This window comes from Spinacia oleracea, chromosome 2 (genome assembly GCF_020520425.1).
Source record: "Spinacia oleracea cultivar Varoflay chromosome 2, BTI_SOV_V1, whole genome shotgun sequence".
Lineage (NCBI taxonomy): Eukaryota > Viridiplantae > Streptophyta > Magnoliopsida > Caryophyllales > Amaranthaceae > Spinacia > Spinacia oleracea.
This window is the reverse complement of record NC_079488.1, coordinates 4,809,882-4,881,970: the sequence shown is the minus strand read 5'-3', so window position 1 is coordinate 4,881,970 and position 72,089 is coordinate 4,809,882. Positions and strand designations below refer to the sequence as shown.

Below are 72,089 nucleotides of genomic sequence, written 5' to 3'. Positions count from 1 at the left end.
AAGTTGAAAATGGTCCCTGGTCGGAGTTTTCTATAAAGATGGACGCATAGAAAATGTTAGACGACTAGAATACAAGATGACTAGTAGTTCTGTTTCTTGAACTATGTGGACATGGCAATGTCGCAATCATTTGCATAGATACTTACTTTGGGAAGACTAGTATCGGACAGACCTATGAAACTTTACTGTAAGAGATGAAAATCTGTCATAAGTAAATTTCATTAAAATTATTAGACACTAAATCCTCAATACCTGAGTGATTTGAGATTACTTGTTTGAGAACTGGTTGCTTTGACGTTGACCAACCGTCGCACCGTAAAATGAGGCTATAAAGGCAACACTCAGGTAATCACCTATCAAACGAAGTCTAATCTCAAGATCACAAGATTGGGATTGTCCTCCCATAAATCGGGATGAGATGCTTAAAAGTTGTACAAGGCCACTCGGAGAGCTAGAAACTGTAAAATGCATGGTCGTGCTCGGATGAATCATAGGCTATGATTATCTGTTTATTTGATCAGTTGAACTCTGAAGCCGAGAAACACCTCTGGACATAATAAGGATGACAACTCTTACCTTATGTTCAAGAGCAAGCATCGAGCGACAAAGGAATTAGGTAATGCACACTTGTCCCTAAGGACAAGTGGGAGACTGAAGGAAATAATGCCCTTGGTCCAAGTATGCATATAATATTAAGTCTAATAAATGCGGTTCAGTATTAATTAACAAGTTAATAATTCAGTGAGATCCAGTGAGCTGAATGCCTAGCTAGAGGTCGATTCAGTTCAAGTGGAATTAATGATATTAATCCACAGCTTACTCTTGACTGAACCCGTAGGGTCACACAAATAGTACGTAAACGGATCAAGTATTTAATGGCATTAAATACTCCATATATGGATATTCGGAATCGACGGATCTTGGTTTCAGTGGGAGCTGAGATCGTCACAAGCAAGAAATTAATACTCTGGAAACGATGATACTACCGGAAACGGAAATATGGATCATATCGGAAATATAAATATTATCCAAGTCGTAGATGTTGCCGGAAACGGAAACATGGTACGTATCGGAAAATATTAATGGAAATGGAAATATTGCCGGAATCGGAAATATTGCCGGAAACAGAAATATTGTCTGAATCGGAAATATTATCGGAATCGGAAAATAATCCCGAAAACGGAAATATTAAATATTTGTTCGAAACGGAAATTAATTCTGGAATCGGAAATGTTAAATATTGTTCGTATCGGAAATGAATTCCGGAATCGGGAAATTAATCGGAAGCGTATCGTACGAATTAGCATCGGACGAGGCCTGCCAGACGAAGGCCCAACACGAAGCCGGGCCATCGCCCAGCAAGCCAGCGCGCCACAACGCACCAGCCAAGGCTACGCCAGGCCCACCGCAAGGCAGGCCCAGCGCGCGCCAAGGCTGCGGCAGCGTGTGGGCCTCGTGGCAATGGGCTGCGAGTGCTTGCGGGCTGCGCGCGCGCGCATGGCGCCCCTCGTGGGATGCTGTGCGTGCGTGTGTGTGTTTGTGTTCATATACGAATCCTAAAGCTATCAGGATTTGATATATGATTAAATTCCTAATCCTAAAAGGATAAATTAATTAAATAAGAGTTCTACTAGGATTCTAGTTTAATTAATTCGTATCCTAGTAGGATTCCAGTTCCTTTTCCATACCTCTATAAATAGGTGCCTAGGGTCATAATTTATAGATACAATTGAAGTATTCTAAAGGTAAGGTTTTGAAGAAAAATCAGCTATACACTTGCACCTAAATAGCCGAAATTCCTAAGCAACCTTAAGGGCGATTCCAGTTGGTCAAGCTTAAGGCGGATCCGGACGTGCTGTGGACTATCTACGGAGGGACGACACTTGGAGTCCTAAAGACTTGTTCTTGTTCGGTTCGGGCGCAGCTAGGGAGGGCACGCAACAAAGTGTATGCATCTAAACTATGCTAAATGATTATGTGTAAATAATATGTTTTCCTGGCTTTATGGTTTTTCCGCATGATTTATGTTTTGTCATATGAATCATAACCTAACAGTGTTAACCTTGGGGGGCGTTCGTCACTTGAGAGCCTGTACCGGTAGTGGCGAAATTTGCTTCTAAGTCAGTGGCCTCCATACCACGACGCAACTATTTTTCTATATATTCTATAATCGGGTAATATCTTATACGACAATTATTCATAAATTTTTTGGAGTTACTTTTCCTACACCTACTTCCTAAAAAGGGCATTAAAATGTTCGACCCTCAACCCACCCCTTTTATTTGACACATCCCACTGACTATATTAAAAAAAAAAAAAAAACCACTATCAACTAACATCTAATGAATTCATAAGTAAATTAAATACTTAAAAATATGTGTCGGTCAAAACGGGGCGAGTATTAAGGGACAGAACATTGAATTGATGGGCCTAAGAACAAAATCTACCCTCCCTTGTAATTTTAAACCAACTTAGGTAGAACAGTCTTTTATTCTTTTACTGAACAATTAATATTAGTAGAGAATTGGTTTCATGGGATGGGGCCTTGGGCTAGATACGCCCCCTTGGCCCCATTGAATTTAGACTTAGTGTTCTTTTTAGGGATGTTAAAGAGTACGGATGTTAAAGAGTACGGATGTTAAAGAGTACGGATGTTAAAGAGTACGGATGTTAAAGAGTAATCCCTAAAAAATATCACAAAGTCTAAAGTATTTAAAGGAAACAAAGTTAAGAAAAATCTAATAATTTATTTTGGGATTTTGAGCCCTAAAGTTGAAGGTATTTTGATTGGTTTGGTTTGGTTGCAGCCCAATAGCCGGTCCTATTTGATTGAACCGAAAGAGGGTTATATCCCGATAAAATCCTGCCTCCTATTTTCTCGGAATGCTTATATTAATTCAAAACAACTGCTTTCAAGCGAAGATCCATACTTCTTTGTCGAGCTGAGGTGGGTATCTTGTCCCGTTACAAGGAGATCTCTGACTGGTTATTTGATGATGCTTGACGACTCTCCCCTAAGTTTTAAGTCAAAGGAATCATATGGAACCAGTGTTGAAGGATCTTGAACCGGTCTCGTTAACCTTTTTCAAGTCATACGATCGAATATCTCTGATTTTTCTCCTTTTTCAAGTCATACGATCGAATATCTCTGATTTTTCTGTTCTACGATAATCACATTATTTGTGATATCACGTTCCAACACAACGGATATTTAGGTATCTGAACTACGAAGTAAGTGCTTATGGAAAAACGCTCACTCGGACCAATCACTACTACAAAATGGAGGTTTTGTCGACGATTATGGCTCGACACCCGGGGTAGAGCGTTGGCCTAAACTTTTAGTTCCGCGTTTTCTCGACGACAATAACCGTCTAAATATTTGTTGTCCTGTTTTGGCGTCGTGGTTGCCACATGCTTCGCACATGGGTCTTAGTTTGGACGTTGCAGGTCGCGTATTAACTTTTGGGTAAAAAAAATTGAACTGTGTTTCTCTTTCTCTTTCTCTCTCTCTCTATCTCTCAACCCTAACCCCATTACTCCGTCACGTTCTCTGCCTCCATAGTTGTAGATCTACTCCTAAGGTTGAATTGTTGTGTCAATTTTAAGATATACGATAGGTTGTAAGTGTATCCAGAGACTTTGAGGTATTCATCTCTCTCCCACGTTCTTAATTTCATGGATTTTTATGTTTTTATTTCAAGTGAAATTTTTTGTTCTAGATCTTTGAATTGAGGTCTTCGGTAGTGCAATTGTTCGTCTTTTCTCTCATTTTCAGTTCTTCTAGTTGTTTGGTATGTGATTAATTCTATGTTTTGATTTGTGTACCTTTTAGGTTTTCTATCCTAAAACCTAAAGGGCGATTCACTATGCAGTGTTTTTGGAAGCTAAAGGGCGATAATTGATGCTCAGAGAGTGCATCTTATGAGGATTTCAAGGTCTTTTCTCTCTCATAATATCCCGTCTACATCACACCGCCTGTTGTTGCTTCTTTTACTCTAAAAATAATTAACTTGTTATCTTATGAATTTGTGAGATTGTAGGAATGCTGATCCTTTTGAAAGCCTGAAGAATGCGCACGCATTGTTTCTTGATAGGATGTCAGTTATACATAAGACATGTTCTATTCATCAGGTAAACTTGTCATATTTATTGACTCAAATTGCTTTCGCAACTTCGCTTTTATACTATTTTCTACTTCAATTTGCATAGACTTGGATCCTGGAGGCATGGGTCTGTTCAGAAAAGAACAAAGATTTTTCTTTGTTAACGTTAATGTCGTGTCCCGGTTGTTCCATGCTTGATTTTTTGGGTTTCCTGCATCCTTAGAATTCTTTGCCTCATCAATATCTATGTTAATTGGATTTTGGAATTCATAGTAGGCATAAATATTTGTCCAAGTGTCAGACTCGGGTTTATGATAAGTTTCAAAGTTTTTGGTCCAAAAAAAGTGTTGAGAATGATTGTTTTCTTGAGGTAAAATGATGTGAGTCACATAGACTGATAGTTCAATCACCCATGTGTCTTTACTGCCACCGAATTTTGTTATCATGCTTCTATTTTCATCTCTTGTTCTGTTGGTACTACTTGCTATCTGCTAAATCTCTCTTCTTACACGATCAGTTTTCAATAATCATCATAAAGTTTTCCAAGTAAATTTCCTAGTATTGTAGCTGAACTTCATTTTATTTTATCAATTCGGTGAATGACAACTACTTCCAGAACCTATGTCAACTATGTTATGGATATTGCTTCAAGAGGACTCTCAATTTCTGCTGTTGGTATATATATTAGCATATAGGAAGGTAGGTCTTAACGTACTGCTCTACTGTAGGTCTCCCCTCTTTTTGAATTTCAATTATGTGTAGGTTAAGGAAAATTATTGGAGTTTACTTGGACTGATTTTGATGAATTTGACTGAAATTTTGTTTCTTGGTTTTGCAATCTTTTATTGTTCAGTTTTTTCTTATAATATTTATTCGATGAGTGAGGATACTAGTATATTGATCGATGTTGCTCCTATGAATTTTGATGTTTCTTTTTTTTTTTATTAATGTTACTGATATATAGATTACTTGTATATATTGGACACATTAAAAAATTCATCTGTTTTCTGTTTTGTTAGAGCCATTTTTGAACTTTCCCCATTGATATTATCCTTCATAAAAAGAACTAACATAAGTTTTTTCCATGCTCTTTAATGCTGACAATGTTCAGAACCTGGGCTTGGAAGATTTTCCTAATAGTTGACTTTGGCTTTCAAGAAGACATACATAGATGTCTTTGTCGGGGAAGCCAAGGCTGAGGCAAATGCGAGTTTTCATGAAATTCCAGCTATTTTTCAAATGCGAAATTCAGAAGGGAAACGCTGATATATCAGAGAGCCAAAGCTAGGGGTCATCCGGAAGATCACTATCTGTTGGAGAAGACTTTCAGAGTATTATCTTTGGAATTCAGGTCTGATTTCATGCTTGCAATAATTTTTTTTGATGTTTTTTTATTCCGAATGTCTGTGACATAGTTATCGTTCTTCTCATTTGAAGATTTCTCACGAACTCACAATATGTTGACTGTAGTGGTACACTAGTTCACCATATGTTGATTAATATTGCTTTAGAGAAATACTTTTCTAAACTAGAATTACTCTAAACATTACCTTGTTTATTTTGAGTAATTATATTTAATTTGTACTTATTACATTTTATATTTTTCTTTGAAGATTGTCCAACGTGATGAAGGTGCACTGGGAGAATGAAGACTGGACACTCGAGCTTCATATACTAGCATTTTTAGGATTTAGTTTCTTTTGGCTTTAGTTTTTCTTGGGTTTAGTAGTTACAATTTGTATTTACGATGATGTTTTGAATTCTTTGGATAAGAGTTTGGTTAGTAACATGCACGTATTGTCTATATGGATTTTTGTTAGTAATGTGCATGTACAATGTATTTTAACTACTGCTTGTAAGTTAATTTAAAGTATGATTGAAGATATTCATTCTAAATTCAAGTTTAAAATTTGCTTTAATTTTAAATTTATAATAAATTTTACTTAAATATGTTTGTATTGTATAAGTTAAAGAAGGCTTACGAATAATTTTGAATGCAACAATAAAATATAATTTTTTTTTGCCAGGGCAGTTTGGTCCCAAAAATGTTATCGATAAAAATATTTGGACACCAGAAAGCGTCGAGATAAGGGATGCAGAACGCGTCAATCATTATGGAAAAGGGAGGGTAATCTAGCATTTGTCGACGCTCAGTACAACATTTTGTACGCATAAAAGCGTCATGATTCTCGACGCCTGAGAAGGATGAAGACGAAGTCAAGCGTCGCGCTTTTCGTCGCATTTTGGCGTCGAGAATTCTCGACTCGCCTTTTCTCGACGCTTTGGCAGAGGCGTCGAGGGAATTTTTAGCGACGCCTCTTTGCGTCGAAAATCAGCTTAAAAAGCGTAGCTAAAACACGGAAGTTGTAGTAGTGAATACACTTTTTAATGCATTATTTCATCATTAAATATCTCCAACTTCCCATTTGTAAAAATAATTAAAAGTTGGTATTATGAAAAATATGAATTATGACTCCAACACTATTTCACATATTAACATTTGATTTTTATATATTGGTATAAAATTCAAATTGAAGTTATTATAAAATAATGTCAAAAATCAAAGTGATACAGTTAAAAAACCAACTCATATCAACTCCAATGGTTACAAAATGGACATGCTCACACAAAAAAAGAACATGTGAGCAGGTAGCCCACCATTGGTACAACAATGACATATGCAGCTATTAAAACCTTGTAGCTATTTTGGGTTACGTAGCTCAAAAAAAATATAGCTCTAATAAATAAATTATTTAAATTAAAATATTATGGGGAGCTACAAAGTATTATAGCCCACCAGGGTGATAATTTGTAGTTTTAATCAATTGTAGTTAGAAATTTGACGTGGCAAACATAGCCACAAAATCTTATAGCTCACCATTGGAGTTGCTCTAAAGTCTATAAGTCCGAGTTTACGTGTTACTTGTTTATTTTAAAATTTTAATGGTTTGCACGTGATTACATGATGTAACCATATTATATATTTATGGGACAAAGACTTTTCAGTTGCATTTAGGTGTTAATTGGGCAGGTGATTTGCACTTAAATAAGAATTTATTTGAATTTAAAATTTGATAAAAAGATCTTGAGGGAAAGATTGATAAGTTTTTTTAACATCATCTTAAACATTTTTGTACTACTTATTATTGTGACTATTGATTAATGAATGGTTTGGAGTAATTCCTCGTGGAGTGGTAGAGCCGTTGGCCTCGTGGGGCACGAGGTTTAGTTAACACTAAAGTACACCGTACGTTTAACGGTATAACCGACATAGAATTGCACCATGATAATGTCTCAAGTGAACATTAATCGATCGGTTAACCGATAATCAATAACGTTAGAATTGATATTTATGAACTGATTTGAACTGATAATTAAGTTTTTGTGTACTTGTATTTCGGGTACCTAAATTTCGGATTAGATATCGGCTACTAATATGATATCCAGTTGGACAAAAAATAGAAGACTTTATAACTAGATTATTGTGATGTCATTCAACACTAAATACCAGCATTAGCCAATGATTTTTACTACATTACTAATAAAATTACAATTTACTCAACTTATGAATTGATTATTACGGAGTAAAATTTAGAATTTTAAGCTCTTAAGAAAAAATATTTAAATCAGGAAAAATTTGAAGAAGACTTATCGGGTCGTTGTAGGGTACCCATTATTTGTAAAAAGATATTCGTAATGATAAACGATACTCGAATTTTGAATCGAGTACCGGAACCAATAACCATATCAGTTTGGGTACCTACTTTTTCGGATCGAATACCGAATTAAATTTCGAGTTTTTGATTTTTCGGAAAGTTTTGCTAAGCCCTACCCTTTGATACTACTTTATTTCACACAATCCAGGGATATTCATAACGTCGGTGTGATTCGGTTTGAGCAACGGATCTTGACGTGAAATATCTTATATTGAGTTAGTTTTTCTTTTCAAATCCTTATAGCAATTGCTTTTGTTATTTTTCTTGTACTGCTTTGTTTTCTTTATTCTTTTCTTTGGGGTTCCTCGCCCACTTCAAAAACAAAAAAAAACCTAGTTTTTTCACTTCTTTTTGGAAAAAAAAATATTTTCAGAGATATTTACGTAAGTTCAAGAAAAATAAGGATTATCTCATTCGAAATATAATTTATCAACAAAATAAGTTTAGATAAGCTTAGAAAGGTGAAAATAGGGTGAATAGAACACACATGTAATACTATTTTATTAATTGCCACATACATTGTATAATGAAAATATACTTTCTCCCTTCTTTTTTACTCGTAACAGTTTGACTTTTTGTGTTATTCACAAACTTCACCTTAATATTGGACTATTGTAGTCACGTGATGGCGTTGTTAGATCCATCTCAATGTAAATTTTTAAATCATCATTTTTCTCAATCGATAGTTGAAGCTATTAATGTTTAAAATTATGCATTAAAATACGTGAAAATGTCAAAAAGTTGCAAGTAAAAGAAAACAGAAGAAGTACTCCGTATTAAGGGTGGTGATAAAGGTCGCAAGTTGCGACAAATAAAATGTGTCGCAATCTATGTGTCACTCTTTTAATGGTACCACAATGATGCCCGTAGACTGCGACTCATCAAATATATTTTTACTATCAACGCTATATTTTTACTATGAAATTAAATATTAAAATATGGTATTCCATAACAAATTAAAGGCGGAAATAAATTTTATAATGGTCATATAATATTTTATTTTATTTTTGTAAATTATTCAGTATAAATTTAAAAATAGAAATTACAATCTAATAAGAGTGAATAAATATTATTTCCAATTTTATATTAACAAGACATCGTCTTTTCTTGTGTTCTTTCTCAAATATGTAATTACTAATTGCCCCTTCTTGTACGTGTTCTTTCTCAAATATTCACCCAATTATCTATATCTATATCTATTACTAAATACTAAAAGAGACACCAAGAATGACACGTGTCATTTTGTGGTGCAATTTTTTCCCGCCAAAATGATTTTTTATTTTTTTTTACTTTAAAATAAATAAATTACATTGTTTTTTTTTAGGAAACTAAGATAAAAATATATTTTAATTACCATAGATGTGTACTGCATAATATATTATTGGAGGAAAGCTAAATCAATATTATTTTTTCATAGATGATTTTATGTAATATTATAACTTTTTTTTTTTGGCAAGCAAGTAACAGATTTTATTAATTACCAACCACCAATTTACAACTCAAAGTGACAGCCCAACAGCTACACTAAGAAAACAGAAGCTAAGAACACTTAGCTAAAAAGCCTAAACAACACCCAAACTAGAGTGAAGAAAACCAATCCCTATCTCTGGAACTCACTTTCCTACCCATGATGTTCTGAATTCTGCCTCTAACATCAGTCTGCACATTCTTGACCACTTGATTCACAGTGGGGGTCTTCAACAGCCACACACTTTCATTCCTAGCCTTCCAAATATGGTACACAAGACCAGCAATCACTATGTACATTACTTTCCTTCTAAAATCACCCTTAGTGTATCTTTCAGCCTTTCTGAGAAGGGGGAACAGGCCTAGATCCCCACCAGGAATGCCAACCCAAGTGAGCACAGCCTTCTTACAGTCATCACTAAAACAGCAATCAAAGAACAGATGAATGCTTGACTCAGTTTCTCTACCACAGATGGAACACAAATCATCAGTTCCTATTCCATATTGATGCAGTCTATCCTTTGTTTTCAGTTTGCCTTGGATAGCTAACCACAGGATGAACCTGTGTTTAGGGACAGTTAACCTGTTCCAAATATAATGAGACCATTGGACCTTCATACCCCCCTCAATCATTCTGGTGTACATACCTCTAATGGTATAGGCAGTATCAAAAAGCCATTGCTCACTGAATTTGTCATTGCACCATTTTTTGACATGACAGATATATTTCACCACCCAGCTTGCTGTAGAAGTGGGGGTGAAATCAGACCAGTTCTTTCTCTTCACATAAACTGCATGGATCCATCTTACCCATAAGTTATCCTATTTTTGAGCCACAGCCCATGCCAATTTTCCAATAGCAGCCCTGTTCCAAAGAAGCAGATTCCTAAAACCCAACCCTCCCTGTGTTTTAGGCCAACAAAGTTTGTCCCAAGCTACAGAACCAGGTCTGCAATCATCATAAGAACCATGCCACAAATAAGATCTGCAAACAGCATTTATTTTCCTCAAGACAGCTTTGGGGAAAACAAACATTTGAGCCCAATACACACAGATGCTCATGAGCACTGAGTTTATGAGTTGAATTCTTCCAGCAAAAGAGATGTTTCTAGAGCTCCAAACTTTTATTCTGAGAGTCATCTTTTCAACCAAAGCTTCACAGTCACTACTTTTCAGCTTACCAGTACTGATTGGGACACCTAAATACTTGAAAGGGAGTGACCCAAATCTGAAACCAGAAAGGTGCCCAATAGTGTTCATGTCCTCCTGATTTATACCACAGCAATAGATGGAGGACTTGTGAGTATTAACCTTAAGCCCTGTGGTTTCAGAGAACAAGTTGAAACCTTCCAACATAATGTTCACCACTTTGGGGTCCCCCTTACAGAACATTAAGAGGTCACCAGCAAAGCACATATGATTCAAAGCTAGCAGTTTGCATCTAGAGTGAAATCTGAATTGAGGGTGTTGACCAATTGCTTTCATAGTTCTGGAAAAATATTCCATACAGAGAGTGAACAGAAGAGGGGAGAGAGGGTCCCCTTGTCTCAGGCCTCTAGTTGGCTGAATTAACTCAGTGGGCACCCCATTGATCAATATTGAATATTGAGTGGTGGTGAGACAGGTCATAACAAGCTTGGTGAAATGGGAGGGGAAACCCAAATTGACCATAACTTCCTCTAAGAAGCTCCATTCCACTGTATCATAGGCCTTTTGTAAATCAAGTTTCATCATGCAACAAGGTACTTTCTGGCTATTTCTGTACATCTTCACTATGTCTTGACAAATAAGCACATTGTGAAGGATAGATCTCCCAGCTACAAATGCTCCTTGGTTGTGGGAGATAATATCTGGAAGAACTTAATTAAGTTTCTCACACATAAGCTTAGAGATACACTTGTAAATGACAGAACAGCAGGCTATGGGTCTAAAATCCCCCACTGAAGAGGTCACTTTCACCTTAGGCACCAGAGTGATAGAAGTGATGTTCACTTCTTTTAGAATTTTTCCTGTTTCAAAAAAATCTTTGATTGCACTGTGGATATCCCCTTTGATGGTATCCCAAGTAGTTCTGAAGAAATGACTGTTAAAGCCATCCATCCCAGGAGCTTTAGAACTAGGGATTGTATCTAACACCCTCTTAATGTCCTCCACTGTAACAGAACAAGCTAATCTTCCTCTGTGAGTGTCATTCAGTCTAGGTCCCATATCCATGACTGCATCAAGTAATGGTGCTTTATTCTCCATAGTGGTACAGAAAAGATTTTTGTAAAACTGCACAAAAGCCATTTGAACTTCTGTATCAGTTTGAACCCATTTTCCTTCCCCATTATGAATGGCATAAATTCTGTTTTGTTTTCTCCTTTGTCTAATACTTTGGTGGAAAGCTTTTGTGTTATCATCACCATTCTGAAGCCATTGCACTTTTGCTGTTTGCTGCAGGAAAGAAAGGTAGTTCTCTCTAGCTCTTCTATACTCATCTGATGCTACTTTCTCCCTTGAAGCTAGCCCCTGATCACCAGGAGTAGAATGAAGAAGATTCTGCACTTCAAGCAAAGCTTTGTGTCTTTTGATCTGTTCAGCTTCAACATTGTTGTAACCCTCTTGATTCAAAACTTTTAGGTCCATTTTTATCCACTTCAGTTTCTGCATCACCCTATACATGGGACACCCATACACATACTTTTTCCAGTTCTCCTCAACAATGGTGTTGAACCTAGGGGAAGTGGTCCACATATTGAAAAAACGAAAGGGTCTTTTTTGAGGTGCTCTTTGATAGCAATTGAGAAGCATGGGACTGTGATCATAATGACCTTCTGGCATGAAGTTTGCCTCAGCAGTATCAAACAAATCATTCCACTCTGAGTTAGCCAACACCCTATCAATTCTAGAGAAAACTCTATCCTCTCCATCTTGCTTGTTGTTCCAAGTATAGAGTCTCCCTACTGTTTTTACTTCAGTTAGCTTACAATGGAGCATACAGTTCCTCATTGGCTGCACTTCAGAAAGTCTAACTATGGATCCTATCCTATCATCTAATATTATAACTTTTTAATCTGATAAGAAATATAAAAAATATTGATAAATGAACTTCTAATGTTAGTCTACTATTAATAATATAATACATGCTAACTGGTAAGTAAGAATGTTAATTAAAATAATAATACATGGTAAGTAGACTAACATATAAGTTTATTTATCAAGATTTTACTCAATTCAAAATATGTTGTATTTGACTAACTCGGTTATGCTCGGCTCTTTTCAAAAATTAGTCTTGAGTCATTCGGGTTTGGTTAACGTTGTTAGATCGTTCTACATACAAGTAAACGACTATAATTTTTAACTTTGCATAGTAATATGCAAATTTAGTTCATTTGAATATTATTTTTACACAACTTTGAATTTATACTTTTTCATATATCCTTTTTACTTTCATGTTTTCCTAATATCACAAGTATTTTAGTTACTATTAAAATAATAAATTGTTTTAGTAGTAGCCGTGCGTTGCACGGGCCCTAAACTAGTATTATACTAAAAGAGAGGAAATCAATGTGGTGATGACAAATGTCACTCATTGATTCGCCTCTCTTTTAATTAAATAAAAATAATTAAAACAATTTAGTTAAGGAAAAATATAATTGATTTTCATTATAAGTCGTAAAGATTCCATTGATAATAAACATACCAACAAAAATTCCAACTCTTTTCCCCTTCCTAATTAAACAAATCATTTATCTGAAGGATATATTTCAATTCAATATCTTATTCCGAAGTATATTTTAAAAGATATTGTTGCCTAACTAAAAAATATCTTTTATATTTATGTATTAGTGAAGTAGTAAACATTAAATGGTATTACGACATACGAAGTAAATGTCAACGCAACTGATCTGTTTCATATTATGTACATGCAAAACTAATTTAATGAAAGTATATGTCGTAATATCGACACAAAAATTTAACTAAATAAGTACTCCATATGTTTATGTTTATATCGCCAAGAACATAATAAAAGAAAGTTATTGCACAATTATAGATAGAAACATAAAATGGGTAAGTAATAGATGAGAAGGATGAAGATCGAATGGATTTATATTTTTTTTCTACTTTTTTTAAAGTGTAATAAAAACCGAAAGCTAATAATATACAAAAGACATAACAAGATAAGATAGGTGAGCATATATGTACATATAACTTAGAAAGATATTAATTTGTATTTTACAATTTATTTTAAGTTCGATTTAAAAGTTGATGAATAAGATAAATTTTTAAATGAGTCAATTGAGTTAAGAGGGTGGAGTATGACATTTTTGAATGAATATTTGGTCGAATAAAGTGGGTGCATATTATAATGTAAAATATTTGATCTACTAAAAATATATCATATTATATCATACTGGGGGTGAAGGGGCAAATATGATTTTAAAATTTCTAACTCGATTAGCCATCGTAGAATTTATAATGGTTATATCTTATAATTAAGGGTTTATATGTCGTAATATTGACCCAAAAATTTAACTAAATAAATACTCTCTCTGTTTATGTTTATATCGCTGAGAACAGAATAAAAGAAAGTGATTGCACAATTATGAAAAGAATCATAATAAGATAAATGGTGGACCGGGATACATAAAGTGGGTATTAAATGGGTATGTAATACTCAGGCCCCCCGTTCCATATTGATGTTCCAATTTATACTTTTCACATTTTCCAATGCACATTTTAGATCATTTATATCACTAATTATGTATTTGTAAAAAATATAAAATTTTGATATTATTAAATTACTCATTGAGACGAATCAAACAATACCCCATATAAATATGTTTTTTTCTTGTGTATTGGAAGTAATTTAGAAGATTTTGTTCAATTGTTAATAATGTCAAAATTCTAAATTTGAACATAATTGTGGAACGAATGAGTTGATGAGAAGGATGAAGATCAAATGTATTTATATATTTTTCTAACAATAATGTTTTAAAAAGTGTAATAAAATTCGAAAGCTTATAATGGTAATAATAATAAATAATAAAAATTATAATAATAATAATAATAATAATAATAATAATAAATGAAAATAAAGATGAACATTCCAATATAATTAATAGTAATATTTAACATTATAATTATAAAAATACTCCCTCCGTCCCGGAATACTTGACCTGTTTTCCTTATCGGGCCGTCCCTTAATACTTGACCTATTTCTAAAAATGGAAATATTCTAACAATATTATATTATTTCTCACTCCACCCCTATTAACCCACCTACCCCCTACTCCATACAAAAAATAATTAAAAATTCAACCCCTACTCTCCCCCAACCCCACCTCTTAACACACCTCCCACTAACTACATTAAAATAATACCCCACTATCAACTACTACCTATTAAATTAAATAAGTCAATTCAAGTCCCTTAAACTCTGTGCCGGTCAAACCGGGTCGAGTATTCCGGGACGGAGGGAGTAATAAGGAAATTTTGTCAAATACAACCTAATAAAGTTTCATATTTGCCAATAATAACCTCAAACTTCTAATTTTATCAATTACAACCTTAAACTTATACATCCATCTTAAATCACAACTCAGAGTTCTTTTCCAGCAAACTTTACCGAAAAATGATGTCATAATGTTACTAAAAAAACAATTACATAATCTATAAAGAAAATTAAATCGAAAAATAAGAACTAAAACAATAAAATCGAAAAATTAAAATTAAAAAAATCGAAATATGACATTATCTTCCGGTGATTTTTGTCGAGAAATGACTTCGGTTGTAATTTAAAATGGATGTATAAGTTTGAGATTGTGATTGGCAAAATTAAAAGTTTGGGGTTGTAATTGACAAATAGGGAACTTTACTGGGTTGTATTTGCCAAATAATAATAAAATAAGATCACTAAATAAGAAGATAAACTGAACTGAACTGAACTAAATGGAGCTGAACTGGACTGAATTAGACTAAATGGAACTGAAATTAAGTCCACAAGATCAATGCCTACCTCCATTCCTAAATGATCTTTACGCTTACTATTTGCACGGTAATTAAGGAATTTTTGTGAACATGTGATGGTGGGGTAACAAATGAGAAAATGAGTGGCTATAAATTTTCCAACAATGTGCTAGGATGAAAATTAATATTAAAATATTGTGATTGGGTAAGTAATGGTGGATTCCTATAATAAAATATTGCAAGTTGCATGTTGTAGTGGATCAAATGAAGGCACACATGTAAAGTTAATATGCTAAAAATGGAATAAAGCAGAGTGCAAAGAACTTTCAGGAACATACTAAAACGGAAAGCGTAAAGAACTTTCAAGAACGAAGGTAGTATAAAAAAGTGTATATATATTGCACATAAAATTAATTGCAATAGATACATTATTGTCAGAATAGGCTGACTGCATTTCATGATAACAATGACTTATCAATATGAAAAATTTCACAAAATACATCTATGTTTTACGTAGTCAATCTCATGCATAATATCGTAATCATACGGAGTACTACCTGACATAATCATATCTTTGTATATTTTACTTAAATAACGTATCATGAACTTTTTATTTGGAATGCGATTTTGTGTAATACTTTTATACACAATAATATTATTGACAATATTACTAATATACATACATACTCCTTTAATCTTTTATACAATATCATGGTACATTCTCACACATTTATACAATGAAATTAGGAAATTTTGGTATTTACTACCTTAAAAATACACCACTTTTGTATTTACTACCTTATGAAATTTTTATTTTAAATTACTACCTTAAACTTCCAAATTTTTTTTATTTACTACCACTTTACGGTTTTCTCATTTTTAAATTAAGATATCTCTTTCGTTTCTTAATCGTTTATTGTGATTCAAAGTTCGTTATTCTCCTTGCTCTATAGGGATTGCATTGAGAATGACATTTTAAAACAATTCGTTTGATAATTCATATATATTTTAAACTTTTACATATAATATTTAATTAGTTTTACCTTTTGTAAAATTTTAAAAGCAAGATCTCTATGGAATCCTTACACATAAATGAGAAGAATGGGCTTTGAATCACTTAAAATGATTAAGAAACGAAAGAGATATCTCAATTTTAAAATGAGAAAACTGTAAAGTGGTAGTAAATAAAAATAAATTGAAACTTTAAGGTAGTAATTTAAAATAAAATTTTCATAAGGTAGTAAATACAAAAGTGGTGTATTTTCAAGGTAGTAAAAACCAAAAAATCCATGAAATTATGAATATCTTTGCATATATGAAAAATAAGACCCGTGCGATGCACGAGTCAAAATTTTTTATTGCCTATTTTTATTTTAATTATTAATGTTTTAAGAAGTATGTAGTTGACCCACTATTTATTAATTAAATGGACACACAACAATAAGATATGAAAAGTTGAAAACTATCACCAAATAAATTAACTAATATCTAAAATCTTATAACTTTACGAGTACGGAGTATTCTCAATTCCATGAATATTATTATCTTAAATATCTCCATAAAATATTTATATCAAAATAAAAATAAAAAAAATCGGTGAAGCGAATTTAATAAACATTTGTCTGTCTCCACCCTATTAGACGATAATATATCTGTAGTGATTCGACGAGTGATGGACATTTATAGAGATAAAATTGTATCCTTCTTGGTGATGTGGTGGGTTCAGTGTATAAAAAAGCGCAAAGCGCACTAAAGCGATATGAGTCCTAGAGCTTAAGCGCAAAGCGCAAGCGCAAGACGCGAGTTTCATCGAAGTGAAGCGCACTTTTTAAGAATTAAAGATTTTTACTATTATGAATATATATATATATATATATATATATATATATATATATATATATATATATATATATATATATATATATATATATATATATATATATATATATATATATATATATATATATATATATATATCTTACTAAAATTGAAGGAAATAATGCCCTTGGTCCAAGTATGCATTCTATGTTAAGTCTAATAAATGCGGTTCAGTATTAATTAACAAGTTAATAATTCAGTGAGATCAAGTGAGCTGAATGCCTAGCTAGAGGCCGCTTCAGTTCAAGTGGAATTAATGATATTAATCCACAGCTTACTCTTGACTGAACCCGTAGGGTCACACAAATAGTACGTAAACGGATCAAGTATTTAATGGCATTAAATACTCCATCTATGAATATTCGGAACCGACGGATCTTGGTTTCAGTGGGAGCTAAGATCGTCACAGGCAAGAAATGAATACTCCGGAAACGATGATATTGCCGGAAACGGAAATATGGATCGTATCGGAAATATGAATATTATCCAAGTCGTAGATGTTGCCGGAAACGGAAACATGGTACGTATCGGAAAATATTATTGGAAATGGAAATATTGTCAGAATCGGAAATATTGCCGGAAACGGAAATATTGTCAGAATCGGAAATATTGCCGGAATCGGAAAATAATTCCGGAAACGGAAATATTAAATATTTGTTCGAAACGGAAATTAATTCCGGAATCGGAAATATTAAATATTGTTCGTATCGGAAATAGATTCCGGAAATGGAAATTTAATCGGAAGCGTATCGTACGAATTAGCATCGGACGAGGCTTGCCGGACGAAGGCCCAGCACGAAGCCGGGGCCATCGCCCAGCAAGCGTGCGCGCCACAAGCCCAGCCAAGGCAGCGCCCAGGCCTACCGCAAGGCAGGCCCAGCGCGCGCCAAGGGCCACGGCTGCGTGGGCCGTGCTGCGCGGGCTGCTGCTCGCACGCATGGGCAGCCCTTGTGGCTGCCGTGTGTGTGTGAGTTTGTGCTCATGCATGATTCCTGAATCTGCAAGAGTCAGTGTATGATTAAATGTCTATTCCTAATTGGATAAATTAATTAAATAGAATTCATGTAGGATTCTAATTCCAATTAATTCGCATCCTACTAGGATTACGATTCCTTTTCCATAACTCTATAAATAAAGGCCTAGGGGTCATAATTTATACATAAGTTTCAAAGTATTCAAAAGTGAGTTTTTTGAGAGAAAATTAAAAACACATCTTGCTCATAAAAGTGCCGAATTTTCTAGTACCTTAAGGGCGGTTCTAGTTGGTCAATCTTAAGGCGGATCCGGACGTGCTGTGGACTATCTACGGAGGGACGACATTTGAAGTCCTAAAAGACTTGTTCTTGTTCGGTTCGGGCGCAGCTAGGGAAGGCACGCAACAAAGAGTATGCATCTAATTATGCTATATGATTATGTGTAAATAATATGTTTCCTGGGTTAATGGTTGTTTCCGCATGATCTATGTAAATGTCATATGTATCATAACCTAACAGTGGTATCAGAGCCCCTTATTATTTTCATAATCTAAATTGCATGAACATGGTTAAATATTACAAATTTGCAAGAATTAAAAGGGGTGATTAATTTTCGTAATTGTTAATTAATTGCAAATTGCGTTTATTTAATTATACGTACGCAGTTTTTCGGCAGTTTCTTCATTACTCATCCGAATTGAGTGATTTTTGTGTCAATTCCGCATGTAAAAGGCATTCTAAAATTTTGACAAAAATAGTATTTTTCTGCCGAACCCAGAATTCTCAAATTCGAAGCCTAACTATGACTTTTCGAAGGTTTTAGTTTTTCGAATGCAAAATTTCGTAAATTTAAGATGTTAAATTAAATATTTGCGATTCCTGTTGATAAATCTTGAATTTTTGATTGACCTACTGCATATGTTTAACAAGTTTGAATGCCTAGTCTTGTTAATTATGCAATCTAATTTGTAATTATGATTAATTTGTTGAAAATTAGAATAATTTAGAATTAATTTGATTTTCATAATTAATTGTAATTTAATTAGAAACCTATGATTAAAAACCACCATAAAAATTGTAAATTTACGATAAATTTTAAATTTTTATGACCTAGACTTGAATCCATAACAATCGGAAATCAATTGGATAATAAATTTTCGATTTTTCGCCCTAAAATTATGAAATTAATAATATTTATTAATTTGTCATTAATTTTAAATATAAATTTTAAATTTTTTTGCGATTCGTTCAAATAACTTGCACGCACGAAGCAATGGACGCTTCGTGTTACCCTTAAGGGGTGTTGTATAATGCGGGCATGCGACGACGAGCAAGGGAGCTCGTCGCCCGTGCGGCACGAATGCAATGAGCAAGGGCGTAGTGCACGAGCACAAGGCAGCAGCCCTGCCTTGTGTCGTGTGCCACGAGCAATGAACGAATGGGCATGGGCGAAGGGCGAGCCAAGGCAGTCGCGTGTGGGCAGCAAGCGAGCTGCGCCACAACGCGCGCTGCCTCGCACAAGTGCGCGCAGCCTCGCGCGCAGCGAGCGCAAGCTCGCGTGCCACGAGCGCTGCGCCCAGCACTGCTCGCGCGCGCAGCGCGCGATGTCGCTCGCCCAGCGAGCGATATCGCGCACCAGCGAGCGATGGCTCGCGCCAGCGAGCGATGGCTCGCGCGCGCAGCGCGCGATGTCGCTCGCCCAGCGAGCGATGTCGCGCCCCAGCGAGCGATGGCTCGCGCGCACAGCGAGCGAGCCAGCGCGCCCAGCGAGCGATCTCGCGCGCGCACTGCGAGCGATAGCTCGCGTGCGATGGGGCGCTGTGCGGAGGCTTGCGATGAGACAGCAGCAGCTATGCGACGAGCGCATGGGCTGCGCGCACATGGCCAGCAATGGCTGTGTGCGTACGGCCCATGGGCGTGCAACGCGTAGGGTGTTTGCGTTACGATTAGATCGTTTTGAATGTTTAATTTGAAAATTTCAGTTCACGTAATTTTAATTAATTTTAAAATTAATAATTTGAATTAATTTCTTGGATTTTAATTTTGAATATTATAATTATAATAAATGGAATTTATTCTAATTATTTTACTAAAATTAAAATCATGAATTAATTTAAATGCGACTGAAATTAAATTAAATTTTTGGATTCAATTATAAATTTATATGAGCTTTAAATTTTAATTAAATTTGTATGTTTCCGGTTAGACTAGAAATACAATTTTATGTTTAAAATTAGTAAAGCATATGAATTTATTGGTTTGAGTGGGAGCGCTTTTTAGTCATAAACTCTTGATTAGGTCTACAAATCCTTAAGGTTAAAACAACTCGATTAGAATTAATAAGGACTGAATAATTGGTAGATTATTGGTGACCTTGATTAATTGCTGCAAATGTTTACGTGATGCATAATGTGTTTTACTAACCAGCTATATGGGCCATTCATGATAATGAATGGGTGAATGGTATATATTGTATATGTACTGTTTTGCAGGTTATGAAGTGACTAGTATGGCCCAAATAGGATAGAAAATATGGTCTGCGTACCATTAATTTGAATGTAATTGGTCTAAAGCACCAAAGTTATTTTTTAATTCAAAATGGTCTGCGTACCATCAAATAGTTGTAATTAGTTATAGCTTATCCTATTTGAAGAAAATGGTGCCTCCCACGGAGATTTTCAAGACGGACTTTGAAGTCAAAGCTTCAAGATGAAGTCGGGCCATACTAGATCACAAATATCTTATGCATGTTTTAAGTTATTTATTGCTTTAAATATGTCTTAAAATGCATGAGATCAAAAGCTTGATTATGTTGCATGATTAAGGATTTTAGTTCACTTAAAATCTAACCAACATAGTAAGAGCCTTAAGTTCCAAACTTAAAAATTGAGTTAAAAGGTGCCATGCCAAAATATACACTTGCTTGGATATCCTTTACATCAATCTAGTAATAGTTTTCGCTCAGCGAGGTGTTACTTATTGGTCCTAAAGGGGCAAGGTACACAAATAATTGTGAGTACATGTTAGTTTTGGTGAAACTCAACGATATAAGTAAGGAGTCCTTTTATGTCGTGGCAAATTCGATAGGTTTACCTAATAAGTTCTTAGACGTACCTATCAACCAAGAATAGTTTCTAGACTATTAGCAAAAGGCTTTTGCTTACCTAAGATGTTCTAGGATTAAGTCGACAAACTGTGCTTAGTTCTTCAATGATTTTAGGATCTTGGAATCATTTTATTCACACCTGCCGGAACACATAACTTGAATAAAATGCTTAATAAACATTGAATTATGCATGTATGCTAGAATTTAAGTTTATTAAGAGAAACTGTGAATGGTTATTTATTTGTTTATTCTTTTCAATTGTAGTTTTTAATATGGCAAACAACAATTCATTCAACATTCGATCAATTCTCGAAAAGGAGAAGTTGAACGGGAAAAACTTCCTTGACTGGCAAAGGAACTTGCAAATAGTTCTTATGCAGGAAGAAAAGGAGTATGTCCTAGATGAGGCGATGCCCGAAGCTCCAGGCGACGGGATCACTCAGGCAGCCCTCAATCGTTGGATTGATGCCAACAAGGATGTGAAATGTCTAATGCTCGCCACTATGAGTGCGGATCTGCAGAAAACGTTCATCAACTCAGATGCTTTCACAATCATCAGTGAGTTGAAGAACATGTTCCAAGATCTGGCTCGAGTCGAAAGATTCGAGACTCATAGGCAAATTCTTGAGACCAAGCTTAAGAAAGGCGAGCCCGTAAGTCCACATGTTCTCAAAATGATTGGACTCATTGAGAATATGAGTCGGCTGGATCAGCAATTTTCTCAGGAAATGGCTATAGACACCATCCTCCATTCTCTTCATAGCGGGTATGATCAGTTCAAACTGAACTACAGTATGAATAGTCTGGACAAAACGCTCACTGAGCTTCACGGTATGCTGAAGACCGCTGAAAAGACGCTCAAAAGTGATAAGCAGGATGTGCTTATGGTGCGTGGGGGCAAGTTCAAGAAATCTGGAAAGAAGAGGAATGCTAAGAAAGGTGGCAACAAGGCCAGCCCAACTAAGCAAACTGGCGCCAAATCTGCAAAGAGGAAGGTCAGTCAACCCACTTCTGAATCCGAATGCTTCTACTGCAAGAAGAAGGGGCATTGGAAGAGAGATTGCTTGAAGCTAAAGGAAGATCAGAAGAACGGAACAGTCGTTCCATCTTCAGGTATTTTCGTTATAGACTGTATACTTGCTAATTCAACTTCTTGGGTATTAGATACAGGTTGTGGCTCACACTTATGTTCCAATCCACAGGGACTAAGAAGAAGTAGAAAGTTAAGCAAGGGAGAAGTCGACCTATGAGTGGGAAATGGAGCACGGATTGCTGCATTAGCCGTAGGAACTTACTATTTGTCGTTGCCCTCCGGGCTAGTTTTGGAACTGGAAGAATGTTTCCATGTTCCAAGTCTTATTAAAAACATCATTTCAGTTTCTTGCTTAGATGCTAAGGGATTTTCCTTTATAATAAAAGACAATAGTTGTTCGTTTTATTTTAAAGAGATGTTTTATGGATCTGCTAGATTAGTCAATGGAATTTATTTATTAGATCACGACAAACAAGTATATAACATAAATACCAAAAGGGCCAAAAAGGATGATTCAGATCTCACCTATCTGTGGCATTGTCGATTAGGCCATATAAACTTGAAACGCCTAGAAAGACTTCAAAGGGAAGGAATTCTAGAACCATTTGACTTAGAGGATTATGGTAAATGCGAATCATGTTTACTTGGCAAAATGACAAAGCAACCTTTCTCTAAAGTCGGAGAAAGAGCAAATGAACTATTGGGTTTAATCCATACAGATGTATGTGGACCAATGAGTACAAATGCTAGAGGTGGTTTCAGCTACTTTATCACTTTCACTGATGACTTCAGTAGGTATGGTTATGTCTACCTAATGAAGCATAAGTCTGAATCCTTTGACAAATTCAAGGAATTTCAGAGTGAAGTAGAGAATCAATTAGGCAAGAAGATTAAGGCACTGCGGTCTGATAGAGGCGGTGAATATCTGAGCTATGAATTTGATGACCATCTGAAAGAATGTGGAATTCTATCAGAATTGACTCCTCCTGGAACACCACAATGGAACGGTGTGTCAGAACGGAGGAACAGAACCTTGCTAGACATGGTCAGGTCAATGATGGGTCAGGCCGAACTTCCATTAGAATTTTGGGGACATGCACTAAATACAGCTGCACTCACTATAAATAGAGCTCCGTCTAAAGCTGTCGAAAAGACTCCATACGAATTATGGTTTGGAAAACCTCCAAATGTGTCTTTTCTTAAGATTTGGGGATGTAAAGTATACGTCAAACGATTAATTTCAGACAAACTTCATCCAAAATCTGACAAATGTATCCTTGTGGGCTATCCAAAGGAAACAAAGGGGTATTACTTCTACAATACATCTGAGAACAAAGTGTTTGTTGCTCGAGATGGTGTCTTTTTGGAGAAGGATCACATTTCCAAAATGACAAGTGGGAGAAAAGTAGACCTCGAAGAAATTCGAGTCGAACAACAAACTCTAGAGAATGCTCAAGATGACATTCAGGATGAAACTCAGAGATCTTTAGAAGAATCTGGTGAGAATCATGGTCAATCTAGAAATGTTACCCCGCGTAGATCGCAAAGATATAGATCTCAACCGGAAAGGTACTTAGGTATTTTGACGAACGAGAGCTATGACGTTCTATTACTTGAAAGTGATGAACCTGCGACTTACAAGCAAGCTATGACGAGCCCTAGCTCCAAGCAATGGCAAGAAGCCATGCAATCTGAATTAGACTCCATGTCTGAAAACCAAGTATGGGATTTGGTCGATTTGCCAGATAGCTACCAAGCCATTGGAAGCAAATGGGTTTTCAAACTGAAAAAGGACAAGGATGGGAAACTTGAAGTTTTCAAAGCTAGATTGGTTGCAAAAGGTTACAGGCAAGTCCACGGTGTGGATTACGATGAAACCTTTTCACCAGTTGCAATGCTAAAGTCTATTCGAATAATGTTAGCAATCGCTGCATATTACGATTACGAAATATGGCAGATGGATGTCAAAACTGCTTTCTTAAACGGCGTTTTAACAGAAACTGTGTTTATGACACAGCCTGAAGGTTTTGAGGATCCAAAGAATGCTAAAAAGGTATGCAAGCTAAAGAAGTCAATCTACGGATTGAAGCAGGCATCCAGGAGCTGGAATATACGTTTTGATGAAGCAGTCAGTGACTTTGGTTTCATCAAGAACGCGGACGAATCTTGTGTATACAAGAAGGTCAGTGGGAGCAAAATTGCTTTCCTAGTATTATATGTCGACGACATATTGCTTATCGGAAATGACATTCCTATGTTGAACTCTGTCAAGATTTGGCTTGGGAAATGTTTTTCGATGAAGGATCTAGGAGAAGCACAGTACATATTGGGCATCAAGATTTACAGAGATAGATCTAAAAAGATGATTGGACTTAGTCAAAGCACTTATATCAATAAGGTGCTTGATAGGTTCAAGATGGCGGACTCCAAGCGAGGCTACCTACCCATGTCTCATGGAATGACTCTAAGCAAGACTCAGTGCCCAAAAACACTTGATGAGCGTAGACGAATGAATGGGATTCCATATGCATCATTGATTGGTTCAATAATGTATGCTATGATATGTACACGCCCGGATGTTGCGTACGCACTCAGTGCTACGAGCAGATACCAGTCAGACCCAGGAGAGGCGCATTGGACTGCTGCCAAGAACATTCTGAAGTACCTGAAAAGGCACAAAGATGACTTCCTGGTCTATGGTGGAGATGATGAATTAATTGTTAAAGGCTATACGGACGCAAGTTTCCAAACCGACAAAGATGATTTCAGATCACAGTCTGGGTTTGTCTTCTGCCTCAACGGAGGAGCAGTAAGCTGGAAAAGTGCTAAGCAAAGCACCATTGCGGATTCTACAACTGAAGCGGAGTACATTGCTGCACATGAAGCAGCAAAGGAAGCTATATGGCTAAGGAAGTTCATAGGAGAACTTGGTGTAGTCCCCTCCATTAAAGGACCAATAGCCCTGTATTGTGATAATAACGGAGCTATTGCACAGGCAAAAGAGCCTAGACACCACCAGAGAGTCAAGCATGTACTTCGTAGATTTCACCTTCTACGAGAGTTCGTTGAAAGAAAAGAAGTCGAGATAAGCAAAATTGGAACTGATGACAACATATCAGATCCATTAACTAAACCTCTGCCGCAAGCGAAGCACAACTCGCACACTGCAGCTATGGGAATCAAGCATATTGGAGAATGGCTTTGATGTCTCTGTTTAATGTTTTAAAGTTTTAGAGTTTAAATCTTTGTAAAACATTATTGGTTAATCATTCACAATAAATGAAAGAAATTCATTTTTCCATTTAATTTGTGGTTTATTAAATGATGAGTCCCTTCAACTTGACGATATATTCAAGATAGACTGTCAGGACCAGTCCTGTGACTAAGAAATGTCTATCAAGTGAACTTGAATGTCAAAGGTTGAAAATGGTCCCTAATCGGAGTTTTCTATAAAATTGGACGCATAGAAAACGTTAGACGATTAGAATGCAAGATGACTAGTAGTTCTGTTTCTTGAACTATGTGGACATGGCAATGTCATAATCATTTGCATAGATACTTACTTTGGGAAGACTAGTATCGGACAAGTGTTAGGTTATGATACATATGACATTTACATAGATCATGCGGAAACAACCATTAACCCAGGAAACATATTATTTACACATAATCATATAGCATAATTAGATGCATACTCTTTGTTGCGTGCCCTCCCTAGCTGCGCCCGAACCGAACAAGAACAAGTCTTTTAGGACTCCAAGTGTCGTCCCTCCGTAGATAGTCCACAGCACGTCCGGATCCGCCTTAAGATTGACCAACTAGAATCGCCCTTAAGGTACTAGAAAATTTCGGCACTTTTGAGCAAGATGTGTGTTTGATTTTCTCTCAAAAAACTCACTTTTGAATACTTTGAAACTTGTATATAAATTATGACCCCTAGGCCTTTATTTATAGAGTTATGGAAAAGGAATCGTAATCCTAGTAGGATGCGAATTAATTGGAATTAGAATCCTACATGAATTCTATTTAATTAATTTATCCAATTAGGAATAGACATTTAATCATATACTGACTCTTGCAGATTCAGGAATCACGCATGAGCACAAACTCACACACACACGGCAGCCACAAGGACTGCCCATGCGTGCGAGCTGCAGCCCACGCAGCAAGGCCCACGCATCCGTGGCCTTGGCGCGCGCTGGGCTTGTGGCGTGCGTGCTTGCTGGGCGACGGCCTGGCTTCGTGCTGGGCCTTCGTCCGGCAGGCCTCGTCCGATGCTAATTCGTACGATACGCTTCCGATTAAATTTCCATTTCCGGAATCTATTTCCGATACGAACAATATTTAATATTTCCGATTCCGGAATTAATTTCCGTTTCGAACAAATATTTAATATTTCCGTTTCCGGAATTATTTTCCGATTCCGGCAATATTTCCGATTCTGACAATATTTCCGTTTCCGGCAATATTTCCGATTCTGGTAATATTTCCATTTCCAATAATATTTTCCGATACGTACCATGTTTCCGTTTCCGGCAACATCTACGACTTGGATAATATTCATATTTCCGATACGATCCATATTTCCGTTTCCGGCAATATCATCGTTTCCGGAGTATTCATTTCTTGCCTGTGACGATCTTAGCTCCCACTGAAACCAAGATCCGTCGGTTCCGAATATTCATAGATGGAGTATTTAATGCCATTAAATACTTGATCCGTTTACGTACTATTTGTGTGACCCTACGGGTTCAGTCAAGAGTAAGCTGTGGATTAATATCATTAATTCCACTTGAACTGAAGCGGCCTCTAGCTAGGCATTCAGCTCACTTGATCTCACTGAATTATTAACTTGTTAATTAATACTGAACCGCATTTATTAGACTTAACATAGAATGCATACTTGGACCAAGGGCATTATTTCCTTCAGTCTCCCACTTGTCCTTAGGGACAAGTGTGCATTTCCTAATTCCTTTGTCGCTCGATGCTTGCTCTTGAACATAAGGTAAGAGTTGTCATCCTTATTATGTCCAGAGGTGTTCCTCGGTTTCAGAGTTCAACTGATCAAATAAACAGATAATCATAGCCTATGATTCATCCGAGCACGGCCATGCATTTCACAGTTTCTAGCTCTCCGAGTGGCCTTGTACAACTTTTAAGCATCTCATCCCGATTTATGGGAGGACAATCCCAATCTTGCGATCTTGAGATTAGACTTCGTTTGATAGGTGATTACCTGAGCGTTGCCTTTATAGCCTCCTTTTACGGTGCGACGGTTGGTCAACGTCAAAGCAACCAGTTCTCAAACAAGTAATCTCAAATCACTCAGGTATTGAGGATTTAGTGTCTAATAATTTAATGAAATTTACTTATGACAGACTTTCATCTCTTACAGTAAAGTTTCATAGGTCTTGTCCGATACTAGTCTTCCCAAAGTAAGCATCTATGCAAATGATTATGACATTGCCATGTCCACATAGTTCAAGAAACAGAACTACTAGTCATCTTGCATTCTAATCGTCTAACGTTTTCTATGCGTCCAATTTTATAGAAAACTCCGATTAGGGACCATTTTCAACCTTTGACATTCAAGTTCACTTGATAGACATTTCTTAGTCACAGGACTGGTCCTGACAGTCTATCTTGAATATATCGTCAAGTTGAAGGGACTCATCATTTAATAAACCACGAATTAAATGGAAAAATGAATTCCTTTCATTTATTGTGAATGATTAACCAATAATGTTTTACAAAGATTTAAACTCTAAAACTTTAAAACATTAAACAGAGACATCAAAGCCATTCTCCAATATGCTTGATTCCCATAGCTGCAGTGTGCGAGTTGTGCTTCGCTTGCGGCAGAGGTTTAGTTAATGGATCTGATATGTTGTCATCAGTTCCAATTTTGCTTATCTCGACTTCTTTTCTTTCAACGAACTCTCGTAGAAGGTGAAATCTACGAAGTACATGCTTGACTCTCTGGTGGTGTCTAGGCTCTTTTGCCTGTGCAATAGCTCCGTTATTATCACAATACAGGGCTATTGGTCCTTTAATGGAGGGGACTACACCAAGTTCTCCTATGAACTTCCTTAGCCATATAGCTTCCTTTGCTGCTTCATGTGCAGCAATGTACTCCGCTTCAGTTGTAGAATCCGCAATGGTGCTTTGCTTAGCACTTTTCCAGCTTACTGCTCCTCCGTTGAGGCAGAAGACAAACCCAGACTGTGATCTGAAATCATCTTTGTCGGTTTGGAAACTTGCGTCCGTATAGCCATTAACAATTAATTCATCATCTCCACCATAGACCAGGAAGTCATCTTTGTGCCTTTTCAGGTACTTCAGAATGTTCTTGGCAGCAGTCCAATGCGCCTCTCCTAGGTCTGACTGGTATCTGCTCGTAGCACTGAGTGCGTACGCAACATCCGGGCGTGTACATATCATAGCATACATTATTGAACCAATCAATGATGCATATGGAATCCCATTCATTCGTCTACGCTCATCAAGTGTTTTTGGGCACTGAGTCTTGCTTAGAGTCATTCCATGAGACATGGGTAGGTAGCCTCGCTTGGAGTCCGCCATCTTGAACCTATCAAGCACCTTATTGATATAAGTGCTTTGACTAAGTCCAATCATCTTTTTAGATCTATCTCTGTAAATCTTGATGCCCAATATGTACTGTGCTTCTCCTAGATCCTTCATCGAAAAACATTTCCCAAGCCAAATCTTGACAGAGTTCAACATAGGAATGTCATTTCCGATAAGCAATATGTCGTCGACATATAATACTAGGAAAGCAATTTTGCTCCCACTGACCTTCTTGTATACACAAGATTCGTCCGCGTTCTTGATGAAACCAAAGTCACTGACTGCTTCATCAAAACGTATATTCCAGCTCCTGGATGCCTGCTTCAATCCGTAGATTGACTTCTTTAGCTTGCATACCTTTTTAGCATTCTTTGGATCCTCAAAACCTTCAGGCTGTGTCATAAACACAGTTTCTGTTAAAACGCCGTTTAAGAAAGCAGTTTTGACATCCATCTGCCATATTTCGTAATCGTAATATGCAGCGATTGCTAACATTATTCGAATAGACTTTAGCATTGCAACTGGTGAAAAGGTTTCATCGTAATCCACACCGTGGACTTGCCTGTAACCTTTTGCAACCAATCTAGCTTTGAAAACTTCAAGTTTCCCATCCTTGTCCTTTTTCAGTTTGAAAACCCATTTGCTTCCAATGGCTTGGTAGCCATCTGGCAAATCGACCAAATCCCATACTTGGTTTTCAGACATGGAGTCTAATTCTGATTGCATGGCTTCTTGCCATTGCTTGGAGCTAGGGCTCGTCATAGCTTGCTTGTAAGTCGCAGGTTCATCACTTTCAAGTAATAGAACGTCATAGCTCTCGTTCGTCAAAATACCTAAGTACCTTTCCGGTTGAGATCTATATCTTTGCGATCTACGCGGGGTAACATTTCTAGATTGACCATGATTCTCACCAGATTCTTCTAAAGATCTCTGAGTTTCATCCTGAATGTCATCTTGAGCATTCTCTAGAGTTTGTTGTTCGACTCGAATTTCTTCGAGGTCTACTTTTCTCCCACTTGTCATTTTGGAAATGTGATCTTTCTCCAAAAAGACACCATCTCGAGCAACAAACACTTTGTTCTCAGATGTATTGTAGAAGTAATACCCCTTTGTTTCCTTTGGATAGCCCACAAGGATACATTTGTCAGATTTTGGATGAAGTTTGTCTGAAATTAATCGTTTGACGTATACTTCACATCCCCAAATCTTAAGAAAAGACACATTTGGAGGCTTTCCAAACCATAATTCGTATGGAGTCTTTTCGACAGCTTTAGACGGAGCTCTATTTATAGTGAGTGCAGCTGTATTTAGTGCATGTCCCCAAAATTCTAATGGAAGTTCGGCCTGACCCATCATTGACCTGACCATGTCTAGCAAGGTTCTGTTCCTCCGTTCTGACACACCGTTCCATTGTGGTGTTCCAGGAGGAGTCAATTCTGATAGAATTCCACATTCTTTCAGATGGTCATCAAATTCATAGCTCAGATATTCACCGCCTCTATCAGACCGCAGCGCCTTAATCTTCTTGCCTAATTGATTCTCTACTTCACTCTGAAATTCCTTGAATTTGTCAAAGGATTCAGACTTATGCTTCATTAGGTAGACATAACCATACCTACTGAAGTCATCAGTGAAAGTGATAAAGTAGCTGAAACCACCTCTAGCATTTGTACTCATTGGTCCACATACATCTGTATGGATTAAACCCAATAGTTCATTTGCTCTTTCTCCAACTTTAGAGAAAGGTTGCTTTGTCATTTTGCCAAGTAAACATGATTCGCATTTACCATAATCCTCTAAGTCAAATGGTTCTAGAATTCCTTCCCTTTGAAGTCTTTCTAAGCGTTTCAAGTTTATATGGCCTAATCGACAATGCCACAGATAGGTGAGATCTGAATCATCCTTTTTGGCCTTTTTGGTATTTATGTTATATACTTGTTTGTCGTGATCTAATAAATAAAGTCCATTGACTAATCTAGCAGATCCATAAAACATCTCTTTAAAATAAAACGAACAACTATTGTCTTTTATTATAAAGGAAAATCCCTTAGCATCTAAGCAAGAAACTGAAATGATGTTTTTAGTAAGACTTGGAACATGGAAACATTCTTCCAGTTCCAAAACTAGCCCGGAGGGCAACGACAAATAGTAAGTTCCTACGGCTAATGCAGCAATCCGTGCTCCATTTCCCACTCGTAGGTCGACTTCTCCCTTGCTTAACTTTCTACTTCTTCTTAGTCCCTGTGGATTGGAACATAAGTGTGAGCCACAACCTGTATCTAATACCCAAGAAGTTGAATTAGCAAGTATACAGTCTATAACGAAAATACCTGAAGATGGAACGACTGTTCCGTTCTTCTGATCTTCCTTTAGCTTCAAGCAATCTCTCTTCCAATGCCCCTTCTTCTTGCAGTAGAAGCATTCGGATTCAGAAGTGGGTTGACTGACCTTCCTCTTTGCAGATTTGGCGCCAGTTTGCTTAGTTGGGCTGGCCTTGTTGCCACCTTTCTTAGCATTCCTCTTCTTTCCAGATTTCTTGAACTTGCCCCCACGCACCATAAGCACATCCTGCTTATCACTTTTGAGCGTCTTTTCAGCGGTCTTCAGCATACCGTGAAGCTCAGTGAGCGTTTTGTCCAGACTATTCATACTTTAGTTCAGTTTGAACTGATCATACCCGCTATGAAGAGAATGGAGGATGGTGTCTATAGCCATTTCCTGAGAAAACTGCTGATCCAGCCGACTCATATTCTCAATGAGTCCAATCATTTTGAGAACATGTGGACTTACGGGCTCGCCTTTCTTAAGCTTGGTCTCAAGAATTTGCCTATGAGTCTCGAATCTTTCGACTCGAGCCAGATCTTGGAACATGTTCTTCAACTCACTGATGATTGTGAAAGCATCTGAGTTGATGAACGTTTTCTGCAGATCCGCACTCATAGTGGCGAGCATTAGACATTTCACATCCTTGTTGGCATCAATCCAACGATTGAGGGCAGCCTGAGTGACCCCGTCGCCAGGAGCTTCGGGCATCGCCTCATCTAGGACATACTCCTTTTCTTCCTGCATAAGAACTATTTGCAAGTTCCTTTGCCAGTCAAGGAAGTTTTTCCCGTTCAACTTCTCCTTTTCGAGAATTGATCGAATGTTGAATGAATTGTTGTTTGCCATATTAAAAACTACAATTGAAAAGAATAAACAAATAAATAACCATTCACAGTTTCTCTTAATAAACTTAAATTCTAGCATACATGCATAATTCAATGTTTATTAAGCATTTTATTCAAGTTATGTGTTCCGGCAGGTGTGAATAAAATGATTCCAAGATCCTAAAATCATTGAAGAACTAAGCACAGTTTGTCGACTTAATCCTAGAACATCTTAGGTAAGCAAAAGCCTTTTGCTAATAGTCTAGAAACTATTCTTGGTTGATAGGTACGTCTAAGAACTTATTAGGTAAACCTATCGAATTTGCCACGACATAAAAGGACTCCTTACTTATATCGTTGAGTTTCACCAAAACTAACATGTACTCACAATTATTTGTGTACCTTGCCCCTTTAGGACCAATAAGTAACACCTCGCTGAGCGAAAACTATTACTAGATTGATGTAAAGGATATCCAAGCAAGTGTATATTTTGGCATGGCACCTTTTAACTCAATTTTTAAGTTTGGAACTTAAGGCTCTTACTATGTTGGTTAGATTTTAAGTGAACTAAAATCCTTAATCATGCAACATAATCAAGCTTTTGATCTCATGCATTTTAAGACATATTTAAAGCAATAAATAACTTAAAACATGCATAAGATATTTGTGATCTAGTATGGCCCGACTTCATCTTGAAGCTTTGACTTCAAAGTCCGTCTTGAAAATCTCCGTGGGAGGCACCATTTTCTTCAAATAGGATAAGCTATAACTAATTACAACTATTTGATGGTACGCAGACCATATTTGAATTGAAAAATAACTTTGGTACTTTAGACCAATTACATTCAAATTAATGGTACGCAGACCATATTTTCTATCCTATTTGGGCCATACTAGTCACTTCATAACCTGCAAAACAGTACATATACAATATATACCATTCACCCATTCATTATCATGAATGGCCCACATAGCTGGTTAGTAAAACACATTATGCATCACGTAAACATTTGCAGCAATTAATCAAGGTCACCAATAATCTACCAATTATTCAGTCCTTATTAATTCTAATCGAGTTGTTTTAACCTTAAGGATTTGTAGACCTAATCAAGAGTTTATGACTAAAAAGCGCTCCCACTCAAACCAATAAATTCATATGCTTTACTAATTTTAAACATAAAATTGTATTTCTAGTCTAACCGGAAACATACAAATTTAATTAAAATTTAAAGCTCATATAAATTTATAATTGAATCCAAAAATTTAATTTAATTTCAGTCGCATTTAAATTAATTCATGATTTTAATTTTAGTAAAATAATTAAAATAAATTCCATTTATTATAATTATAATATTCAAAATTAAAATCCAAGAAATTAATTCAAATTATTAATTTTAAAATTAATTAAAATTACGTGAACTGAAATTTTCAAATTAAACATTCAAAACGATCTAATCGAAACGCAAAACACCCTACGCGTTGCACGCCCATGGGCCGTACGCACACAGCCATTGCTGGCCATGTGCGCGCAGCCCATGCGCTCGTCGCATAGCTGCTGCTGTCTCATCGCAAGCCTCCGCACAGCGCCCCATCGCACGCGAGCTATCGCTCGCAGTGCGCGCGCGAGATCGCTCGCTGGGCGCGCTGGCTCGCTCGCTGTGCGCGCGAGCCATCGCTCGCTGGCGCGAGCCATCGCTCGCTGGTGCGCGACATCGCTCGCTGGGCGAGCGACATCGCGCGCTGCGCGCGCGAGCAGTGCTGGGCGCAGCGCTCGTGGCACGCGAGCTTGCGCTCGCTGCGCGCGAGGCTGCGCGCACTTGTGCGAGGCAGCGCGCGTTGTGGCGCAGCTCGCTTGCTGCCCACACGCGACTGCCTTGGCTCGCCCTTCGCCCATGCCCATTCGTTCATTGCTCGTGGCACACGACACAAGGCAGGGCTGCTGCCTTGTGCTCGTGCACTACGCCCTTGCTCATTGCATTCGTGCCGCACGGGCGACGAGCTCCCTTGCTCGTCGTCGCATGCCCGCATTATACAACACCCCTTAAGGGTAACACGAAGCGTCCATTGCTTCGTGCGTGCAAGTTATATGAACGAATCGCATAAAAATTTAAAATTTATATTTAAAATTAATGACAAATTAATAAATATTATTAATTTCATAATTTTAGGGCGAAAAAATCGAAAATTTATTATCCAATTGATTTCCGATTGTTATGGATTCAAGTCTAGGTCATAAAAATTTAAAATTTATCGTAAATTTACAATTTTTATGGTGGTTTTTAATCATAGGTTTCTAATTAAATTATAATTAATTATGAAAATCAAATTAATTCTAAATTATTCTAATTTTCAACAAATTAATCATAATTACAAATTAGATTGCATAATTAACAAGACTAGGCATTCAAACTTGTTAAACATATGCAGTAGGTCAATCAAAAATTCAAGATTTATCAACAGGAATCGCAAATATTTAATTTAACATCTTAAATTTACGAAATTTTGCATCCGAAAAACTAAAACCTTCGAAAAGTCATAGTTAGGCTTCGAATTTGAGAATTCTGGGTTCGGCAGAAAAATACTATTTTTGTCAAAATTTTAGAATGCCTTTTACATGCGGAATTGACACAAAAATCACTCAATTCGGATGAGTAATGAAGAAACTGCCGAAAAACTGCGTACATATAATTAAATAAACGCAATTTGCAATTAATTAACAATTACGAAAATTAATCACCCCTTTTAATTCTTGCAAATTTGTAATATTTAACCATGTTCATGCAATTCAGATTATGAAAATAATAAGGGGCTCGTGATACCACTGTTAGGTTATGATACATATGACATTTACATAGATCATGCGGAAACAACCATTAACCCAGGAAACATATTATTTACACATAATCATATAGCATAATTAGATGCATACTCTTTGTTGCGTGCCCTCCCTAGCTGCGCCCGAACCGAACAAGAACAAGTCTTTTAGGACTCCAAGTGTCGTCCCTCCGTAGATAGTCCACAGCACGTCCGGATCCGCCTTAAGATTGACCAACTAGAATCGCCCTTAAGGTACTAGAAAATTTCGGCACTTTTGAGCAAGATGTGTGTTTGATTTTCTCTCAAAAAACTCACTTTTGAATACTTTGAAACTTGTATATAAATTATGACCCCTAGGCCTTTATTTATAGAGTTATGGAAAAGGAATCGTAATCCTAGTAGGATGCGAATTAATTGGAATTAGAATCCTACATGAATTCTATTTAATTAATTTATCCAATTAGGAATAGACATTTAATCATATACTGACTCTTGCAGATTCAGGAATCACGCATGAGCACAAACTCACACACACACGGCAGCCACAAGGACTGCCCATGCGTGCGAGCTGCAGCCCACGCAGCAAGGCCCACGCATCCGTGGCCTTGGCGCGCGCTGGGCTTGTGGCGTGCGTGCTTGCTGGGCGACGGCCTGGCTTCGTGCTGGGCCTTCGTCCGGCAGGCCTCGTCCGATGCTAATTCGTACGATACGCTTCCGATTAAATTTCCATTTCCGGAATCTATTTCCGATACGAACAATATTTAATATTTCCGATTCCGGAATTAATTTCCGTTTCGAACAAATATTTAATATTTCCGTTTCCGGAATTATTTTCCGATTCCGGCAATATTTCCGATTCTGACAATATTTCCGTTTCCGGCAATATTTCCGATTCTGGTAATATTTCCATTTCCAATAATATTTTCCGATACGTACCATGTTTCCGTTTCCGGCAACATCTACGACTTGGATAATATTCATATTTCCGATACGATCCATATTTCCGTTTCCGGCAATATCATCGTTTCCGGAGTATTCATTTCTTGCCTGTGACGATCTTAGCTCCCACTGAAACCAAGATCCGTCGGTTCCGAATATTCATAGATGGAGTATTTAATGCCATTAAATACTTGATCCGTTTACGTACTATTTGTGTGACCCTACGGGTTCAGTCAAGAGTAAGCTGTGGATTAATATCATTAATTCCACTTGAACTGAAGCGGCCTCTAGCTAGGCATTCAGCTCACTTGATCTCACTGAATTATTAACTTGTTAATTAATACTGAACCGCATTTATTAGACTTAACATAGAATGCATACTTGGACCAAGGGCATTATTTCCTTCAACAAGACCTATGAAACTTTACTGTAAGAGATGAAAGTCTGTCATAAGTAAATTTCATTAAATTATTAGACACTAAATCCTCAATACCTGAGTGATTTGAGATTACTTGTTTGAGAACTGGTTGCTTTGACGTTGACCAACCGTCGCACCGTAAAAGGAGGCTATAAAGGCAACGCTCAGGTAATCACCTATCAAACGAAGTCTAATCTCAAGATCGCAAGATTGGGATTGTCCTCCCATAAATCGGGATGAGATGCTTAAAAGTTGTACAAGGCCACTCGGAGAGCTAGAAACTGTGAAATGCATGGCCGTGCTCGGATGAATCATAGGCTATGATTATCTGTTTATTTGATCAGTTGAACTCTGAAACCGAGGAACACCTCTGGACATAATAAGGATGACAACTCTTACCTTATGTTCAAGAGCAAGCATCGAGCGACAAAGGAATTAGGAAATGCACACTTGTCCCTAAGGACAAGTGGGAGACTGAAGGAAATAATGCCCTTGGTCCAAGTATGCATTCTATGTTAAGTCTAATAAATGCGGTTCAGTATTAATTAACAAGTTAATAATTCAGTGAGATCAAGTGAGCTGAATGCCTAGCTAGAGGCCGCTTCAGTTCAAGTGGAATTAATGATATTAATCCACAGCTTACTCTTGACTGAACCCGTAGGGTCACACAAATAGTACGTAAACGGATCAAGTATTTAATGGCATTAAATACTCCATCTATGAATATTCGGAACCGACGGATCTTGGTTTCAGTGGGAGCTAAGATCGTCACAGGCAAGAAATGAATACTCCGGAAACGATGATATTGCCGGAAACGGAAATATGGATCGTATCGGAAATATGAATATTATCCAAGTCGTAGATGTTGCCGGAAACGGAAACATGGTACGTATCGGAAAATATTATTGGAAATGGAAATATTGTCAGAATCGGAAATATTGCCGGAAACGGAAATATTGTCAGAATCGGAAATATTGCCGGAATCGGAAAATAATTCCGGAAACGGAAATATTAAATATTTGTTCGAAACGGAAATTAATTCCGGAATCGGAAATATTAAATATTGTTCGTATCGGAAATAGATTCCGGAAATGGAAATTTAATCGGAAGCGTATCGTACGAATTAGCATCGGACGAGGCTTGCCGGACGAAGGCCCAGCACGAAGCCGGGGCCATCGCCCAGCAAGCGTGCGCGCCACAAGCCCAGCCAAGGCAGCGCCCAGGCCTACCGCAAGGCAGGCCCAGCGCGCGCCAAGGGCCACGGCTGCGTGGGCCGTGCTGCGCGGGCTGCTGCTCGCACGCATGGGCAGCCCTTGTGGCTGCCGTGTGTGTGTGAGTTTGTGCTCATGCATGATTCCTGAATCTGCAAGAGTCAGTGTATGATTAAATGTCTATTCCTAATTGGATAAATTAATTAAATAGAATTCATGTAGGATTCTAATTCCAATTAATTCGCATCCTACTAGGATTACGATTCCTTTTCCATAACTCTATAAATAAAGGCCTAGGGGTCATAATTTATACATAAGTTTCAAAGTATTCAAAAGTGAGTTTTTTGAGAGAAAATTAAAAACACATCTTGCTCATAAAAGTGCCGAATTTTCTAGTACCTTAAGGGCGGTTCTAGTTGGTCAATCTTAAGGCGGATCCGGACGTGCTGTGGACTATCTACGGAGGGACGACATTTGGAGTCCTAAAAGACTTGTTCTTGTTCGGTTCGGGCGCAGCTAGGGAAGGCACGCAACAAAGAGTATGCATCTAATTATGCTATATGATTATGTGTAAATAATATGTTTCCTGGGTTAATGGTTGTTTCCGCATGATCTATGTAAATGTCATATGTATCATAACCTAACAAAAATAACCACAAAAATATACAAACATCAGATTTGCTTCCAAAAATATATTACTCCTTGCTTTAACAAAAATAAAGCATATAACATAGTGTTTATCCAAAAGCTAGAAGCTAGGGTCGGCTGTTGTGACTGTTGTCTTCTCTTTTCTTCTTTTTTGGACTATTGGTATACTTTCTATTGTTAAGTATTAATAGGGAGTGGTCCAAAACACAATAACAACATATAAAAAAGCTTTCAACGTAAAATAATAATAATAAAAAAGAATTTCAATGAAGCGCCAAAAGCGTGCTTTTTGCACTTCGCGGGCTTCATGCGCTTAAGCGCGCTTCGGCGGGCTTAATCACAAGAGCTTCGCTCAGACCTAATTAAGCGTTTTTCCCTAGAGCTTCGAGCTTCAGGGCTTAAGCGTGCTTTAAGCGCTTTTTTAAACACCGTGGGTTTGTTTTGGTTTTGAGTTTTAGCCAACATAATTTATTTATTTCCACTACAAAAAATTGTACCATTAACGACGGGAAATCCCGTCGTTAAAGGCCAATAATCGTTGATTAATAACGGCATTTTCTGTCGCGAACCCGTCATAAAAGGGGGTCGTCGTTAATGAAAAATCCCGTCGTTAACCCGTCGTAAAAGACATTTGCGACGGTGATCCCGTCTTTGTTTTGTTGTTAGCCCCGTCACAAAAGGCTTTTGCGACGGAATTTTTGACCTGTCGTAATTAGGTTGTCGTTAAAGATACAAATTCTTGTAGTGTTCATAAATACTTCACAAAGTACAATCAATTATTTATTTACTTATTTGTTATTTTGACCACATATAAATAAGTGAGTGGACATAGAAAAATGGAGGCTGGGTGCATTCTCTTCACCTTATTTGAAATAAAATTTTCAAACTTATCTGAACTTATCTGAACTTACTGGACTTGAACCTGATTAAATCTAATTAAATTTATGCATTTGATAAGACATGATTTCAAGAGAATCAACTTGAAATTGGACGGGTACTTAAAATGGGTATTGGTAACACAATAAGAAAATGAGATAGTATTTGAACTTAATATCGGATCTGAAATGGGTCGATCGATGGGTTACCCCGGGTTCAAGTTTATCTCGGTTTAGGTTTTTATCGGTTTAGGTTCATAGAACGTGTATAAATCAGTAGTGGAGTGAAATGGGTAGATGTTGTATTCGGGTCGATCAGGTGAATTTGGTTCCAAATTATAAAATCACAAACTTTAGTACGTTTATAAATTCTAATATTGAGGCCTTAATTAGAGAACACAGGTAAGAACAAACTTTTAAAGGTGTTAAGAATTTAAAATCGGTAACAAAATTAAACGAGTTATGAGTTGTAAACGACTAAAATTAAACGGGTTACGGGTTATAAATGGTTCTTATTAAGCGGGTTACGAGTTGTAAACGTTTCTGATTAAGCGCGTTACGGGTTAAAACAGTTCGGATTATAAAATCTTTTTCCTCGGGGTAACCTGGTTTTGATTGAAACGGATTGGGTCATTAACGGGTTTTAGATCCATTAGGTTTGAGTTGAAACGGATCGGGTTGCTGCAGAACAAGTTTGTTATCGGGTTTCAGATCCTAATGGGGTTAATATTTTATGGTCGGTTCAGGTTGGATATAATCGGATTGGGTCTTGGGTTCCAGCTCGCGGGTTAATAACAATTTGGGTTCTAAACGATATGACCAACCCAGCGGGTCCAACGGTTCAGGTTGAGAATTGATATCTCTAAGCTCATAGGATGATGACTTATTTTATACCTAACATGAAATTATGGGTGATGCGTGAAAAGAAATAAAAAAATGTACATATTTTTCTATGTTTCATTTCTAAATTAATTTAAGTTTGCACTTAAAGTTAAAATATATAAACCGTGCATCGCACAGGTCCTACACTAGTTAATTTCTAATATACAATCTAAATATCATTTCATTTTAAGTTCGGACACCTAATTAGTAATTACGGAGTACTAACTTACTACGGAGTAGTATTATTTTTTATTTTTTTGGGTTCAAATAAGACATAAGGGTAATCTCTATTATATAAGTGAACAGGGGAGGGGTTTTTCGGTAACACCACTTTTGGTGTCCCCCTAGGATAAGACTATATTACCCTCTAAAATTTAACAATTAAATTCAATTAAAAAGCTAATTATTTATTGATTTAAAAATCTGATTATTTATTGATTTTAAAAACTGAAAATCTATAACAAATCAGGAAAGCTTTTTAATGCCAACATTATTGGCTAATCCCCATACGTGTAAAATTTAATGGTCTAATATTTGAAGATCTTTGACTTTCTATAAAATTTGGAAACTATTATGCCATTTATTTTCCATAAGAATAGTAGGATATGGTTATGTAGAAAAAACTATAAGAATATAGTTGCACGTAGTATGTACAAGATCTTTACTTACGCCCATACATTAATATTAAGTGAAAATACAATTTTAAATTTTTAATAAATTCGCATGCATCGCGTGCATATAAGATATATATCTCTATTTTATAAGGGAGTTTATGAGGTCATTTTAGTAAATGGCCTTTTGGTGTCCCCCTATGAAATAGACTATAATATCCTTAATAAATTTTAATTTAATTAATTATAATAATTCTAAAAACTGATAATTAATACAGCGCGTCTCCTGTGAGACCAGTCACACCATCAACTTGATGGTGCGACGAGCGCGAAACCAATAGCGTACCTCCCCTAAAACTATATAAAAAAAGTAACAGATCTAAACTATAGAAATAACATACCTAAACTAAAAAAGTACCTCCACTAAAGTTATATAAAAAAAAGTAACATGTCTAAACTATAGAAGTAACATACCTAAACTAAAAAAGTACCTCATCTAAAATTATATAAAAAAAAGTAACATGTCTAAACTGTAGAAGTAACATACTTAAACTAAAAAAAATACCTCCTCTAAAATTATTAAAAAAAAAGTAACATGTCTAAACTATAGAAGTAACATACCTAAACTAAAAAGGTATCTCCCCTAAAACTACTCCGTACAAAAAAAGTAACATGTATAAACTATAGAAGTAACATACCTAAACTAAAAAAAGTACTTCGTCTAAAATTATAAAAAAAAAGTAACATGTCTAAACTATAGAAGTAACATACCTAAACTAAGAAGGTATCTCCCCTAAAACTACTCCGTATAAGAAAAGTAACATGTATAAACTATAGAAGTAACATACCTAAACTAAAAAAAGTACCTCATCTAAAATTATAAAAAAAAGTAACTTGTCTTAACTATAGAAGTAACATACCTAAATTCGCAAGTGTGAACTGGTCTCACCATCAGTTGATGGTGAGGACAGTCTCATATAAGAATTTGGGTAATTAATATCATATTGTAAAAAATAAAATTTCAATGCACGTGACAACCAAAAGTCAACAACAATTTATTTTAATTCTTATAGCACACATGAAAGCAATTATTAAGGCAGTTGAAAAGTTGGAATCCATCCCTTCAATCTTACATTTTTTTTATTACAAAATCAAACTTAGTCTTATTCTTAATCATACCCTAATTTTATATGGTTATACAAGCACTTTGCGGCAAACAAACGCCAAAAAAAAAGGAACAAGTAAAAAACACAATCTTTTAAGTTTATTTTAGTTAATTTGTTATTTCATTAATCCTAGATAGATTTTATTACATATAAATATGTATGTTTTTTTTCCTTTAGTTTTAAATAAATTTGCTTACATGGTTTAGAAAATGTACATACTTTTAAGAATGTGTAGTGTGTTAGTGTGTATATAGGACTATGTTTTAAATAACAAATTAGAGAAGAAAGACATTGAAGTATTATTTTAGTTCATTATGATCAAACTTTAGTTTAATAACTTAGCACTTAGGTGTCCAAATAAGATATCGATAATACACTTATAAAAATTGTTAAAAAAATTATAGAACGTTAGAACTTACTTGCGTATATATCAAATCACATTTTTAAAAATATCTGCACGCAATGCGTGCATAGAATACTAGTATAAATATAAATTGGGAAGGGGTAATTCGAACATCATACACAAAATCTCAACCTTGATCATTAAACCAACCAAAAATTCATAGTAAAACGGATTACGGAACTATGGAAGTACTCCCTACGTATTTAAATAGGAGTCACACTTACCATTTCCAACCGTATTTTAATAGGAGTCACACTTTTATTTTTAGTAACTTTTCAACCCTACCATCTAATTAAATAATATATCTAATTTACTCTATGAAACACCACCACATTAAACAAATAATTTCATAAACTCACCCCCCACCCCAAATGACATGGTTCCCGACCACTTGTTTTACTTATTAAAATATCTACCAAACCCCACTTGCTTTATTATTTTATTTCATTCAATTCTTCTTCCTTAATACCCGAGTCCGGCCAAGTGTGACTCTTATTTAAATACGGAGGGAGTAGTAATTTGCTTATTTAATAAATATTGATGTATATATTAAATTGATGTTAATTCATTGTTATTGATCAGACATAATTTAATCCAATGTATTAAAACAAATTAAGGTGTATTCTATTAATCTGATTCTCACTTATTTTTCTGAATTTATCTTTGTACTTGATTGAACTCATCAAAACATATTTTAGTTATAAATTGTATTTGGTGAACTATTATTTTTTTCTGAACTTATCTTATCTTAATATTTATCTGAACTTTATTAGTGGAAATAAGGTGAACGGGACAAAGCATTCAGTTAATTCAGAAACAATAAAGGTTGGTCAAATACTACGTACAATTTATAACTAGACTAAGTTCTAATAAGTTCTAATAAGTTTTGGAAAAAAAAAATGAAAATCAAGTGAATAGAACCTTAGATGTTAGAAGTAGTAAATAAAGTTTTTTTTTATAATTAAATAGAGACAATGTGAAATTGTGTATGTCAACCAGCTTAGTTGTTAAAGCCTTAAGCAGGTGATACCGAAGACCAGATATCAAATTCCATCTACATTATTTGTCGCATTGGCCTATGACTCTCTCTACACTAAAAAAAAAAAATTAAATAATAGAAATAATAATAATTGTGGGACCTAAACCATGTGATGTTTATATTTTTTTAAGGTTAACTAGAGACCATGTGCATGTGTGGTTCCCTTCAACCTAAACCATCTATATAAAGTGACTTCAATAGTTCAATCCCTTTACTAACCAACACTATTCAAACAACAAAGTGAACAAAATAATGGAAGCTTTGCATATTGTTAGTACTATTTTAGTGATAATCATTACAAAATTAGCATATAATTTCATTAATGCAGTTTGGTTTAGGCCAAAGAAGCTTGAGAAAAACTTGAAAGATCAAGGATTTCAAGGAAATCCATACCGTTCATTTCATGGAGATTTGCCTGAGATCAATCGCCTCCGTCGATTGGCTCTTTCCAAGCCTTTCTCATCTCTTACTCATGATATCATGTCTCGTATCCTTCCTCTTGATCATCAAACCGTCCAAAAATACGGTATATTATACTCCCTCCGTTTCTAAATACTCACTGAGTTACCGTTACACCGTACCTATCAAACCGGTAAAGTGGGTTGGATTCGAGTGGGGTAAATACGGGTTCATGTTGAAAACGGGTCGGGTGCATTTTAGGTTGGGTAAATACGGGTTTCAAGTCGGGTTGTCAAATACGGGTTTCTAAATACTTACCGATCGAGTTACAGTTGAGTTGTTCATCTAGTGTCAACTCGTAATATAGATTAGTGTTTGGATTAATGAAACCTAGTATGTGGCCTACTAATACACGAGATAACTATAAGTTTTAGGTGTTTCATGTTTTTCTAATCGGTATACTTAATATTTCGAATTATGTACAAGTAAAAATTAATAAAAGTTGATTTAGAAAATATATATCGATACGAATCTAATAAAATCTCATATGACTACAATTTTTCGTAGGTAAAAATCACAAAAGATGACGAAAGATTTAGTAAGAATAGTGTAAAAAGCAAGATCAATGGAAAGATATTTATGAAACGGGGAAAGTATATAAATATTCGTATAATTAATTAGGTTCTTGTATAGACTAATTTATGGTCACCCGTATGTAATCATGTCCAAGTTGAAAAAAAAGTGAGGGAAAGCATGACAAATTTACTACTTACTCCTTATATTTTGAGGTATTACTAATTGTTAATGTTATACTGATTTCGTTTATATTGGTTTAAAATTTGTCATGCTTACTTCTTTTTAGTCTGTAGAGTACATTGAAATACTGAAGCAAATTTGTCATGCTTTCTTTTTAAATTTGTCACTTTTTTTTTTAAGTTTCACGTGATTAATTTAAGAGGTAGTTTAATTATTTATTATTATTTTAAAAAAAAGTTATTGACATTTTCTAATTTTGATGGTGGTTTTCCGTGATTGATATAGGAATTGATTTATTATTTATTTTAAAAAGATAAGTAATGACATTTCCTAATATAACCGATTAATGAGAGTTGAGCGAATGAGGTTTGCCGCCCTCTCAATCTCATTCCATCAGCTTTAATAATATAAATTTCCTAATATAATCGATTAATGAGGTTGAACGGTGAGGTTTAGGGGGTGTTTGGTATGAATGTTGGAAAGGGAGTGGAATGGAAACGAATAAGCAGGGGAAAAGGTAATGTTAACTATTACTGTTATTGGTTGTTTGGTATATTCTAGGAAAGGAATCACTTATTTATGTTTCTCTCACTTGTAGACAAACAGCAGAAGTACAGGAAGCAAGCATCAACCTGCCAATTTTTAATCAGCCTGCCAAACATCAACAGCGGAATTTGACACTAACGAATAAAAACACCCAACTTAGAACAGAACACTAATCAAACTACTAATTTTTAATTATCAGTAATTTCATTTTTCCAATTGGAATCAGTAGTTTACATAAAAATGCATTTTCCCAAATAATCACCAATCAAAAGCCTGCCAATTTTTGGATTACCAATTTGTAATCAATAATTTCAATTTCCCAACAACTCATAAACAATTAAATTCTAAAAAAATTAACATATAAATTTAATTGATTACATGCTCAATTAAAATTCATTGTTCCAATTTCAAGAAAACAATGGTCGGAAAAGAGTGATTGAATGAGTGTGACATAGACAAAATAAAATTCGACGACGACGAGGAGAAGGAGTTAGCAAAAAGATGACGGAGGAAATTCGAACCAAAGAGATGACGAGAAATCGGACCAAAGATACAGAAGGAGGCTGCAATCATTGCCTAAGAAGACGAAGAAGAACACCACTGAAGAGACGTCAGATATTCAAACCAAAATAGTAAGAGATGGAGAGGGGAAGGAGAAGGGAAGGAGAGAAGAGAGAGAGGAGTTGAGCGGCTGTGTTGTTAAGAGAAAGGAATGGAAACTGTTACCTCTAGGGTTGGACCAGTAACAAAGGGGAGGAATAGGTTACCCCTAAATAACGGTAATCGTTACTCCATAACTCTGACCAAACATTCAGTAACGGTAATGGTTACTTGAATCCGTTTCCGGTCCAGAAAAAAGCCATACCAAACATCTCCTTAGAGTCTCTCATTCTCCATCATTTTGCTTAATAATGTAGAATAATATAACCGATTAATAAGAGTTGAGAGATTAAGGTTTGAAGCCCTCTCATCCTCCATCATTTCCTTTAATAATATAGAGAGTAAATTTGTCATGCTTCTCTTTTTAATTTGTCATGTTCCTTTCTAGGTTCGCGTGATTAATTTAAGAGGTAGTTTAATTATTATTATTTTTAAAAAAAAGTTATTGACATTTCCTAATTTTGATGGTGATTTAATTTCTCGAACTCTCGTGATTGATTTAGAAGTTGATTTATTGTTTATTTTAAAAAGAAAATTAATGACATTTCCTAGTATAACCGTTTAGTGAGAGTTGAGTGAATGAGGTTTGGCGCCCTCTCATTCTCATTCTCGCAGCTTTAATAATATATATTTCTTAATATAACCGATTAATGAGGGTTGAGGGATTGAGGTTTAGATCGAGTTTCTCATTCTCCATCATTTTGCTTAATAATATAGATTTTCTAATATAACCGATTAATGAAAGTTGAGGGATTGAGGTTTGAAGCCCTTTCATTCTCCATCATTATGCTTTAATAATATAGATTTCCTAATATAACCGATTAATGAGGGTTGAGGTTTAGAGTCCTCTCATTCTCCATCTTTCTGCCTTAATGCCCTTAACGAGAACTTTTGTGTAAGATCGCCTTATCGAAAAAACCACTTTGATTGTTTAACTAATTAGTTTTAGTGCCTAACTAATTGATCTAAGTGTTTAACTAATTGGTTCAATTGCTTAATTTATACGACACCACTGTCGTCTTTTGAATACGACTGCCCGCCTCATACAAAAGTTTGTACTGTCCTAATAATGTAGATGTGTTGCGTACTTGTGTGCAACAGGAGTAAATTCGTATGTATGGTATGGTAGAAGGCCAAGAATCAACATAACGAAGCCAGATGAATTAAGAGAGATATTCACCAAACATGAAGTGTACAACAAGGAACGCCCTCAGAGTGCAGGATCATTTGGACTAGTTATGCGTGAGGGTGAAGATTGGGCCAAAATTAGAAGGATTCTTAACCCGGCTTTTCACGTCGAGAAGTTGAAGGTAAAACTTTTACGTATATAAGAGTAACTTTTAAGCATTTTGAGTTAACTTTTACAGAGTACTTCGGTGTACAATGAGTACAATAAGAATGTGATCATCTTTAAGCCACGTTATTCACGTACTCATCAAGTGTTATGCCATATCATAGACAACGTAACCAAAATCGAGCGTGGATATGTCCCTCCACATTAATTTAATTATAAGTGCATGTTAAAATAAAGCCCTAGATAATAAAACAACTAAATTCTTATGTGATTTTTCATTTTCTATGGACATTTTTGTGAAAATAATATTATTTAAAGCATTAGAATAACCATAAAGAGATATGATATCATAAGTCTCATTAAGCATCAACTCTAGAAATACGCTACACATACAGAGTATCTAATCTGATATATATTAATTTGAAACACTTTCACTAGAAATTAAACATATTATATTATCTAATCGAAAATTACTTGGCAAGTGTGTATAGTTTATAAACTTTATGAGTCATTTTCACTTTAAGGAGTATATGTCTACATGTATGATATTTTGGTCAAATATTGACTCATAAAAATGTTTGAATTTTAAATATACAAAATAGCAATCGGTTAATCGCTTGAGCCACAATCCATTTGTTACTTTTTACAAGTAACCGCACACTAGTTTTTTTTGAGGGGAAAGCATAACCACACACTAGTTAAGGACTCAAAAGCCATAACAAATTTAACACATCTAAGATAAAAGTTTTTGATTTTTTTATAAAAAAAAATATCTTTCATAAATCATTTAGTTATACTTGACATCAACTCACTTTACTTTTGTACTTCTTGCTAAGTTGCTTTTAGTTATACTCTTTACATTTACACCAACTCACTTTACTATCTTAGAATTTTCATACCTAACACAATTTTAACGATTAATCCTAACAAACATTACTTTTCTCAACTTCAACTCACATAACTTAAAACTTCGTGCATTGAAAAGTACAAGTACAACCTAATATTTCGTGACTCTTGTTATCTTGTATGAGCACTTCACTCGAAATCAATGGCGAATCTTCCCTCTGCCTTGAGCGGGCTTGGACCCCTCAGACGAAAAATTCCGTAGTATATTTTTAGTTACGATCCGTCTAAAATTTGTGTATAATTATATAAGTAGTTTAATTCTTCCACTAGCCTTCATCGAAAAACTGTTTAAGATTCGCTACTGTCGAAATAAAGCGAACCTAATGTTTTGTGATCGACTCTTGTATGAGCACTTCACTTGAAATCAAAGGTGAATCTTCCCTTTTGCCTTGAGTGAGTTTGACTTTCAGAAGAAAAATTTCGTAGTGTATTTTTAGTTACAACTCGCCTAAAATTTATATATAATTGTATAGCCTCCATCGTAAAACAGTTTAAGATCTGCCACTGTCGAAACAAAGCAAACCTTAAACTCCGTACTCCGTACTTCGTATTAACCTACATTATTGATTTTGTTGTTGTTGTTGTTGTAGGGCATGTTGTCAATAGTGAAGCTAAGTTAACCTACATTATTGATTTTTGTTGTTGTTGTTGTTGTCGTTGTTGTAGGGCATGTTGCCAATAATGGAGCTAAGTTGCATGACGATGTTAAAGGAATGGGAACAAATGGTGGCGAAAGAAGGGTCGTCATGTGAGATAGATGTGTGGTCTTCTTTGAGTTTTATGTCAGCTGATGTCATTGCTAGGTCAGCTTTTGGAACTTCTTACAAAGAGGGAAAAAGACTTTTTAAACTCCAAGACGAACATGTTTCCCTTAGCTATCAAATGCTACGATCCGTTACCAATTACATCCCAGGATGGAGGTACAACTTACTCAGCTCCCTTCATGCTTTTTTATTTTTAAAACGTTACGGTTTGACTTTTTATACTATTTATGTTTAGAGATGGTCAGTGGGTTGAGTCTGATTTAGCATATTCTGATGCAATACATAATGGTTCACGTGGTTTGATGCCACGTACGATACAACTCGCTCGGATGATTTTGATGTGTCGTGGGTCGAGTTTTTCCAACATAGCAAGAATACGGATGAGATAGAATAGCATGTTCCATCCTTTTTTTAATAAGTAAGCCCATTTTGACCCACCCCATCGAACCCAACACAACCCGCCATGACACACTCTATCCACCCAACCAGACCCACGAAACAAAACTCACCGACACATGGACCCATTCCACCCAACACACGACAATCCATCTGACACACGAACTCATTCCACCCAACACACAACAATCCATCCGACTCACGAACCAGACCCACCTGATACACGAACCGAACCCACTTAACCATGTGACCCACCAAACTCAACATCCTAATTTAAACTATTTTGTATGTTTAAAATGTTAATAATATTTTTGTTGTTTAAGTATACATTAACTTCATTTATGTGAATATGTCAAATTGTCAATAGCACACAAAGTTCATATAAATTTTTAATTTATTAACTCTTAATTATCTTTCAAACCCACCTGACCCACATCAACTCCTAAACTCGTCTAAACCCATCAAGCCCACATGACACTTGACCTATCAAATCACATCAGGCCCCAAAACCGTAGTAACCCATTGAACCCACTTGACCTGCACAACCCACAACGACCCACAATCCATGTAACACACGACCATCATGTATTGTACGTGTCCATTGTTTCCGACACAACCCGACTTTCACTGAGGTTGGTTGGGTGTTAACTATCCTCGACCCCGACCCAGCAAACCCACCCATGACCTCCCAACCCGCCTCGTTGACCATCTCTACATATATCGAATACTAACTTTGACTTGATCTGGATAGATAAATAAACATTGCGATTCATATACACATATTTTTGCAAATTTTACTAATATGTAATTCCTCCGTTTCAAAATGATTTTTATACTTTCCGTTTTAGTCTGTTTCATAATATTTTTTATATTATTCTTTATACCCCTACTTACCCCAAAACATTTACAACTTTCAACGACAGTTACATCCCAACAAAACAACGCCGAAGGAAGGCGATAGTCGATCGCGAGATCGATGCTATCATAAGGAGTTTGATTGAAAAGAGGAAGGAATCCCTCAAAACAAGAAACTATGAATACAAAGATGACTTATTAGGGATAATGTTGGAGTCAAATGAGAAAGAGATAGAAGAACATGGACGTGGGATGACAATAGACGATGTAATGCAAGAATGCAAATTGTTTCATTTGGCTGGAGAAGATACAACTGCTGCTTTGCTTACTTGGACTATGTTGTTGTTGAGCCAACACCAAGATTGGCAAACTAAAGCAAGGGATGAGGTTTTGGACCGTTTTGGAAATGATCAAACCCCTGATTTTGAAGGCATCAATCACCTTAAAATTGTAAGTCAAACTTAGGTCTCAGCTTCCTTTATTCACCTGATGTGGTTTGAGTTTTCTAGTTTCTGTTATGATTCGGTATGGTCTGAATGTTTTTTATGAGTATTTTCTGCTTTTTCTAGTATGATTTGATATGATTTGATATGATCTAATAAGAAATAAGAATAAGGTGAATAGAACAAAGCATCAATCACCTTAAAATTGTAAGTCAACTTAGGCGTTGTTCTCTTCACCTGACCTCTGATTTTTCTAGCTTCTGGTCTGCTCTGGTATGTTCAGAATATTTTCTATGAGTGTTTTTTTGCTTTTTCTGATGTGATTTGGTCTAGTCTAGTCTGATTTTTCTAGTTTCTGGTCTGGACTAATCTGCTCTGGTCTGTTCTGGATATTTTTCGTGAGTGTTTTTGTGCTTTTTCTGATGTGGACTGGTCTGATCTGGTCTAATCTGATCTGATTTTTTTGGTTTGATCTAATCAACAAGAAGGATAAGGTGAAGAGAACAAAAGGCTTAATCGAGTTTGCTTTATTGCGCATCTCTCATTAATTACCACGACCGTCTTAAAACTTTGGGGGCCTCGTGCTAGTTATGCACATACGCAATGTGAAGTGTGTAAAAAGGGAAAACAGTTTGACTTGAATCATTAATATCTAAGTAAAAAGATATGTTGTGGTAGTAGTAATCTTTATGCCCGAATTCAACAAATTGACATGTTTTTCGAAATAATGCAGGTTACTATGATTATAAACGAGACATTGAGATTTTATCCACCGGTGTCCTCAATGTCACGAATGATCAAAGAAAATACTAAACTAAAGAAACTATCCCTACTACATGGGACGGAGTTTAGTTTGCCAACTATCATTGTCCATCGAGATCCAGAACTATGGGGTAATGATGCAAATGAGTTCAATCCAGGTCGATTTTCTGAAGGAGTATCTAATGCAGCTAAAGCCCCCGGCTCCTTCTTCCCCTTCGGAGGCGGCCCTCGAGTTTGTATTGGACAAAACTTTGCGTTAACCGAGGCAAAATTGGCCTTAACAAAGATTCTTCAACGATTCTCATTTCAGCTCTCTCCATCTTATGTTCATGCTCCTAGGGCTCTTGTGAGCTTGGAACCCCAATTTGGAACCCCTCTTATTCTACACAAGATTTAGATCTTTTATTTCTAGGGCACTATAACTTATAAGCCCTATAATACGTATTAATTGTCTTTTTTTAAACGATGATTTTTTCCTTTTCTGACCTTTAATTAGGTCATAGTAAGTTTAATAAGCATGGTTCAAGCATGGTTTTCTAATTCCCTTCTCTTTTCTGTATCAAAATTATTGTTCAAGTACGTGCAATATATGAAAGTTTTTAATCGAAATTTCCGGGCCTAAGTGGAACAAAGATGAGAGACTTGAACATACATGTACACGATTTCAGCATTAGAGATTATAAACGAGGTGTTTTGGACGAATTCTATTTAGGGTCGAACTCGTCTAGGGATGGTGCTAACAATCGAAGCAAACAAGATAACACTAAGGTTGCGAGAGCAAGTTTAAGGGAGTATGAGTGTATTATTGAGCAATATCACATAATATCCTTTACAAGCAATCCCGGACTGTATTTATACAATTTACGCATGCTTAGTAACGTACAAGAATGATTGAATTAATTGTGTGTAAAAAATGCATGATGAGGAATTTCTCTTAACTTATTTGAACTTCTTTTGTCTGAAATAAGTCAAAATAAGTCGAACATAACAAAGCTTAAATCACGAAGCCTCTATTCACCAATCATAATTCATAGAAATTTCAAATTCTTTTGATATCAATCGAACAATTTAAGAATTGGAGACCGTTAGGGCTGTCAAATTGAGTTATCATATCGGTTATAAACGGTTGGGGTCCACGTCAAAATCGGTAAATGTCAGGTCAATATTTTTATTCGGGTCGAGTCGAATGATTTGGATAACTTTGGTTCAGGTGAAGTCATGTCATAAACTTGTTCGGATTGAACTCAATTTCGATTCGATTCGGGTCAATCTCAAATTCGGTTGGAACTGATTTGGGTCGAAATCCAGAATTATAGGGGCTTATGCAAACGAGTTCAATTGAGGCCGATTTTCGTATGGCAAAAAATGTGGTCCAATCCATTAGCCAAAATGTGCCAATTATCCATAATGTAATGTAATTTTGTCACCCAAAATGATAAGGTCAACTAACATCCAAACATTTTCCCACGTTTCTCACTCTATCTTCCCCAAAAAAAGTCCAACCTCTTTCTCTCACTAACACTTTATCTCTCCTCCGCCATTGCAGAACCTCAAAACTGAGCTCCATTACCAAAAATGGAGTCAGATCCCCTCCATTCCCCAGCCCACCACCACCCAAACTCCAAAACCGCACTCCTCTCTTTCCACACAGACTCCTCCATCACCACCTCCGCCGCAAAACCCACCTTCCAAAACAAAGTACTCCTCATTTCACTCCTATCCACCACCTTCACAGCCGTCATCGCCGCCGTCTCCTTCGCTTTCCTCTTCTTATCCGCCACTTCCGCCGCCGCCGGCGAATCCAAAACCATCAAAATCACAACAACAGCTCGCTCACTCACTAAACTCACTCACCCAATCGTAATCCTAATCTCCTCAGACGGGTTCCGATTCGGGTACCAATTCAAAGCCCCAACACCCAACATACACCGTCTAATCAACAATGGAACTTCAGCTGAATTAGGTTTAATCCCAGTTTTCCCAACCCTAACATTCCCAAACCATTACTCAATCGTTACGGGTCTATACCCGCCCCATCACGGCATTATTAACAACTATTTCGTCGACCCGATTACAGGCGATAAGTTCTCAATGGCCAGCCACGAGCCGAAGTGGTGGCTCGGGGAACCACTCTGGGAGACGGTGGCGAAACACGGCAAGAAGGCGGCGACGTATTTCTGGCCCGGATCCGAGGTAATCAAACCCGACTGGGATTGTCCTTCTAATTACTGCATCCATTATAATGGTTCAATCCCTTTTGAAGAACGTGTTGATACTGTTATTAGCTACTTTGATTTACCCATTAACGAAATACCCGTTTTCATGACGCTTTATTTCGAGGACCCGGATCATCAGGGTCACCAAGTCGGGCCTGATGACCCGGAAATCACTCAAGCTGTTATCAACATTGATAAGATGATTGGGAGATTAATTAAAGGGTTAGAGAAAAGAGGGGTGTTTGAGGATGTTAACATTTTCATGGTAGGTGATCATGGAATGGTGGGCACTTGTGATAAGAAGTTAATCTTTTTAGATGATTTAGAAATTCCATCAAATTGGGTTCAATCTTACACTCCATTGTTAGCAATTAGTCCTCCACCCGAGTTTTCACCTGCAGAAATTGTGGCAAAGATGAATTCTGGGTTGCAATCTGGGAAAGTTGTAAATGGGAAGCATTTGAAGGTTTATTTGAAGGAAGATCTTCCTAAAAGGTTGCATTATTCTGATAGTTATAGGATTCCTCCTATAATTGGGCTTCTTGATGAGGGTTATAAAGTTGAACAGAAGGATTCTAACAAGAATGAATGTGGTGGTGCTCATGGTTATGATAATGAGTATTTCTCAATGAGGACTATTTTTATAGCTCATGGACCTCAGTTTGCTAAGGGGAGGAAGGTGCCATCGTTTGAAAATGTGCAGATTTATAACTTGGTTACTTCGATTCTTGATGTTGAAGGTGCACCTAATAATGGGAGTGTTTCGTTTCCTAACTCTGTTCTTTTGCCTCATGCCTGAAAATTACACTGTTTATGCATCTATAGAGTGACTATAGAATGAGAATTCTGGTGTTGTTGTAGTGATTATCATGTTGTGGAGGTTCTGTAATCTGTATTGGTGTAAATACTTCAGTCTGCTAGTAGTTCATGTCAGCTTAAGTTTGACTGAGATGCATTACTTGAGATGTTTGGCAGAATTATTCTTCAGTCACAGTTGATTATGCAGAATTCTTCTCCACTCACAGTTATGCAGAATTTTTCTTCACTCACAGTTATGGGAGTGTTTTGTTTCCTAACTCTGTTCTTTTGGCTCATGCCTGAAGTAGTCACACTGTTTAGGCATCTATAGAGTGAGAATTTTCTGGTCTTGTCGAAGTGATTATCATGTTGTGGAAGTTCTGTATTGGTGTAAGTTCTTCAATCTGCTATATAGTAGTTCATGTCAGCTTAAGTTAACTTGGTTACTTCGACACTCAACATTGAAGCAGCACCAAAATAATGGGAGTGTTTCATTATCTGTATTGGTGTAATACTTCAGTATGGTAGATTGGTAGTAGTTCATATCAGCTTAACTCTTTGACTGAGATATATTGCTCCTGATATATGGCAGAACTTCTTCACAATCAGTAGATTTGTAGCTCCGTCCCATAATTATCTTCCTGTTTGACCAAAAACACGGATTTTAAGAAAAGTGAAATATAGTACAAGAAAAAGTGGAATAAAGTACAAATGATGATTGAGTTGTATGGAAAAGTGGAATAAAGTACATGGGAAAAGTGGAATATAGTACATGGGTGGGGTTTTCAATTCAATTTTAATTAATATAGTACATGAAAAAGTGGGGACCTTAGTAGCCAAAATTAGAAACAGGAAGATAATTTTGAGACGCTCGTTTAGGAAAGCAGGAAGGGAGGGAGTATTACACTGTTTAGGCATCTACAGAGTGAGAATTCCGGTCTTGGCGATGGATGCAAGTCATGTTGTGGAGCAGTGGAGGTAGTGTGTACCTATGAAGCATGGGTACGCCTCCCAGGTGCCGTTTCCCGTACCGGGTACGGGTACGGGTACGGGACGGATTCGCCCAGGATACGTACCCACGACGAGAATCCAAAGGGGCGGGTACGCGGACGACTGTTGGGGACGGCTAAGGTGAAGTTGGGGACGGGTTGTGTACGTATTTTAAGAGGAAGGCACGTACCCAACGGTATTATGAAATCTTAGAGGCCAAAAATTCACATTTTAGGGTTTACTTTTCCAAAATCCCCAATTTCTCGTTCGAGTCAACTCCATTATAATCGATGGAGAAGCTCATGTTTACAAATCGACGGAGTAAGATACCGGGTATGGGTACGTATTTCTCATGCTTTTGACAAAAATAAAAAAAAGAAAGAAGAGAAAAAACTCCATTAAAATCGATGGATAAGCTTTATTTCCAGATCTAAGCTACTGGAAAAGAAGAGGAGAGAGAAGCTCTTATTAAATTGATGAAGGACAACACGTTTTTGGGTTTGGGGAGGTGGGGCTGAGCTTTTTTCCTCTTATTTTTATTAAATACAGTAGTGGGAAGTGGTACTGGGGTAGGTGGAAATTGGGGTAGGTGGGGATAGGGCAATGGGATTTATCTACTTCATTAAATAAATAATTTTGGACTGGGCTTTTTTATTTAACTAGTATAGTAAAGTATATAAAGTGAGTCCATGAAAGACCTTGGTTCGTAATATAATATCTACATAGTCTATTAATCTATTTTTTAACACATCTATTAATCTATTGATTGTTTCAAATATCAGTGTTTTTTTTTCTATTTATGTATGGATTTTAATTTAATAAAAAAAATTTGGTATTTTTTTTTGCCGAATTCATGCCGTACCCGTTTTTTGCAATTTTGATTTTGCCGTTTTCCGTCCCGGTACCCGTCCCCTTACCCGTTTCCGTGCAACCTAGGTGTGTACTGCTGTAAATACTTCAGTCTGCTAGTAATTCATGTCAGCTTAAGTTTGACTGAGATATATTGCTTTAGATAATTCTTCTTCTTCACTCACAGAGTTGCAGTTGATTATGCAGAATTCTTCTTCACTAACAGTGATTATGCAGAAGAATTCTTCACTCACAGTTGATTATGCAGAATTCTTCTTCACTAACAGTTGATTATGCGGAAGAATTCTTCACTAACAGTTGATTATGCAGAAGAATTCTTCACTCACAGTTGATTATGCAGAAGAATTCTTCACTCACAGTTGATTATGCAGAAGAATTCTTCACTGACAGTTGATTATGCAGAATTCTTCACTGATAGTTGATTATGCCGAATTCTTCTTCATTAAACAGTTGATTATGCAGAATGCTTCTTCAGTCACAGTTGATTATGCAGAATTCTTCTTCACTCACAGTTATGCAGAATTCTTCTTCAGTTACAGTTGATTATGTAGAATTCTTCTTTCACTCACAGTTGATTATGCAAAATTCTTCTTCTTTGCTCACAGTTGATTGAGGTAATATGCTTTAGTTCTTGTAAAACAACAGTTTGAGTAGTTGTTCCTAGTTGATTTCACTTGACATGTATGTTCCATTGAATAAGCTTTTTCAAAGAACATGAACTATAATTCAAATCCAAATAACATATACTCCGGTTCAAATTCATATAATATAAGGTAAATAACACAAAAGTAAAATGTTATATACCCACACGTTGAAATCCTTCTCCAAATCCACTAGGTCAGATTCACAACGTAGGTTCATCGGTTGCATAGCGAACACTGTACACCTTAGTGTATATTCCGAATTGCGCCAACTATCGTCAGTGTTATGAATGAAGGACCCTTTTGTGCTTGAATGTTGATTTGTATGACAAATTTAATGTTGGAATAATGAGAAGAAATAAATGAACAAATTAAAAACACACACAAAGATTTAAGGTGGTTCACTCTTCAATGAGCTACATCCACCATGGGGGAGGGTTTGAAGCCTGTATTACTCTTTAATGGAGAAAGGATTACAAAGAGGAATTCTCAAAGATGAAGAAGAGAAAATTCTATGTATGCTTAGATCTAGGGTTTCTACCTCACTTGTGTTTCTCTCGCTTAATTCTGAAAATCTCATTACATTTGGTATTTATAGGTGATAATCAACTGTTTAATGAAGAAGAATTCTGCATAATCAACTATCAGTGAAGAATTCTGCATAATGACAAAGAGAACCAGATTAGTTGTTACACTTACCTTTGCACGATTGTTTTAGGTTCTAGTTTGTTAGGAGCGTAGGTGATAAAGGTTCAATTACTTATCACCTAAAACTTTGTGCAAAGGTAAGTGTAACAACTTATTTGGGACGGAGGGAGTAACAAACTATACTCCAAACACGCTCCTAACAATCCCTTATGGGCTTACATCGACCATGGAGAAAGACCAACTAAGTTCAACACAAAGTGAACTTAGTTGCCGGCAAAGGCTTTGTCAACATGTTGGCGGGATTTTCTCGGTACCAATCTTTTTCAAGAGCAATTCTTTCTTAGCTATCACATCTCGAACAAAGTTTTACTTGATGTCAATGTGCTTGGTTCTCTTGTAGAATGTGTTTTGATTCTTAGCCAAGTGTATGGCACTTTGTGTTAGGTTATGACAAATATAAACAATATATTTCATGCGGAAAAACCATAAAGCCAGGAATCCAAATTAATTGCCACATAGTCAATTAGGATAATTAGGATACATGCAATGTGATGCGTGCCTTCCCTAGCTGCTCCCGAACCAAACAAGAACAAGTTTAGGACTCCAAATGTCGCCCCTCCGTAGATAGTTCACGGCATGTTCAGATCCGCCTTAGATTCAATTAACTAGAATATTATTAATTATGTTTATTCGGAAAGCTTAATTATTAATTTAGGCAAATTATTAAATTCTTTCTTGAACTTAATCTATGTGAATACTTATTGAATTGCATTATAAATTGTGATTATGAACCACGTATTTATAGGGTGGAAATAACGGAATTAGAATTCTACTAGGATTCCAATAACTAAATCCATTAGGATTCTAGTTAAATTATATCATTAGAATTTAATGTTTAATCAAACACTTATGTATTTCAGATTTAACAAATTATTTAATTTGAGTAGATTTAGGGAAACGAGATTTACTTCTCAAGGAAGTAACCTAGCCGGACAAGGCAACGCGTGGCCTTTTAGCTCACACTGACGTGCAGCCCGCAGCCAAGCAGCGTAGCCCCCAGCTTGCTGCTCGCAAGCCCACGAGGCTGGCTTGCTGCTCGCTGGCCCATGGGCGCTGGCTTGTTGCTCGCTGGCCCCATGGCGCTGGCTTGCTGCTCGGCCCTATTGCTCGGCGCGCGCGGGCTTGCTGGGCGCTGGGCCTGGCTTTGTGCTGGGCCTTGCGTCTAGCAAGCTCGTCCGTCGATCGTTTCGTACGTCGCGCTTCCGATTCATTTTCTGATTCCGGAATTCATTTCCGATTCGAACAATATTTAATATTTCCGATTCCAGAATTTATTTCCGATTCCGACAATATTTTCAATTCCGGTAATATTTTCGTTTCCGACAATATTTCCGTTTCCGGCAATATTTCTATTTCCAAAAATATTTTACGATACGTACCATGTTTCCGTTTCCGGCAACATTTACAACTTTGATAATATTTATATTTCTGTCACGATCCATATTTCCGTTTCCGGCAATATCATCATTTCCGGAGTATTCTTTATTTTTCCTTTTGACGATTTCAGCTCCCACTGGAACCGAGATCCGTCGTTTCCGAATGTTCATAAATAGAGTATTTAATTCACTTAAATACTTGATCCGTTCACGTACTATTTGTGTGACCCTTCGGGTTCAGTCAAGAGTAAGCTGTGGATTAATATTATTAATTCCACTCGAACTGAAGCGGCCTCTAGTTAGGCATACAGCTCACTTGATCTCACTGAATTATTAACTTGCATAATTAATTAATACTGAACCGCATTTATTAGACTTGGCATTGAATGCATACTTGGACCAAGGGCATGTTAGGTTATGATACATATGATATTACATAAATCATGCGGAAACAACCATTAACCCAGGAATACATATTATTTACACATAATCATATAGCATAATTTAGATGCATACTCTTTGTTGCGTGCCCTCCCTAGCTGCGCCCGAACCGAACAAGAACAAGTCTTTAGGACTCCAAGTGTCGTCCCTCCGTAGATAGTCCACAGCACGTCCGGATCCGCCTTAAGATTGACCAACTAGAATCGCCCTTAAGGTACTAGAATTTTCGGCACTTTTGAGCAAGGAATGTGGCTGAATTTTTCTCTCAAAAACTCACTTTGAATACTTTAAAACTCGTTATAAATTGTGAACCCAGGCCACATATTTATAGGGGTATGGAAAGAGAATTGGAATCCTATTAGGATACGAATTAATTAAACTTAGAATCCTACAAGAACTCTAATTAATTAATTTATCAAATAGAATTAGGAATTTAATCATTAACCGAACTCTGCATGTTTTAGGAATCGTGCATGAACACAAACTCACACACACACACACGGCAGCCACGATGGGCCGCCCATGCGCGTGCGTGCGAGCAGCAGCCCACGCAGCGAGGCCCACGCAGCCGCGGCCTTGGCGCGCGCTGGGCCTGCCTTGCGGTAGGCCTGGGCGCTGCCTTGGCTGGGCTTGTGGCGCGCGTTTGGCTTGCTGGGCGATGGCCTGGCTTCGAGCTGGGCCCTCGTCCGGCAGGCCTCGTCCGATGCTTATTCGTACGATACGCTTCCGATTAAATTTCTGATTCCGGAATTCATTTCCGATACGAACAATATTTAACATTTCCGATTCCGGAATTAATTTCCGTTTCGAACAAATATTTAATATTTCCGTTTCCGGAATTATTTTCCGATTCCGATAATATTTCCGTTTCTGACAATATTTCCGTTTCCGGCAATATTTCCGAATCTGGCAATATTTCCATTTCCGATATTATTTTCCGATACGTACCATGTTTCCGTTTCCGGCAACATCTACGACTTGGATAATATTTATATTTCCGATACGATCCATATTTCCGTTTCCGGCAATATCATCGTTTCCGGAGTATTCATTTCTTGCCTGTGACGATCTCAGCTCCCACTGAAACCAAGATCCGTCGATTCCGAATATTCATAGATGGAGTATTTAATGCCATTAAATACTTGATCCGTTTACGTACTATTTGTGTGACCCTACGGGTTCAGTCAAGAGTAAGCTGTGGATTAATATCATTAATTCCACTTGAACTGAAGCGGCCTCTAGCTAGGCATTCAGCTCACTTGATCTCACTGAATTATTAACTTGTTAATTAATACTGAACCGCATTTATTAGACTTATCATAGAATGCATACTTGGACCAAGGGCATTATTTCCTTCAGTCTCCCACTTGTCCTTAGGGACAAGTGTGCATTTCCTAATTCCTTTGTCGCTCGATGCTTGCTCTTGAACATAAGGTAAGAGTTGTCATCCTTATTATGTCCAGAGGTGTTTCTCGGTTTCAGAGTTCAACTGATCAAATAAACAGATAATCATAGCCTATGATTCATCCGAGCACGGCCATGCATTTCACAGTTTCTAGCTCTCCGAGTGGCCTTGTACAACTTTTAAGCATCTCATCCCGATTTATGGGAGGACAATCCCAATCTTGCGATCTTGAGATTAGACTTCGTTTGATAGGTGATTACCTGAGCGTTGCCTTTATAGCCTCCTTTTACGGTGCGACGGTTGGTCAACGTCAAAGCAACCAGTTCTCAAACAAGTAATCTCAAATCACTCAGGTATTGAGGATTTAGTGTCTAATAATTTAATGAAATTTACTTATGACAGATTTTCATCTCTTACAGTAAAGTTTCATAGGTCTTGTCCGATACTAGTCTTCCCAAAGTAAGTATCTATGCAAATGATTATGACATTGCCATGTCCACATAGTTCAAGAAACAGAACTACTAGTCATCTTGCATTCTAATCGTCTAACGTTTTCTATGCGTCCAATTTTATAGAAAACTCCGATTAGGGACCATTTTCAACCTTTGACATTCAAGTTCACTTGATAGACATTTCTTAGTCACAGGACTGGTCCTGACAGTCTATCTTGAATATATCGTCAAATTGAAGGGACTCATCATTTAATAAACCACAAATTAAATGGAAAAATGAATTCTTTTCATTTATTGTGAATGATTAACCAATAATGTTTTACAAAGATTTAAACTCTAAAACTTTAAAACATTAAATAGAGACATCAAAGCCATTCTCCAATATGCTTGATTCCCATAGCTGCAGTGTGCGAGTTGTGCTTCGCTTGCGGCAGAGGTTTAGTTAATGGATCTGATATGTTGTCATCAGTTCCAACCTTGCTTATCTCGACTTCTTTTCTTTCAACGAACTCTCGTAGAAGGTGAAATCTACGAAGTACATGCTTGACTCTCTGGTGGTGTCTAGGCTCTTTTGCCTGTGCAATAGCTCCGTTATTGTCACAATACAGGGCTATTGGTCCTTTAATGGAGGGGACTACACCAAGTTCACCTATGAACTTCCTTAGCCATATAGCTTCCTTTGCTGCTTCATGTGCAGCAATGTACTCCGCTTCAGTTGTAGAATCCGCAATGGTGCTTTGCTTAGCACTTTTCCAGCTTACTGCTCCTCCGTTGAGGCAGAAGACAAACCCAGACTGTGATCTGAAATCATCTTTGTCGGTTTGGAAACTTGCGTCCGTATAGCCTTTAACAATTAATTCATCATCTCCACCATAGACCAGGAAGTCATCTTTGTGCCTTTTTAGGTACTTCAGAATGTTCTTGGCAGCAGTCCAATGCACCTCTCCTGGGTCTGACTGGTATCTGCTCGTAGCACTGAGTGTGTACGCAACATCCGGGCGTGTACATATCATAGCATAAACACAGTTTCTGTTAAAACGCCGTTTAAGAAAGCAGTTTTGACATCCATCTGCCATATTTCGTAATCGTAATATGCAGCGATTGCTAACATTATCCGAATAGACTTTAGCATTGCAACTGGTGAAAAAGTTTCATCGTAATCCACACCGTGGACTTGCCTGTAACCTTTTGCAACCAATCTAGCTTTGAAAACTTCAAGTTTCCCATCCTTGTCCTTTTTCAGTTTGAAAACCCATTTGCTTCCAATGGCTTGATAGCCATCTGACAAATCGACCAAATCCCATACTTGGTTTTCAGACATGGAGTCCAATTCAGATTGCATGGCTTCTTGCCATTGCTTGGAGCTAGGGCTCGTCATAGCTTGTTTGTAAGTCGCAGGTTCATCACTTTCAAGTAATAGAACGTCATAGCTCTCGTTCGTCAAAATACCTAAGTACCTTTCCGGTTGAGATCTATATCTTTGCGATCTACGCGGGGTAACATTTCTAGATTGACCATGATTCTCATCAGATTCTTCTAAAGATCTCTGAGTTTCATCCTGAATGTCATCTTGAGCATTCTCTAGAGTTTGTTGTTCGACTCGAATTTCTTCGAGGTCTACTTTTCTCCCACTTGTCATTTTGGAAATGTGATCTTTCTCCAAAAAGACACCATCTCGAGCAACAAACACCTTGTTCTCAGATGTATTGTAGAAGTAATACCCCTTTGTTTCCTTTGGATAGCCCACAAGGATACATTTGTCAGATTTTGGATGAAGTTTGTCTGAAATTAATTGCTTGACGTATACTTCACATCCCCAAATCTTAAGAAAAGACACATTTGGAGGCTTTCCAAACCATAATTCGTATGGAGTCTTTTCGATAGCTTTAGACGGAGCTCTATTTATAGTGAGTGCAGCTGTATTTAGTGCATGTCCCCAAAATTCTAATGGAAGTTCGGCCTGACCCATCATTGACCTGACCATGTCTAGCAAGGTTCTGTTCCTCCGTTCCGACACACCATTCCATTGTGGTGTTCCAGGAGGAGTCAATTCTGATAGAATTCCACATTCTTTCAGATGGTCATCAAATTCATAGCTCAGATATTCACCGCCTCTATCAGACCGCAGTGCCTTAATCTTCTTGCCTAATTGATTCTCTACTTCACTCTGAAATTCCTTGAATTTGTCAAAGGATTCAGACTTATGCTTCATTAGGTAGACATAACCATACCTACTGAAGTCATCAGTGAAAGTGATAAAGTAGCTGAAACCACCTCTTGCATTTGTACTCATTGGTCCACATACATCTGTATGGATTAAACCCAATAGTTCATTTGCTCTTTCTCCAACTTTAGAGAAAGGTTGCTTTGTCATTTTGCCAAGTAAACATGATTCGCATTTACCATAATCCTCTAAGTCAAATGGTTCTAGAATTCCTTCCTTTTGAAGTCTTTCTAAGCGTTTCAAGTTTATATGGCCTAATGCCACAGATAGGTGAGATCTGAATCATCCTTTTTGGCCTCTTTGGTATTTATGTTATATACTTGTTTGTCGTGATCTAATAAATAAAGTCCATTGACTAATCTAGCAGATCCATAAAACATCTCTTTAAAATAAAACGAACAACTATTGTCTTTTATTAAAAAGGAAAATCCCTTAGCATCTAAGCAAGAAACTGAAATGATGTTTTTAGTAAGACTTGGAACATGGAAACATTCTTCCAGTTCCAAAACTAGCCCGGAGGGCAACGACAAATAGTAAGTTCCTACAGCTAATGCAGCAATCCGTGCTCCATTTCCCACTCGTAGGTCGACTTCACCCTTGCTTAACTTTCTACTTCTTCTTAGTCCCTGTGGATTGGAACATAAGTGTGAGCCACAACCTGTATCTAATACCCAAGAAGTTGAATTAGCAAGTATACAGTCTATAACGAAAATACCTGAAGATGGAACGACTGTTCCGTTCTTCTGATCTTCCTTTAGCTTCAAGCAATCTCTCTTCCAATGCCCCTTCTTCTTGCAGTAGAAGCATTCGGATTCAGAAGTGGGTTGACTGACCTTCCTCTTTACAGATTTGGCGCCAGTTTGCTTAGTTGGGCTGGCCTTGTTGCCACCTTTCTTAGCATTCCTCTTCTTTCCAGATTTCTTGAACTTGCCCCCACGCACCATAAGCACATCCTGCTTATCACTTTTGAGCGTCTTTTCAGCGGTCTTCAGCATACCGTGAAGCTCAGTGAGCGTTTTGTCCAGACTATTCATACTGTAGTTCAGTTTGAACTGATCATACCCGCTATGAAGAGAATGGAGGATGGTGTCTATAGCCATTTCCTGAGAAAATTGCTGATCCAGCCGACTCATATTCTCAATGAGTCCAATCATTTTGAGAACATGTGGACTTACGGGCTCGCCTTTCTTAAGCTTGGTCTCAAGAATTTGCCTATGAGTCTCGAATCTTTCGACTCGAGCCAGATCTTGGAACATGTTCTTCAACTCACTGATGATTGTGAAAGCATCTGAGTTGATGAACGTTTTCTGCAGATCCGCACTCATGGTGGCGAGCATTAGACATTTCACATCCTTGTTGGCATCAATCCAACGATTGAGGGCTGCCTGAGTGACCCCGTCGCCTGCAGCTTCGGGCATCGCCTCATCTAGGACATACTCCTTTTCTTCCTGCATAAGAACTATTTGGAAGTTCCTTTGCCAGTCAAGGAAGTTTTTCCCGTTCAACTTCTCCTTTTCGAGAATTGATCGAATGTTGAATGAATTGTTGTTTGCCATATTAAAAACTACAATTGAAAAGAATAAACAAATAAATAACCATTCACAGTTTCTCTTAATAAACTTAAATTCTAGCATACATGCATAATTCAATGTTTATTAAGCATTTTATTCAAGTTATGTGTTCCGGCAGGTGTGAATAAAATGATTCCAAGATCCTAAAATCATTGAAGAACTAAGCACAGTTTGTCGACTTAATCCTAGAACATCTTAGGTAAGCAAAAGCCTTTTGCTAATAGTCTAGAAACTATTCTTGGTTGATAGGTACGTCTAAGAACTTATTAGGTAAACCTATCGATTTTGCCACGACATAAAAGGACTCCTTACTTATATCGTTGAGTTTCACCAAAACTAACATGTACTCACAATTATTTGTGTACCTTGCCCCTTTAGGACCAATAAGTAACACCTCGCTGAGCGAAAACTATTACTAGATTGATGTAAAGGATATCCAAGCAAGTGTATATTTTGGCATGGCACCTTATAACTCAATTTTTAAGTTTGGAACTTAAGGCTCTTACTATGTTGGTTAGATTTTAAGTGAACTAAAATCCTTAATCATGCAACATAATCAAGCTTTTGATCTCATGCATTTTAAGACATATTTAAAAGCAATAAATAACTTAAAACATGCATAAGATTAAATGTGATCTAGTATGGCCCGACTTCATTTTGAAGCTTTGACTTCAAAGTCCGTCTTGAAAATCTCCGTGGGAGGCACCATTTTCTTCAAATAGGATAAGCTATAACTAATTACAACTATTTGATGGTACGCAGACCATATTTGAATTGAAAAATAATTTTGGTACTTTAGACCAATTACATTCAAATTAATGGTACGCAGACCATAATTTCTATCCTATTTGGGTCATACTAGTCACTTCATAACCTGCAAAACAGTACATATACAATATATATACCATTCACCCATTCATTATCATGAATGGCCCACATAGCTGGTTAGTAAAACACATTATGCATCATGTAAACATTTGCAGCAATTAATCAAGGGCACCAATAATCTACCAATTATTCAGTCCTTATTAATTCTAATCAAGTTGTTTTAACCTTAAGGATTTGTAGACCTAATCAAGAGTTTATGACTAAAAAGCGCTCCCACTTAAACCAATAAATTTATATGCTTTACTAATTTTAAACATAAAAATGTATTTCTAGTCTAACCGGAAACATACAAATTTAATTAAAATTTAAAGCCCATATAAATTTATAATTGAATCCAAAAAATTTAATTTAATTTCAGTCGTTATTTAAATTAATTCATGATTTTAATTTTAGTAAAATAATTAGAATAAATAAAATTTATTATAATTACAATATTCAAAATTAAAATCCAAGAAAATAATTTAAATTATTAATTTTAAAATTAATTAAAATTACGTGAACTGAAATTTTCAAATTAAACATTCAAAACGATCTAATCGTAACGCAAACACCCTACGCATTGCACGCCCAATGGCCGCACGCACACAGCCATTGCTGGCTATGTGCGCGCAGCCCATGCGCTCGTCGCATAGCTGCTGCATCTCCCATCGCAAGCCATCGCACGCTCGTGGTGCTCGCTGCGCGCGCGCCAGCGCTCGTCGCACGCGAGCCATCGCTCGCAGTGCGCGCTCGCCAGCGCTCGCTGTGCGCGCGAGCCATTGCTCGCTGTGCGCGCGAGCCATCGCTCGCTGTGCGCGCGAGCCATCGCTCGTTGTGCGCGCGACATCGCTCTCTGGGCGCGCGACATCGCTCGCTGTGCGCGCGAGCAACGCTGGGCGCAGCGCTCGTGGCACGCGAGCTTGCGCTCGCTGCGCGCGAGGCTGCGCACTCTTGCGCGAGGCAGTGCGCGTTGTGGCGCAGCTCGCTTGCTGCCCACACGCGACTGCCTTGGCTTGCCTTTCGCCCATGCCCATTTGTTCATAGCTCGTGGCCCACGACACAAGGCAGGGCTGCTGCCTTGTGCTCGTGCACCACGCCCTTGCTCATTGCATTCGTGCCGCACGGGCGACGAGTTCCCTTGCTCGTCGTCGCATGCCCGCACTATACAACACCCCTTAAGGGTAACACGAAGCGTCCATTGCTTTGTGCGTGCAAGTTATATGAACGAATCGCATAAAAATTTAAAATTTATATTTAAAATTAATGACAAATTAATAAATAATATTAATTTCATAATTTTAGGGCGAAAAAATCGAAAATTTATTATTCAATTGATTTCCGATTGTTATGGATTCAAGTCTAGGTCATAAAAATTTAAAATTTATCATAAATTTACAATTTTTTATGGTGGTTTTTAATCATAGGTTTCTAATTAAATTATAATTAATTATGAAAATCAAATTAATTCTAAATCATTCTAATTTTCAACAAATTAATCATAATTACAAATTAGATTGCATAATTAACAAGGCTAGGCATTCAAACTTGTTAAACATATACAGTAGGTCAATCAAAAATTCAAGATTTATCAACAAGAATCGCAAATATTTAATTTAACATCTTAAATTTACGAAATTTTGCATTCGAAAAACTAAAACCTTCGAAAAGTCATAGTTAGGCTTCGAATTTGAGAATTCTGGGTTCGGCAGAAAAATAATGTTTTTGTCAAAATTTTAGAATGCCTTTTACATGCGAAATTGACACAAAAATCACTCGATTTGGATGAGTAACGAAGAAACTGCCGAAAAACTGCGTACGTATAATTAAATAAACGCAATTTGCAATTAATTAACAATTACGAAAATTAATCACCCCTTTTAATTCTTGCAAATTTGTAATATTTAACCATGTTCATGCAAATTAGATTATGAAAATAATAAGGGGCTCGTGATACCACTGTTAGGTTATGATACATATGATATTACATAAATCATGCGGAAACAACCATTAACCCAGGAATACATATTATTTACACATAATCATATAGCATAATTTAGATGCATACTCTTTGTTGCGTGCCCTCCCTAGCTGCGCCCGAACCGAACAAGAACAAGTCTTTAGGACTCCAAGTGTCGTCCCTCCGTAGATAGTCCACAGCACGTCCGGATCCGCCTTAAGATTGACCAACTAGAATCGCCCTTAAGGTACTAGAATTTTCGGCACTTTTGAGCAAGGAATGTGGCTGAATTTTTCTCTCAAAAACTCACTTTGAATACTTTAAAACTCGTTATAAATTGTGAACCCAGGCCACATATTTATAGGGGTATGGAAAGAGAATTGGAATCCTATTAGGATACGAATTAATTAAACTTAGAATCCTACAAGAACTCTAATTAATTAATTTATCAAATAGAATTAGGAATTTAATCATTAACCGAACTCTGCATGTTTTAGGAATCGTGCATGAACACAAACTCTCACACACACACACACGACAGCCACGATGGGCCGCCCATGCGCGTGCGTGCGAGCAGCAGCCCACGCAGCGAGGCCCACGCAGCCGCGGCCTTGGCGCGCGCTGGGCCTGCCTTGCGGTAGGCCTGGGCGCTGCCTTGGCTGGGCTTGTGGCGCGCGTTTAGCTTGCTGGGCGATGGCCTGGCTTCGAGCTGGGCCCTCGTCCGGCAGGCCTCGTCCGATGCTTATTCGTACGATACGCTTCCGATTAAATTTCCGATTCCGGAATTCATTTCCGATACGAACAATATTTAACATTTCCGATTCCGGAATTAATTTCCGTTTCGAACAAATATTTAATATTTCCGTTTCCGGAATTATTTTCCGATTCCGATAATATTTCCGATTCTGACAATATTTCCGTTTCCGGCAATATTTCCGATTCTGGCAATATTTTCATTTCCGATAATATTTTCCGATACGTACCATGTTTCCGTTTCCGGCAACATCTACGATTTGGATAATATTTATATTTCCGATACGATCCATATTTCCGTTTCCGGCAATATCATCGTTTCCGGAGTATTCATTTCTTGCCTGTGACGATCTCAGCTCCCACTGAAACCAAGATCCGTCGATTCCGAATATTCATAGATGGAGTATTTAATGCCATTAAATACTTGATCCGTTTACGTACTATTTGTGTGACCCTACGGGTTCAGTCAAGAGTAAGCTGTGGATTAATATCATTAATTCCACTTGAACTGAAGCGGCCTCTAGCTAGGCATTCAGCTCACTTGATCTCACTGAATTATTAACTTGTTAATTAATACTGAACCGCATTTATTAGACTTATCATAGAATGCATACTTGGACCAAGGGCATTATTTCCTTCAGGGCATTATTTCCTTCAGGCTCCCACTTGTCCTTAGGGACAAGTGTGCATTGCATAATTCCTTTGTCTCTTGATGCTTGCTCATGAACATAAGGTATGGGTAGTCATTCCTATTATGTCCAGAGGTATTTCTCGGTTTCAGAGTTCAACTGATCAAATAAACAGATAATCGCAGCTTATGATTCATCTGAGCACGGCCATGCATTTTTCAGTTTCTAGTTCTCCGAGTGGCCTTGTACAACTTTCAGCATCTCATCCCGATTTATGGGAGGACAATCCCAATCTTGTGATCTTGAGGTTAGACTTCGTTTGATAGGTGATTACGTGAGCGTTGCCGTTATAGTATCCTTTTACGGTGCGACGGTTGACAACGTCAAAGTAACCAGTTCTCAAACAAGTAATCTCAAATCACTCAGGTATTGAGGATTAGTGTCTAAGAATTAATTAAATTTACTTATGAAATTTTTTTATCTCTTACAGTAAAGTTTCATAGGTTTGTCCGATACTAATCTTCTCAAAGTAAGTATCTATGCAAATGATTACGACATTGCCATGTCCACATAGTTCATGAAACAGAACTACTAGTCATCTTGCGTTCTAGTCGTCTAGCGTTTTCTATGCGTCCACCTTTATAAAGAACTTCCGACCAGGGACCATTTTCAACTTTTGACATTCAAGTTCACTTGATAGACATTTCTTAGTCACAGGACTGGTCCTGACAGTCTATCTTGAATATATCGTCAAATTGAAAGGACTCATCATTTAATAAACCACAAATTAAATGGAAAAATGAATTCTATTCATTTATATGAATGGTTAACCAAAATGTTTTACAAAGTATTAAACTCTAAAACATTAATTAAGGATATCAAAGTCATTCTCCAACATGCTTGATTCCCATAGCTGCAGTGTGCGAGTTGTGCTTCGCTTGCGGCAGAGGTTTAGTTAATGGATCTGAGATATTGTCGTCAGTTCCAATCTTGCTTATCTCGACTTCTTTTCTTTTAACGAACTCTCGTAGAAGGTGAAATCTATGAAGTACATGCTTGACTCTCTGGTGGTGTCTAGGCTCCTTTGCATGTGCAATAGCTCCATTATTGTCACAATATAGAGCTATTGGTCCTTTAATGGAGGGGACTACACCAAGTTAACCTATGCACTTCCTTAGCCAAATAGCTTCCTTTACTGCTTCATGTGCAACAATGTACTCCGCTTCAGTTGTAGAATCCGCAATGGTGCTCTGCTTAGCACTTTTCCAGCTTACTTCACCTCCGTTGAGGCAGAAGACAAACCCAGACTGTAATCTGAAATCATCTTTGTTGGTTTGGAAACTTGCGTCCGTATAGCCTTTAAAAATTAATTCATCATCTCCACTATAGACCAGGAAATCATCTTTATGCCTTTTCAGGTACTTCAGAATATTCTTGGCAGCAGTCCAATGTGCCTCTCCTGGGTCTGAATGGTATCTGATCGTAGCACTGAATGCGTACGCAACATCCGGGCGTGTACATATCATAGCATACATTATTGAACCAATAAATAATGCATATGAAATCCCACTCATTCGTCTACGCTCATCCAGTGTTTTTGGGCACTGAGTCTTGTTTAGAGTCATTCCATGAGACATGGGTAGGTAGCCTCGCTTGGAATCTGCCATATTGAACCTTTCAAGCACCTTATTGATATAAGTGCTTTGACCAAGTACAATCATCTTTTTAGATCTATCTTTGTAGATCTTGATGCCCAGTATGTACTGCGCTTCTCCTAGATCCTTCATCGAAAAACATTTCCGATAAATAATATGTCGTCGACATATAATACTAGAAAAGCAGTTTTGCTCCCACTGACCTTTTTGTATATACAAGATTCGTCTACGTTCTTGACGAAGCCAAAGTCACTGACTGCTTCATCAAAACGTATATTCCAGCTCCTTGATGCTTGCTTCAATCCATAAATGGATTTCTTAAGCTTGCATATCTTTTTAGCATTCTTTGGATCCTCAAAACCCTCAGGCTGTGTCATAAACACAATTTCTGTTAAAACGCCGTTTAAGAAAGCGATTTTGACATCCATCTGCCATATTTCGTAATCGTAATATGCAGCGTTTGCTAACATTATCCGAATAGACTTTAGCATTGCAACTGGTGAAAAGGTTTCATCGTAATCCACACCGTGGACTTGCCTGTAACCATTTTGCAACCAATCTAGGTTTGAAAACTTCTAGTTTCCCATCCTTGTCCTTTTTCAGTTTGAAAACCCATTTGCTTCCTATGGCTTGGTAGCCATCTGGCAAATCGACCAAATCCCAAACTTGGTTTTCAGACATGGAGTCTAATTCAGATTGCATGGCTTCTTGCCATTGCTTGGAGCTAGGGCTCGTCATAGCTTATTTGTAAGTCACATGTTCATCGCTTTCCAGCAATAGAACTTCATGGCTCTCGTTCGTCAAAATACCTAGATATCATTCCGGTTGAGACCTATATCTCTGCGATCTACGTGGGGTTACATTTCTAGTTGGTTCTTGATTCTCACCAGATACTTCTAAAGATCTCTGAGTTTCAACCTTAATGTCATTTTGAGCATTCTCTAGAGTTTGTTGTTCGACTCGAATTTCTTCGAGGTCTACTTTTCTCCTACTTGTCATTTTGGAAATGTGATCTCTTTCCAAAAAGATACCATCTCGAGCAACAAACACCTTGTTCTCAGATGTATTGTAGAAGTAATACCCCTTTGTTTCCTTTGGGTAGCTGATGAGCGACATTTATGTCTCTTTAAACCTTTATTTTCTTTTAATTTTCGTTCTTATTTTCCCTTTTACTCTAATTTTGCTTAAATTTTAGTTTTAATTGAATTCGTAGTGTCTCTTAGTTTAGTTTGTTTATCCTTGAATTTTATTTCGTTTTTATTTGATTTTTGTAGGATTTCGGATGGAGTTGAGAATGGAAAGCAAGTTGAGCAAGAATGCAGCACGGTGCGCTCGCACCCTTATCTGGTGCGTGCGCACAAGTTGGAGCAAAGTTAAACCTGCAAATATATCGTTTACATGATGGTGCGCCCGCACCCCTTTTGCCGCGCCCGCACCAGAATTCACAGACTTACAGGAACTTTTGAAAATGCAAGAATTTGCATTTCTATGCAGGTGCGCCCACACCCAAATGTGGTGCGCCCGCACCAAGCCCAAAGTTGCTCTTTTTAGATTCATGTTGAGCCTCACTGCGCCTCCAACGCTTCAGAGGCGCGCGCCCGCACCCATGTTGCCGCGCCCGCACCAAAGACAAATCTTGAATTTTCCCCATTCTCTCACTCATCAGTGCGCCCACACCCAATCCGGGTGCGCCCTTGAAGACCCATATTTGTGCGCCCGCACCGACGTCCAGAATTCAGATTTTTTTAAAAATTAATTTTTGTTCTTTTTCGGGAAAGGG

At 37.1% G+C, this 72,089-nt stretch overlaps 4 protein-coding genes and 1 long non-coding RNA gene across 6 annotated transcripts; 3 read left to right on the top strand and 2 right to left on the bottom strand.

Moving 5' to 3' along the window:
• The first annotated feature begins 3,275 nt into the window (after positions 1–3,275).
• On the top strand, positions 3,276–5,990 carry LOC110776809 (uncharacterized). Of its 2 annotated transcripts, XR_008926905.1 has the most exons (4): positions 3,276–4,131; positions 4,720–4,802; positions 5,215–5,454; positions 5,717–5,990. It is a non-coding gene; the product is annotated as an uncharacterized lncRNA (long non-coding RNA). The 2 variants fall into 2 exon arrangements; XR_002530262.2 differs by lacking the exon at positions 4,720–4,802 and having other exon boundaries at positions 3,282–4,131.
• A 3,407-nt stretch (positions 5,991–9,397) lies between these two features.
• On the bottom strand, positions 9,398–9,919 carry LOC110776810 (uncharacterized). The gene has a single exon (XM_021981372.2). The coding sequence runs from the start codon at positions 9,917–9,919 to the stop codon at positions 9,398–9,400; it is 522 nt and encodes a 173-aa protein (XP_021837064.2).
• Positions 9,920–11,146: 1,227 nt separating this feature from the next.
• LOC130466762 (uncharacterized) lies at positions 11,147–12,277 on the bottom strand. Its single transcript, XM_056835363.1, has one exon. The coding sequence runs from the start codon at positions 12,275–12,277 to the stop codon at positions 11,147–11,149; it is 1,131 nt and encodes a 376-aa protein (XP_056691341.1).
• Positions 12,278–43,194: 30,917 nt separating this feature from the next.
• LOC110793857 (cytochrome P450 CYP72A219) lies at positions 43,195–51,365 on the top strand. Its single transcript, XM_021998789.2, has 5 exons — positions 43,195–43,501; positions 46,438–46,646; positions 48,203–48,456; positions 49,620–50,001; positions 50,728–51,365. The coding sequence occupies exons 1-5, from the start codon at positions 43,228–43,230 to the stop codon at positions 51,151–51,153; spliced, it is 1,545 nt and encodes a 514-aa protein (XP_021854481.1). The 5' UTR covers positions 43,195–43,227; the 3' UTR covers positions 51,154–51,365.
• A 796-nt stretch (positions 51,366–52,161) lies between these two features.
• LOC110793855 (uncharacterized) lies at positions 52,162–54,269 on the top strand. The gene has a single exon (XM_021998788.2). It carries the CDS (start codon positions 52,332–52,334, stop codon positions 53,769–53,771), a length of 1,440 nt encoding a protein of 479 aa, XP_021854480.1. The 5' UTR covers positions 52,162–52,331; the 3' UTR covers positions 53,772–54,269.
• The last annotated feature ends 17,820 nt before the right edge of the window (positions 54,270–72,089 follow it).

What these genes read in the sequence shown, in the direction of transcription:
- LOC110776810 (XM_021981372.2), bottom strand. Translation starts at nt 9,919, where the DNA reads ATGATTGAGGGGGGTATGAAGGTCCAATGGTCTCATTATATTTGGAAC.
- LOC110793855 (XM_021998788.2), top strand. Translation starts at nt 52,332, where the DNA reads ATGGAGTCAGATCCCCTCCATTCCCCAGCCCACCACCACCCAAACTCC.
- LOC110793857 (XM_021998789.2), top strand. Translation starts at nt 43,228, where the DNA reads ATGGAAGCTTTGCATATTGTTAGTACTATTTTAGTGATAATCATTACA. An exon ending in TCAAACCGTCCAAAAATACG is followed by an intron (nt 43,502 to 46,437) that starts GTATATTATACT and finishes TGTGTGCAACAG; the next exon opens with GAGTAAATTCGTATGTATGG. An exon ending in GCATCAATCACCTTAAAATT is followed by an intron (nt 50,002 to 50,727) that starts GTAAGTCAAACT and finishes GAAATAATGCAG; the next exon opens with GTTACTATGATTATAAACGA.
- LOC130466762 (XM_056835363.1), bottom strand. Translation starts at nt 12,277, where the DNA reads ATGAGGAACTGTATGCTCCATTGTAAGCTAACTGAAGTAAAAACAGTA.